This window comes from Leiobunum rupestre, chromosome 4 (assembly GCF_980474605.1).
Source record: "Leiobunum rupestre chromosome 4, qqLeiRupe1.1.hap1, whole genome shotgun sequence".
NCBI lineage: Eukaryota > Metazoa > Arthropoda > Arachnida > Opiliones > Sclerosomatidae > Leiobunum > Leiobunum rupestre.
The window spans coordinates 43,563,360-43,635,448 of NC_143387.1; the positions used below are offsets into that span (position 1 = coordinate 43,563,360).

The 72,089-nt window shown below is 36.3% G+C and overlaps 2 protein-coding genes across 2 annotated transcripts in view; one reads left to right on the forward strand and one right to left on the reverse strand.

Moving 5' to 3' along the window:
• Positions 1-729: 729 nt before the first annotated feature.
• LOC149947912 (inactive dipeptidyl peptidase 10-like) lies at positions 730-45,412 on the reverse strand. The gene is made up of 21 exons (XM_090170988.1): positions 45,304-45,412; positions 27,461-27,727; positions 25,350-25,464; positions 24,423-24,518; positions 24,259-24,353; positions 24,105-24,179; positions 23,995-24,047; positions 23,139-23,217; positions 22,932-23,049; positions 22,467-22,621; positions 21,564-21,658; positions 21,094-21,223; positions 20,313-20,465; positions 16,542-16,621; positions 16,252-16,478; positions 16,084-16,182; positions 15,328-15,403; positions 11,433-11,633; positions 6,544-6,701; positions 6,297-6,434; positions 730-1,786 (listed from the first exon to the last, which is right to left on the reverse strand). The coding sequence occupies exons 2-21, from the start codon at positions 27,551-27,553 to the stop codon at positions 1,557-1,559; spliced, it is 2,466 nt and encodes an 821-aa protein (XP_090027114.1). The 5' UTR covers positions 27,554-27,727; positions 45,304-45,412; the 3' UTR covers positions 730-1,556.
• A 22,939-nt stretch (positions 45,413-68,351) lies between these two features.
• The window catches only part of LOC149947913 (A-type potassium channel modulatory protein DPP6-like), an 8,988-nt gene continuing 5,250 nt past the window's right edge, over positions 68,352-72,089 (forward strand). Inside the window, exons 1-5 of the mRNA XM_090171498.1 lie at positions 68,352-68,492; positions 69,680-69,890; positions 70,828-70,922; positions 70,990-71,064; positions 72,023-72,075. Coding sequence (XP_090027624.1) covers positions 68,352-68,492; positions 69,680-69,890; positions 70,828-70,922; positions 70,990-71,064; positions 72,023-72,075 — 575 coding nt within the window. The remainder of the gene's footprint in view (positions 68,493-69,679; positions 69,891-70,827; positions 70,923-70,989; positions 71,065-72,022; positions 72,076-72,089) is intronic.

Genomic DNA, 72,089 nt, shown 5'->3' on the forward strand with positions numbered 1-72,089 from the left:
TAAAATTTAATTAGTTATTTTCTAAATCACCATCCAGAGGGTCGATTTTATTGGAATTTAGCTAAGGTACCCCGCATGAATAACAAATTGGTTAGATTTCGCAACCATCACTACATATATTCGTACTCAAAATGGCGAAAGCACTCCAACAAAAGCCTGTGGGAACGTGGTAGCTAGGAGCAACAAACACAAGGAGAGCGCAGTTAGCCTTTAAACACGCTAACGAAGGGTTGTGTACGAATTTCATTGGACGAGCGTCACGAGCCTTTACGCTGAACGTTTTACGGGGGGGGGGGGGGAGACAATTTCCGAATTTTTCCCCTTCCGACGGCAGCAGGCGCTAAAGCGTCTAGCCAATGAAAAAAGTACACGAGAAAATCCACGACTTTTGACGGGTTGCGTTCTCCTTTTGTGGGGTGTTGTGTTTGTTGCTCCTAGGTGGTAGCAAGTTTTACAAACCATCATATACAATAGCTGCTAGGTGGTGAAGCGGAAATGACGCCTACGTTTTGACGCGGAACCAAGTTCATAAGTAGGCTCATGCCAACGTTTTACCACTATTAAAGACCTTATTACTAGTGGAAACTAAGAAAATGAGCCCCCTCAAAGTAATCTAATTGATTTTCGGAAGATGAGAAGCAAAATGGTTGCTTTAAGAAAAAGTTAATAACTTGAATTATCCATTTCTCTAAAATGGCAGCCAAATTTCGGTGAAGAACTTTCTGAAGCGTAGCTATTCTTAGAATATAATAGTATTTTGAGTAGAAAACTCTAAAGCCAAGAGTGCCAAGAAGTTTGGCATTCGCGATATAACTGGCCATCGCTAAAAATGTTTGCTAACTAATAAGTTTGAAAAAACTCTCTAACTAATTTTATATTAGTATTCAAATATATATACCGGTCCGTACGAAAATTTCATTTCGGTATCAGCCTATACATAGCACAGCGCTAAAGATAAATATTTATTAACTCTACAAAACTAAAACTATTAGCTCTACAAAACTAAAACTATATATTATATAGAGAAACATCTAAACTAAACAATCCTTTTTCGCCACATTTCCATCTCAAAATAGACAATCAACATTTTCTAAGCACACGCGATTTAACATTTTACAAATGACCATTCCTCGCAAATCTCGCGTGGTTTTTTTTAAACTTTCAAGTACCATGAAAAATATTCAGCATCATAGAAATACTTCTAGCAAATTTATATACCTTGACGATAAACGTTTAAATATTCAGCTCTTTCACGATCTTTAGAAATACGTCAATCGTCAAAACGATTGGCAATCGATATGTTCCCCCAGACCCGAGGAAATGACTAGGCTCTTTACCTAACCTATTCTTTAACGGGGAAAACATTTGGGTCAATCTATTATGGTTAAGCAACTACGAAATAAATTATTCACGTCTACTCTTAACAAGGAGTATCTTGAAACCAATACGAAATTAAATTAAAAAAAACATTGCTTATCGTGGTCCCACAATAATTTAAACGATACAATTCCATTTTGTGACCATATATTGAACTCCTCGTTATGTCCTTTATAAGATTATCCGGATATCAATACTTTGGACTTTTTGAAACCCGGTAAAATATGATTGGTTGGTTCCGTTTCCACTCGGAAGCATTGTTTGAAGAAGGCGTCCAACGTCTTGTAGAAATGTCCGAGAGCGCCTTTCAGGTAGTGGTCTTCGTCCGGATATATTTGACTGCGGTATGTCGCCCCTTCGCTCGCCAGCTGCTTCATCAGTAGCATCGAGTGAAATACCGGTACTTCCTCTGAAAGAGATCAATACAAACAATAGAAATTTGATTTCAGATTGTGGTGGCATTATTAGATATTCTTATACCAAAATCATTTGTTTCATTAGGTTTCCCCTTTCCATAAAAACGTGTTGAGGTTGGCTCGCGTGGCATGAAGGGCTCGCCACCAGGCTCCCCGCCAGCAATAGGCACAAGTAGGCACGTGCCTACTTTGAAAAAGTGTAGGCCTACTTTGGGGGCCTCTAAATTTTTGAAACGGTGCCTATTATAACCCTCAATATTTTTAGTTACTAGTTTGTAAAATAAGATTTGATATTTCCATTTTTAACCTACTGAGAGTAATATAACAGATTGGAAACGAAGAAAATCGAAAGTTAATTTTATCGAAATGTACTATAATTAGAGTACGGTTGGCAACGCTGTCCGTGATTATAGATTTCCCCCTTGAAAAAACTTTTTCTTTTGAATTGACTGATAAGAGATGGTGACGCCGGGAGGGGGAAATACGTCATGCTAGGCCGCAAAGTGCAGGGACACCCGTCTTTTTGCCTCGGTGTCAGCGAGAAGCTACAATACACACAACAAAGACATTTAGTTTCTTGGAATTTGACGACGTCAGTGAAGACTGAAGAGGACCGGAGGGGGGGGGGGGATTGCCAAAACTGGATTTCTCTCTTTCTCGTCCCAGCAGAGGTAAAGCCCAAGCCTATTGCTTTGATAGGAAGGGGTTATTCTTTAAAATATTGAGGAATTTGGGTTTCCCCTTTTTCCCTCTTTTGCGAAGTCACGTGATTTCAGTGACCATCGAACGGGGTCCGTCAGTGATTAGGGCCTCGCGTTTCGTCCATCGTCATTTCGTTTTCGTCTCCTGAGCAAGATAGTTCTCAATTTTGAGTCTCTTTTGGCCAGAATTTAACTAGATTTAATAGTTCAAGGCTAATAAGCTATTGTAGCTTAATTTTCCAAACAGCCTTTTTCAAGGCTAATAAGCTATTTGTAGCTTAATTTTAAAAAACTGCCTTTTTCAAGGCTAATTTGCTATTTATAGCTGATTTTCCCACTGCCTTTTTGAAACCTAATTAGCTATTATATTTACATATACTATAGCTCTGCTTTATCCAAACAGTCTTTTCGAGACTACTAAGCTATTACAAGCTTCGTTTAGAATAGGTTTTAAATTAATTTTTAAAATATGAGCACCCGAAAGTTTTTATCAGGGGCCCAAAAACGCCAGAAGCGCAAGAGATAAAATGGTGTTGTTAGTAGTCAGAAAGGCGCATTGGAACGTTTTTTGAAATCGTCAGGCAAGAGTCATAATGATAGTCCCGGGGAAAGCTTGGGAAATAAAGAGAGTTTAGAATACGAAGGTGGTAATATTTCTGAGGTTCTTCCAAACGTCAGTTCTGCTTTAGACATTGCACTAAGTAATGAAGCCGAAATTATTAGAAACCCTACTATATCTGCCGATGTGCAAGATTTAACTAATTTAACAGAAGTGCGCTTACACGAATTGGATATTACTTTAGATAAAGATTGCCTTCCAGTTCAGCCTAAACTCAATCCTTTTCCTAAAACTTTAATGGGTGGTAAAAATCGTTGTTTCATTTCTTCTTGGTACGACAAATATCGAATGCTTGAGTATTCAGTTGCAAAAAATGCAGTTTACTGCTTTTGTTGCCGTAATTTTCTAGGCAGTAGAAATACTGGATTTGTGAACGGATTTTCGGATTGGAAAAATATGGCGAAAAAATTCGAAGAACATTTCACTTCGAATAAATCTTGCCACCAACTAGCCTATAGAATGTATTTAGACTACACCGAATTAAAATCTCGTGGATCAATAGCGTGTCAGGTTAATGGCCACCATAGACTTGACGTAATTAGAAATAGAGAGGTATTATCTGCACACGTGGAAGTCATAATTTTATGTTCTCAACAAGATTTAGCACTTCAGGGGAATACATCTGCCGATAAAATTGGAAACAGAGGAAATTTTATTGAAATTTTAGAACTTCTGAAAAGAAAATGTCCTGATTTGAAAGCCAAAGTCGAGAGTATGCCCAATAATGCAAAATATATTCACAGCACTGTACAAAATGAAATAATTAACATTTGTGCAAATTTAGTAAGGAAAATGATTGTCGAAGAGGTCATCGAATCCGGTGGGTTTTACTCTGTAATTGCCGATGAAACCCGAGACAATGCAGGGGTGGAGCAGCTAAGCGTTTGTATTCGATATACTAGAATAGAAATAGGTGTCGTAGAAAGATTTCTAGGTTTCACTGATTTACATAAGTTCGATTCTGAGAATATCAGCTTGGCAATTATAAATCTTTTGACAGAGGGTGGTTTAAAACTGGAGAATTGCGTTGGACAGACATATGACGGGGCAAGTGTAATGAGCGGACACGTAAAAGGAGTGAGGGTGAAAGTGGAAGAGGCAGTAGGCGGACATTGTCCGTACGTGCATTGCTACGCGCACCGCTTAAATTTAGTTTTAGTTGACTGTTGCTCCAAAATATTGGCAGTTAGGGAACTACTTGGTTTGGTTCAGGCCATATACAATTTTCAAAGCAATTCGGTTATTAGAAGCGAATATTTTGAAAACTCCCATAAAGATCTGGGCTATGAAATTCTTAAAATGCCACAAAGCTGCGACACTCGGTGGTGGAGTAAAAAAAAAGGTGTTAGTTATTTTAGAAATAGACTCGACTCCGTAGTTTTAACGTCAGAGAGAATCTAATTGAAAACGGAAAACCAGAGGAAGCTGCTGAGTGTCGTGGGTATATATCCCAATTACATAACTTTAACAACTTAATATTAATTGTCGCACTAGACGAAGTATTAAGCGTAACGAATTCCCTGTCGGAATACTTGCAAAGTTCGAAAGTTATTTTAACGGAAGCCGTTGCCATTTGCCAAGCTACCGTTAAGACCTTAGAAGAATGTAGGAACTCGGAACGTTTTGATTTAATTTGGGTAGAAGCTACTAAAATCGCAGAATCTGCTTTTATTGCAATACCTGATCGTAACAGCGAACCGATAGCTTTACGGAAACGTAAAATAATCCCTAACAAGAGATTAAAACATAGTGTGGTAACGAGTACAACGGGTAGCAGGGAAACGGAAGCAAAAACCCTGATTGACCAGTTGAGGTCCACCTATTTCGAATTAGTTGATAAATTTATTTCAGAAATGAAAATTCGACTATTGGAAAACTCTGGCTTATTCAAAGGTATAATGGCGTCTGACCCTAACTCGGAAAACTTTCTTAACGAAAACGATATCGTAACCCATTGTAACACTTATAATCGGTTTCAATTCGACCTGAATTCGTTAAAAAGCCAAATTAAAATAGCCAGAAATTTAACTATCCCCAAGAAATTTACCAGCGTAATCGACTGCTTCCACTATTTAATTAAAATGGCAGATGGGTTCCCCGACCTAGTGAAATACTACAAAATTGTTTCTTGCATTCCTGTGGCAAATACAATCTCAGAAAGAAGTTTCAGTTCACTCAAAAGAATTGAAACACGTCTACGAACAACTATGGGATAATTTAGGCTTTCAAATCTGGCTACACTGTCGATAAATCGTGATTTGTCGAATTGTTTAAAAGAAAATCCAAAGTTAGTAGTCGACGAATTTGAAAAAAAAAACTAATCGAAGAGTGTCATTCCTTGATTAAAATGCCTTTAAAAAATTCAATGGGAAAATAGAAATCATGTCAAAATTTAAAACATTTAAATAACAAAAATCCTTGAAACTCGGTTTTTTTTAAATAAACATGATAGATGGGGCCTCTAATTCAGGCTGGCCCTAATCCCTGGCAGGGCTACTGCTCGCCACCATCCTCCGACACATTGTAACCCGGCCACCTGAATTATTGGCATTAAAAGTCGCTCGATGATTTGGGCCTAAGTTGGTGTGATAGGGTATTATCCTAACTGATTATTATAATTAATATTATTATCCCACAAATGACATCCACACAATGTTTGTATTTCGTTGGTTTTCCATTCCAATAAACACTTGTTGATATTAAATGTAATTGTAAGCGTAGGGAGCTGTTGGCTCGCGTGGCGTGAAGGGATTGCCAACACCCTTCTACGCCTCGTAACCCCTTTCACTAATAATAATAATAATAACCCCGCCACTTGGAATAATTGTTTTAAAAGTCGCTAGCTGAGTGCCTTGGGTATTAGCCTAACTGATTATTATTTAAAACCAATATCTTACATCAAACCTATTCAGTACGTTGTTACCATTAATATATATTAAATTAAAAGGCATTTAAGATAAAGTTCACCCCTAGGCTTATTTTGATGTTTTTGTATTGCTCGAGGATGTTCAAATATTAATTAAAATCGCTAGGCAAGAACGGCCTGGTGAAATAATGGAATTTTAGTTTTTAAACTTTTGTCTCCGCGGGGAATTTCTTCCATTTACGATAAAGCTTCCGAAATTAGTTTTTACATTTTTTTTTAACAATTCAGAGTACTTAAAAAATTGATTAAAAACTTACGATCGGCAGTTCCGTGTACGAGAAGGAAATTTTTATTGGATAATCCATAAACCCCATTGGAGAATTCGACATTTTCGTAACGCTCTTGGCCTTCGGGGGTAGATGGGAATCCCAAATACCTTTCGCTAGTCAGGGCATCTGAGAGGAATATAGAATCGTGAAAAAAAATCGTTTTGAATTATCAGAGGAGAAGAGGGGTGCTGGGTTGTTGGGATTGGGGTTGGGGTCGGGGGAAACGAGTCCCTACCGGCGAATCTCCACGACGTAATTGGGGCGACGGCCACTCCGCAGGAAAACGGGGAATAGAAGTCGTTCAAGACTTTGATGGTCGAAAAGCCCCCGAATCCACGTCCGATTATGCCGACTCTCGATGCGTCGATGAAAGGAAGGGTTTTCAGCAAATACCTTCGTGGGAAATATCAGACTTGTAAAATTACGAGGTCTTTGGTAAAAGGACGTTGGTTTTTGGCAAATGGGGTAATAATTACCCGATCATAAATTATTTAAGAAATCGTAACCAGTGACCTATTTGCCAAGTTCAACAGATAATGTATTCCGGTGGCCTCGTGATTCCCGGAAGGAAAACCACGCCCATTCACTTTCCCCCTCCCCTTTCCTCTTCCGGTAAGGGGGGGGGGGACACTACGATTACATTTATCTCTCTACGTGTAAGTGGATAAGATCTTCCAGGAATACATTCTCGAAATCTCGATTCAATTTATTTATTTTATATATTCAGGCACTGAACAAACAATCGGATATTCCTACGCTTCTGAGATCTACTTCTTTTTATAATCTTTAATTTTAAATAGATTTTAAGTTATAATTATACTATTAAAATAATAAAGATTTTGTGAAAGTTTTGCTTGAAGAGGGACTACGGTCTGAAAGCTCGCCGTGTTTATTTTATTGTAAATAAATTTTAAAACTTTTACTCATGAAGTATCCTGACTCCTTATTATTTTAATAGTATACTTCTGAGTTAAGGGCTTCAAAAGTTGCATGATGACTTAGGCCTAAGGTGGTGCCTTGGGTATTAGCCTAGCTGATTATTATAATTTTACATGCGTAGGCTATTTCTTAAATTATTGTTATTAAAAAAAACACGTCAGCTTTCGAATTAATGGTCTGACAAATAATTAGTGTGTAATTTTGTCGCGTATGCTAAAGACTAACAACCTAATTTGAGGAGTTTTCCATTCCAACCAATCAGACGCGTTTCCTTAAGATTTACACTCATTTCTTCCAATTTTGAAATAGTAACACACCATGCAGCACCAAAAGCCTGAAATGCACCGATTTTTATCAATAGTTTTTGGTGTGTTTAGTCTAAAATTTTGAAATTAGTAGTTTTAAAACACGCGAATTATTTTTAATAGATTGTTTTTTTCGAAGGGCAGATTACTCCGTAACGTGATGTTAAAATTATCAGAACTAAAAATGTCATCATATTTAAATTTATTCCAAATAATCACGGGAGTGATTCTAAAACCAATGAGGATTCAAGTGTACCTGGAGAAGAATTCGGGGCGCCACGGGAGAGACTGCTCAAAGCCTCAAACCCTTGGACATAAAACTACAACGGAGCCATCTAGTGGGGAAAATGTGAACTATGACCACGTGTTTGGTTTAGGAACTGGATAAAAAATTATATTTTTATGGCACCTAGAATCGCTACGACAGCAACAATATTTCCCCATAATTAAATTTAAAACTTAACATTCATTGCAACTTTCTTTGAAATTATATAGTTTTCGGGCAAATTTCTTCGACGTGGCCTGAGCTAAAAACCGTTAAAGTTCGAAATACTGTCTAGCAGACGAATGTTTGGTAACTCCTAGGTGTATTTTTCTCGACGAACCTTGACTCCTAGGTTACTTTGAAGCTTTGTAGGTGGCGCTAAAAACGTTATGTCTAAGTATTTGACACACCAGGCGACAGCTGTAGCCGAGCCGCGAGGCATTGGTCGGGGGAATACAAATTTCTTCTTCAGGTACACTTGAATCCTCCTAGCTAAAACCATGCGTCATCAAGTCTACCGAAATACCAACCTGGTATGCGGGTATACAAATCAGCAATGGAATCATTACGCGCTGTCTGTTTGGAGGACCTCAAACTCTATCACGACACTAGTCGCGAAATTTTCCTCTTAAATCCAAATTTCATGTTAAGTTAGATCGCCAACTCAGCTGTAACAAGCGCAAAAACTGCTCAAGACAGCTAAGATTAGATCCTTCACCGCAACACGCGGGCTTATTTTGAGTTATTGTATTTTCACAAAAATGATAATAAACTGATCCCCAAGGCCAAGCACCACTCGGCTGTAATAATAGCGAGTGTAGGGAGCTGTGGCACGAAGGGCTGACCATCACCCTCCTACGCAATGTAACCCGGCCCGTGTAGCTTCAGATTTTGGACCCGCCAGCAACTAGACTCAATGGTACCTTTTTTTCGAATAAATTGTTTAGATAAAACTATGTAAACGTTAATGAATTTATTTTAAGATAGAGGTACATTAAATTGATTTTCTTCTAGCTTTATTTGAAACAAAGTCGTTTAATGAATTCGATATATTCATATCGGAAGCACTTTCTGCTTCAATACTGACGAAAGCCGCTCTCGAGACATTTAGTTTTGCAGATAATTTTTAAATATCTTTAATTTTTGGAATTAAAAAAATAATAATAATAAATAATCAGCTAGGTTAATACCCAAGGCACCTCCTTAGGCCCAAGTCATCTAGCGAATTTTAATGCCTTTAAACAGGTGGCCGGGTTACAATGCGTAGGAGGGTGGTGGTAAGCCCTTCATGCCACGCGAGCCAACGGCTCCCAACACTTATTATTACCAATAACCTCTCCAAGTTTTTATGCTCTTTCGGCTTAATGCTTTTCTCCTCCATATTTACTGCTAATATATCTTGTCTATCAAATAATAATGACTACCACGCCGAAATTTGAAACTTACTAACGCATAAAAACGCGAAATCATACGATTGGCTTAATAAAATGTTTGAACTTTAGGATAGAAGTAATTACTTTTGGATGTTTTTCAACTAGCAAAATCTACTCACAAGGAGACTACCCGAGGTGGTTATCTCCGATTTGGTTCAAACTCGGGTGGTAAATAGACCTTCATGTAACTTGAAAATCCCTAAAAGGGTGGACAAGAATGGGCTTTCATTTTTCCATGGCAACCAAAAATGTTTTTCACAACTTAAAAAATGACGGCTAAGAGAAATACAAGAAATTTGTATCTTTAAATTTAATAATTAAATTCGTATCAATAAATTAAAATGGCTTGTATTTGTCTTCAAACTCATTTTACTTCTAAAGGACAATAATGAACTTTTGCCACTTGTTATTAAAGTTTCTCGCCTCACGGATAAAAAACAATTGATAGTTTAATGAAAACAATTTGGTTCAAGGAAGAATATTGTTTGCCAGATTTAAGGCTGTGTCCGGTTATTTGAGGTAGTTTTTTGGGAGCCCATATCTCTGAAACGAAGCACTTTAGGACCCATGTTTATTAGACATTGTTTACTCATAAAGACCCATAGAATGCATATAGAAAGTTTCGGTACTCTTACCCGTAACACCCTGTATATATATAATACCTTAATCTGTGGAATATTTATATATAATGTATAAATATTTAGTGGCGAAAATCATTATTATCGTGCTAATTTGAAATTTTCATCATCGAGAAGACTTTTCCCATTAAAGCAAAGTATTTCCGTGTTGTTGTTTATCTCGCGCAAATGGTCTCTTCGACGCTTTGCTTTTAAGATGTCCCATTAAATTCGAATCGTTAAGGTTATTTGAAAAGTAAAACGGCCGAAGAGTTTCGAAAATGACCCGTAAAAGGGGACCCTTCGCTTTAATATTTCACTTTTGGACGTCGAATACGACTGGCCAAGGTAAGGACATTTGCCGCGGAAACGGAGCCGTGCCACGAAACACTATACTACAATGAGTATTTTTTACGATTATTCCCAGTTTTTTGGTTTCATACCGTTTTTCATTTCCTCGGGAAAATACCAGAGAAAGAAATCTCGCAACGATAATAACTCTCCGGTTCATCATTGGAGGATCACCTCGCCCCTGATTTTCAATTTCCCCGTTTCACGACTACAAATCCTTTCCGACTTTTATGGTTTTATTATTCAGAAGTTATCGCGTGTATGTAGCCTTAGCGATCTAGCTCGCGAAGGCTGTTTGACCGTTATGGGGAGATACCATATAATTTTTATCACTTCGTCTGTAGGGGCTAGGATTATTTCTTCGTAGAAGCCGCGCAAATGGACTTTGCGTTGAACGAAAGTAAAACTTTCTCTTATTTTTATAGCTATTACTATTCGCAAAAGTACATTTGAATTCGTCGGTCGAAATACGTCTACCGATGTGGCCGTTGCCAGGGTTATAGGAATTTTAGTGGACTTGATAACTTGGCATCGCTACACGAGCAAAATGTATATTAAAACAATTTTCTGGCTAACCGCTTTGAACGAGTTCGAATTCGGCGAAATATAGCGTTGTAAGTCGGAAAATGACCAAAGCCTTTTTTCCGAAAAATGTTCCGTATTTTTCCGAAAAAATTAAAAATGTTTTCATTCCATGATTAGTCTAATATATTGTTTGCAAATTTAAATAAAGCGGAATTTTCACCTAATATTTTCGTATCTTAAAGTAAAACTTAACCTCTAGACTAGTTTAAACTGATTAACAATATAGCACTATTAATGTTTTGTAGTACGTTTACTGATATTAGACCTTTTATATCGGTAAAAAGTTAAAAACATTAAAAACCTTTAAAAAGTAATTTATGTTTAATTTTTTTTTACCCGATTTGCGGAAAATTTTCTGCATTTTATTTTTCCGGAAAATTAACAACACTAGCGAAATACATTAAAAATGTTGACGTAATGGTCAGCAGCTTTTTCCGATCTCAGTCCATCTACTAGTTTTTTTATTTCATCAATTAAACAGTCGGGAACAATCGCGATCGCCGGGACATTAAACCAGGCGGTATACTTGGCGAGCTACTCTCCGTCCAAGTACCCGTTTCAACAAAGCGCGTGTCAGAAACAGGCCGACGAAGAGCGTCATAATTTAAGGAATGCATCGAGTGACGTACCTGGCGACGGTGATGAAATCGTCGGCCTGCGCCTGCCAGGGTTTCCAGTCGGCGGCGTGCAGCATGCGGTCTCCATGGTAACGGGATCCTCGTCCGTCCATCAAAGCCACCACGTAATGACGCGAGCCGCTGAAGTAGGTGGGCAGCCCGATCTCGAAGCGATCGCTTACTCGAGCTGATCTTCTTCCCAGTCCATCGCCGCTGAACGGAGGATCAAATATTCAAAATACATCAAGCTTTCTGCCTAGAGATCCTTACCTAACCCGTAACCTCGTGCCTTTGAAAGTTTAATAACGCAGTGAATCGAAGTTATCGAAATAACGCTCCGAATCGGAGGGCGTTTTCCTAATGAAAATGGTGAAAAAATCGAGTCTAGAGGTCGGTAACGGTTAATCATTATCCATGTTTAAATGGTTTTTTTTCGGGAAAAAATGTAAGCAAAGAAATTTACCGGTTAATATTTCGGGAAATGATTAAAAAACATGCATTATTCGTAAAATTTGAGGTTTTTATCGGAAAAAAACGACGTTTTTCCGATTAATTTTACAAATTTATCAAAACATTAATCGGATAATACAGAAATGTCAATTTCTTGATCAAAACGTTTTACGAATAATTTTGAGAGCTTTATTTATTGAATAAAAGTTAACCATCCCCGACCTCTAATCGAGTCAAATAAAAGCTAGTATCCATCCCCATCTTTTGACGCGATAAATTGCATTTGGAAATTGTGGGTACAACTATTTCTATGTGTAAAATATGGTTTCATAAAAACAGAAACGTTTCTTTTTCGGCATAGGAACACTCAAAATTTCAAATTCGAGATCAAAATGTAACTTCATAAGGAAAACGCCTCCAACATGGAGAGTATACATAGTTTGCCTGTGGTCTCCATGGAAACCGGGAGGGGGGTCAAAAACTCAAAACATTTCGCCGATAGGTACTAAATAGGTATCCATTTTGTTGGTTATCTCATTGAAGCGACAAAACTGAAGAAAATTAAATTTATATGCTTTAAAGTTTTTAAAATAATATCGTTATGGGCCTTAAGCAAAACCAGATAAGATTTTAAACCCGGGTTATTTAAATAAATAGCAAATGACGACAGGAATATCTATGAAAAGAGGTTGGCAAGGTTTATCAAATTAGGCCTTTGTGGTGATCCCTTGTACAATGACCTTCGGTATCGAATAAAATGACAATATTCGGTCTCTCTTTCTAATTGAACTAATCGAACAATTTTTAACAAAGCAGGTAACCATTTTTAATTTAAAATAGTTAAAATCCGCAAACAGACGATTGAAACTGTTAACCCTCGCATATTAGTAAGAAATCTACACCAGCGAAATGGCGTTATTGTACGGTTCATTCTTGCTCAAATTACAAATATTACATATTTATTCTTGGTGCATATATCTATATTTGGAACTGTGTTATTGATGACGTAGGGATGCAAACTATGTATAGCAGTCTGATAACTTCGGTTCATTTACTTATGGTAGTTATTAGTACTATATACATTTGTAAGAAATCTTCTAATTTCAAATTTAAGTTTCGTTTATGTTAATAATCACGTATGTTACATCTTTGGGGTAGTTTACAAAATTTAACTTTGAAAGCCACCACTTTAAAATAAAGGTGATGATTAAGTTGGATACTCTTTTGCTAAAAAATAAATCGATTTTTATAACAATGCGTAAAGAAGGCGGTTGGAAAAGCCAGCCAGTATATGGAGAAGAAAATCAATATTATTGTTTAGGTACTGGCGGCGAAATAAGCGCTCCATTGGGTCTACTGAAAAGAGGAAAGCGCCGATGTAGTTTCCGTAATTTTTATTCTTTATACGAGTCATTTCACAAATTTATTTAAATCATAAGTAACATACTAAACGTAAGTAAGACTGTTTTGGCTACATTTTTTATTCACAATGACGCCCAAAAATATCGAAATGGCGCCACACGGTAGGAGCTTCTTAAATTTCATTTCCGGTAATATGTTTTGATTTTCTACATCAATCTACATTTTGTTATTAATATCGCATTGAATTAATTTGGTTGACCGAAATGGAAAATCCACTTACGAAAAATGAATGTTTAAAACTTCTTCAAATGTATTATCCTAAATTGAACCCGTCAAATTATGAATTTTATCAAAATTCTATTAATGTATTAATTGAATTTTATTGAATTGATTGGAAGATTTTATAAAACACATTTTTTTAGTTTTTTTAGTACTAGGTTGGACAGTTCACCTTGCTTATATTTAGCAATAAAATTTGAAATACACAAACTACGGTTGCGCTCAATATATTTGGCCAACCAAGTTTTTTTATTTAAAAAGGGTGAAAGTGTAGGTTGGCCTTACTCTACCGTAGAGTAAGGCCAACCTACACTTTCACTCTACGACGAGGGGTCGGACACTTGAACAAATTTTGAAAATATGTCACGAATTTTAATTTTTTAATAAACCCAAATTTAGTAAAAATTTTAACTTTCCATTCTAAATTTTTTAATAATCATAATAATCAGCTAAGCTAATGCCAAAGATTTGTGAAGAAAATTACCGGGTTGAATTACGTAAACTTCTAGGGTGGTGGCCAACCCTTCATGCCACGCTAGCCAACAGCCCCTTACACTTACTATTACCGTTAGCCTCCGCAAGTTTTTATAAAAGGAGAAACCGAAGAGCTCAGGGGAAAACCCCTCTAACCAGCAGGGAGAGAACTAACAAACTCAAATTGTTATAAAAGACAAAATGTTTTGACATAATATTTCTTATTTTATTTTGTTAGATCCGATGTTTTCCCGGTTTTGAGGGTTTATAGGGGTAATGTACGATCGGATTTCAGTAGGCCCGTGGTTGAACTGCATGCAAAGTAGTTTATTTTATTTTATATTAATTAAAATTTAGTTTTATAAAATTGTGATAACGTTTATACTTGATATGTTAACATTTTATAAAATTGTGATAAAATTCAGTTTGATCAACTGCTACTAATTATATTCTGATAAAGTACAATTTGGTCAAATACTACTTATCAAATTCTAATCAAATGTTAGTGGTAAAATATTATTGATATTACTTCCGATCTAATTTCATATTATGATGTAGTATTGATCACTTTCCGATCTAATTTCATATTATGATGTAGTATTGATCACTTTCCGATCTAATTTCATATTATGATGTAGTATTGATCACTTTCCGATCTAATTTCATATTGTGATGTAGTATTGATCACTTTCCGATCTAATTTCATATTATGATGTAGTATTGATCACTTTCCAATCTAATTTCATATTATGATGTAGTATTGATCACTTTCCGATCTAATTTCATATTATGATGTAGTATTGATCACTTTCCGATCTAATTTCATATTATGATGTAGTATTGATCACTTTCCGATCTAATTTCATATTATGATGTAGTATTGATAACTTTCCGATCTAATTTCATATTATGATGTAGTATTGATAACTTTCCGATCTAATTTCATATTATGATGTAGTATTGATCACTTTCCGATCTAATTTCATATTATGATGTAGTACTGATCACTTTCCGATCTAATTTCATATTATGATGTAGTACTGATCACTTTCCGATCTAGTTTCATATTATGATGTGGTATTGATCACTTTCCGATCTAATTTCATATTATGATGTAGTATTTGATGAAATTGTGATCAAATGCGTTGTGGACATCCTTTAACTTATTTGTTCGTGGCACATAAAGACTAATGTCATACTCATGCTTATTATGTTACTGATCATTAAATCTAAAGAGCAATGTGTGATTTGAGCTTCCTTCACTAAGCCAACTTTAGATCTTTCTTACTGATACATTTTCTAAGCCGCGCAGAATTTAAATGCACATTCAAAAAGTACTTACGCAAACAATAGCAGTGGAAATTTGGTTCCTTCTTCTGGGTCCACTTTCGTCGGCATCATCAATTTAATATTGGTTCCTTAAATTTTTTTAATTATTTTAATGATTTCTTTAGCAATAGTAAATTTTTAATCGTGCCCAAAATATGATTTTCGTTAAGAATTATTTTCATAAATAAAGATCTATTTCTTTAGAAACCCGGTAGGAAGTTCATTTTTAATTAAATATTTTCACAATTAATTTTCTAGAATTTTTTTCATTTTTATGCAGGAATGACTTCTAAAGCCCCGTTTTCAATCACGCTTTTGCGTCAAACCAACCGCGAGAAGCTTCTCCATCGGCTTTTTTGTCACGAGAAGCAGAAATCTAAATAGATTTGATATAAGCTTATTTTGAAATAAAAGCGCGTCAAAAAAGCAAAAGCGAAAACCCTGAAAAATATCGTAATTGAAAACGGGGCTTAAGGCACTGCTTGAATTAGATTTTGTTTTGCAATTGAGAGAACAGCACTATTTTCAAGGGCAAAGAAACGTCCAAATAAAAAGTATTTGCTTATTCATTAAAAACCAATTTTTACTAAGCTAAGCTAGTGCTCTGACTAGTATTGGTTTGCTTTGCGTTGAAGACCACTATCTAAGTTTTTAATAAATGTTTATCGCGTTCAAATACAACAAAATTTCATTTTCTCTTTTATCAACTTTTGTTTTAGCTCGTAACTATTAATGATAATAATGATTATAAATAATAAAGGAAACTTACGGTATTGCTCGTGAAGAGGTATCCTAATGTTTTGCACGTATGGTTTTGATTTCCCAGTCAACTCCGTTTCTATATCGTGGTACGAATCTAAAATTAAAACTAAAAGAACAGTCATTAGTGTACGTCCCAAGACGGTCATAGAGAGTTTTGAAAAGGAAAGTAACCTACCTGGTTTATTGTCCTTGACAGACCATACCTCTAATTTTGGCACGTTAGGTCCTAAACAGAGAAGAATATAAAAATGTGCGTTTGGACTGAATATCGCGTCAGAGTATCCGCATTCGTCCTCTAGGCTGCGTGTAAGGCATTTCGGCGCTAATGGGGAGGAGGCTTTCGTATTTATAGAAAAAAGATGTTTTTGATCCGGACGGTCTTCGAGAGTTCTGGTAAAGAACCTTTCAAAGCGGAAAATGGATTCCGTAAACGGATCAGGGATATTTGGAATATCGGAAACTTACAGGTTTCCTTCTACGTCATTCGATAAAATGTCAACTACATCGTACGATCCGTTAGTGACGAAGCGCGGCTTGTCACGAAACTGCGAAAGATAATTTGTAAAGAGAAGATATAAATGATTCGATTTTCCCGAATAAATGTCTGTAGTGAAATGGCGAATTTGATTAGTACCCACCCAAGTTTTCTTTTAAGCGTCATGACCAAGTAGAGATGTGAGCCGGTAAATTTACCTCGGTAAATTTACCGGTAATGGTAAAATTACGGTAAATGGTTTTACCGGTAAATTTACCAATTACTTTAATAAAGCAAAAAACACCCGAAAATATTTTGTTAAACTTCAAATAAAAGAAGAAACAATTATATTTTACATTGGACCAGAAAACCAAATCATTTTCCTGTTAAAGACTCCGAATTCCCGGCACTGTGATTTTACGTTCCATACATTTAAATGTATTTCGAAGGGGTTATCTAGGAGGTTTCTCTAAATTTAATGTAACCTAAGGCTATGGTAAAATTAAAATACTATTTTAATAATTATTGTGACATCAAACCATTATTTTGATTAAATAAAAAAGTTAATGGTAAATTTACCGGTAATTTTACAAGTAATTTTACCGGTATATTTACCGTTTATATTTTTAACGGTAAATTCACATCACTATGACCAAGCCAAATTAAAGAATATTTAAATAAATTTAGAAAAAAATAATTCTAAACCACTTTTGTACAATAAATATTTTTTATTTACATTCGCTACGGCCGTCGTCGTCAGGCGTATATAATCGAGGGGTCGGACACTTGCCAATATTTTGTACGGGATTTCGGGATTTCGTAGATATTTTGGCGTTTTTATCATTACCTTTTAAAGTGATTTTTGGATTTCAATGTTAATTTAATGTTAAAAGATTTTGCGATTTTAGACAAAGTGTACGGGATTTTGGTAAATGCCCGACCCCTCATATATAATATCAACAAATTTAGCCAAATGATATTTCACGACAGAACAAAAAACTGAGGGCACAGAAATAATTAATTAAAACTAACAAAAATCTCAATTAAAAAGGGAAAAATCTCAAAAAAGAACAAAAAGTATATAAATAGGTATAAAAATTGCAATAAAAAGAAAAAAAACACATAAAATCAATAAAAAATAAAAATATAAAAAATAGTATCCCCGTCAATTAGATAACAAAAATGTTTTTAAAAAAATATGTTATCTAATTGACGGGAATACTATTTTTATATTTACTTTTTATTGATTTTGTGTTTTTCTCTTTTTATTCCTATTTTTATACATATTTATATACTTTTTTGTTCATTTTTGATATTTTTCCCTTTTTATTAGTGATTTGTTTTTATTTTAATGAATTATTTCTGTGCCCTCAGTTTTTTGTTCTGTCGTGAAATATCATGTGACTCAATTTGTTCATATTATATACGCCTGACGAAGACGCGTCAAAACGGCCGTAGTGAATGTAAATAAAAAATATTTATTGTAAAAAAGTGGTTTAAAACGATTTCTATCTCGATTTATGTCCTTCATCACTTATAATTAAATTTAATTAAAATTAAATGCAATTTTAAAAAATAGGATATTAACAGAGTAAAAACCCTTTTCACTAACGTTAATCGAACTTCGTGGAAGGATTCTTTGTAGCAAGCCTGGACGCAACTAACCACTAAAAGTCGCGTCATTAACTTTGGTTTCACACTTTAACCTCTTCAAATAAGGGCAGACGCATTAACTTTACACAAGTACATTTAAGCCACTAGTCGTTAATTTGATCAGATACTAACCAAAGCAGCGTACTATTATATACTGATCCATTGCTCTGTCATTGACTTCAAATAACGACTTTTAAACTCTAATATCTTTGGTGTAGAAAGTGTTGAATTGAATGTTTTCTGTGTTTTTCTCTATATCTGCTGCGCGACGAGCAGTAGCGGCGCCAGCAACAGGCCGGGGTAGGCCTGGGACTACTTGAAATTTTGGTAGGGGCCTCCAAAAGTCGTCTTAAGGGGCCTCCAAACTATTTAATATCAGAAAATTCTGTAATTTGTTTGCGAAATCATTTATTTATTAATTAATTTTTCAATATTCAATTCGAGTGATTCGCTTAAAGCCCCTTTTGTTTTTATTCCTTTCAAAGGTACGAGTCACTTTTCTTTGACGGTAGTTTATTTTTTAGTTTTAATTTTCGGTGAGCAATACTATATACAAATTGTATCTTTAATTTTATCTTTACAAATAAACGGTTCTTAAACTTACTTTACTTACAAGGAGACGACCCGAGGTGTAACGCACCGATTTTTTTCAAACTCGGGGGTTTGGTGGACCTTTATGTAACTTGAAAAACACTAAAGGGAATTTATTCAATGGGCAAAAGTTTTGCCATGGCAACCAAAATTGTTTTTGACAACACAAAATGGAAATTTTCCCAATAAATATAACATGGGAATCTGACCAATTTAAAAAAATAAAATTTTTGAAAATGCTTAAAATAGAAAATATTAATAAAAAAATTATGAAAAAGTTTGAAATTAATTAAAATTTTTACAGGCGGTACCCTTAAAATTGGTCAGATTCCCATGTTATATTCATTGGGAAAATTTCCATTTGTGTTGTCAAAAACATTTTTGGTTGCCATGGCAAAACGGTTGCCCATTGAAGAAATTCCCTTTAGCCTTTTTCAAGTTATATGAAGGTCTACCAAACCCCCGAGTTTGAACTAAATCGGTGCGTTACACCTCGGGTCGTCTCCTTGTTAGTGTACCCATGTACATTCATTTTTGTAAAGTTGTAAGTTCTGATTTAAGGGATCTACATGCGAAGTACCGAAGTTCTTCGTTTATGCTTGAATTCAGTCGTAGAAATAAGTACATAACCACTCATTTGTTAAGTGTTATTAGTTCTAATGTTTTCGTCGCGTACTCATTTTACCCAAAAATCGCACCACTTGATAAAAAAAAATTAAATAATCCACGTGCATGGATTTGAAAAAATTGTGGTGAGGAGGCCTCCATAATTTTGGGGGCCCTCCAAATGGTTGGCCTACCTCCCCAAAAATCCTGGCGCCGCTACTGTCGAAGAGAAAGTATTTTGCGCTACGGTTTAATAAGTGACGAAAGAAATCAATTTTTATTATTTCGTTGTTATATGTTTACCGACGAAAGTTTAGTTTAGTCGAACATTCAAGCTATGATTTTACATAAGAGGCTTTTGAGCTAAGTCATTAAAAGCAAAGATAATATAACTACGTACCCTAGATTCGAAATCACGGCGTTTCTCGATAGCGCGTTTTCTCGTGAGGCTTTTACTGAGTTCGCGCTCCATAGCAGGGTGAGAAATAAGGAATTTCAATAGATAACCCAAAATTATATTACTCACCTTTCGTTTTCTTTCGTTTAGAAACCTTTTTAGAGCTACAGGCATGATCCATTATTGTTTTAAAACAATATAACGCAAAAATATCTGGTATCTTGAAAACAGCAAGTCAAAAACCACGGCGCAATTTTCACTAAAACGTTTTTTAACTAGATGTCGGTAGAACTGCCAGATCGATGGAGGCAGTTTTTTCCGACTTCCGCCGGGAACTCAGTAGGAGCCTGCGTTTACGTGCAAGGAGCTTGATTTAGAATCTATAGGTACGTAGTTATATTATCTTTGTTAAAAGTGACTTGAACACTGGGAATGAAGACATTCTGGTTAGATGAATTGTCACTACGCATTTTACAGGCGCGGATTAAATAAACATGAGTCTTAAAATACGTACGTTGAAAGGCACAATGGCAATGTGCCGGAAGCTATCCAGATTGGTAGTTTTCCGTGGTAGAACAACGAAGCACGATTTCCGATCCAGAGAGGGTAATGGCGAACCGAGGAACTCTGTCCACGAGTGTTTCGGTTTAGCTTTTACTTCCAAAATCTGAAAGAACGTAATTGCAATATCTAAAATTAAACAAAAACGTATGATATCATTATGAATATGACATTTTTCATTTGAGCTTTGACGCTCGCGTTATCAAGAAAGATGTTCCTATTTGACATATTGAACTCGTGCAAATTAAAATTAAACGTTTGTACTGAACACGCGTTTCTGATATTAACGTTGGAAAGGTTAAAAAATAATGGTACTCCAAAGCTGCACGTACTGCAAATGGAGTGCAAAATTTAATAATAGGGCATATTACGGACCTATAAGAATAGCGCGTGTTGATGGTAGTGGTGAAAAATCTGTTAAAATTTCCCAACAGGATAAACGACCTCAATGAATAAGTACTACATTAATGAAAATTAACATTTTTGTTATTTGGTTCGTTTTACTTAAACTTTGGTAATTTCAATTTTTTAGTCAACCTGATATTTTCTTCGCCTACTTTGTTTATTAAACAAATTGCTTACGGTGGTCAATTTAATTTTTTGGGACGAAAATTATTAAATCATTGAATAATAATCATTCATTGTAATAGTTTACAATACGTATCGCCGCGCCTAAATTGTAATAATAATACAACTTTAAAAAAATGGGCAGGCCAAAAATGTACTGACCTTACCTTGACGCAGTTCCAAGTATTCTCATCAAATTGGCAAAGGGTAACCCATGACTCTGTTTGGCTTCGTGGTGACCAGTTCACGATAATGCGATTGTCATCAACCCAGGAGATTGCGGTGAGGTACAAAAATCTATAAAGGAAATGGACGATGCGGAATGTAGTAATATTGAATGCTCAAGTTTATTTTACCCAATCCCATCTAAACAACAATAGCGATAAGAACTTTATGAAAATAAATGATGATAATTTTTAAAAGTATCTAGAACAAATAAATGATGATAATTTTTAACCTGCTACTGCGGCGGTGGGTGTGACAAATTTCAGCTAGTCTTCTAAAATATTAAGAAAACGAATGCCAAAAAATAAAGATGCAAAAAAAATCCCAAACTTTAACTTTTCAAATTTATTTTGATTATTACATAAATGGCTATCGCAGTCAGAATTAGGTACAAACTTCACTTTCTTCGTACCTTTCTTCCCTGTGTTCTCTGGGTGCTTTTATTTCGAGAGGTGCATTTCTGAAATCACTAATCCACAGACTTGCGACTGGCAGTGCTCCACCAGGCTTAAAACGAGAAAGAACACTATTTTTGTTTCTCGTTGTAATCTAACGAGCTAAAATACTTTTTCAATTAGGTGCGATAACCAGGTAGTAGCTTTAACAATAGAAATCGTGGCGGAGTCATGGGGCACTGGGGCACTGGTTACAAATTAATAAATACGCAAAGTCAAGTTGCCAAAATTTTTTTTCAACTTAGTTTGTAAACACAGTTTACAATTTTTGTTCGTACGCTATCAAGGACAGCTCCTTAAATTTCCCACGTTAATTCTTACAAAAATAACTCGATAATTACAAACTTTGTTAGATTTTCATTTAAATCGTTGTGCAATATTAATATTTTCATTTCGCTTTTGTTTATAAATTATTGCATTTAAATATTTGGGGTTAAGTGGGTCATAAAAACTCACGTTTTTAGAAATTTGATCTGTAAAAGTTGTATTATAAAACGTGTTAGATTATACATTTATCCAGTACTTAGTTAGGGTGGGCTCTAGATTTGAAAGCAGCAGGGACTTTAAATACTTTGTAAGTTTACTTTTTTTACCTATAACACGAATCCAAACCTTAATGTTCTCATGGTTTTTGCGCTTGTTGCAGCCTACTTCCAGGGGCTAGTAGGCCACACTTTGAAGCTCTCTGGCGCTCTTTTAACGCATCGTAGGAAAATGGGGAAAAAACAGGCATACTTCTCAACTCACCCCCTACAACTCCTTAAAATTTTTGCATAACCTTTTGCAACACCCTGTATGTGTGTTTAGAGACTTGAATTGTAAGCTTTGTTTGAATAACGTACAAAAAGACTTTTACTTACTCTGGGATATTTAATGTGTCGAACTTTAGGATAAACGGATCCACCGTACCAAAGGTAATCTGTGCTATTGACTGAGCTTTCATTTATTAAAATAAAGGCCAACTTCTTTCCGTTTGGGAGCCACCAAAGACCTCTGTCAGTCTCCATTACTTTTTCTAACGGGAACATATTATTCGCTATCAAAATATAAAATATCGCTGCCTTTGTTCCAAAACCAGATATCTCAAGAATGTAAACTTGATTAAAAAATTATTTCAATATTTAATTATAGCGTAACGCGATACTTTTTTTTAATCATGGTAAAAATCGATAACTTCGAAACTACATGGGCGCTATTTTTAATAGTTAAAATGCTCTTTCCCAAAATGCCAAATAAAACCCAAATTCACGTAAATTGAGTTAACTGGTTTTGGAACTAAGCTAGCGATATGAAAAAATATTCACGAGAGTAAAACCTGAACCAACCTCTATAAAACCAGTTTAAGATCCCGATAAAAATAGCTTTGCTTGTAGAAATGGAAATATGGACCACTTTCGCACCGACCGATGGAATATAATATAAACTATTTTCGTATACAAAAACCTGTGAGAAACGAGATAAGTCTTGAACTTTTCACGCTTTTGGATGGGTTATTATTGCGTAACGAGCGAATGCTGTGAAAAACAGTTTACCATTTGGTTTCCAGCTGGACCCCATTCCACCAAGGCAATTTTATTGGCTTGTGTTGAAAATGGAAGAAAACTTGGCGTTCTTTCCAATAAATATAATTTATTTATATAAATTTACCCTAACATTTTTTCAACGTTTTCGTGTTAACGGAAAATACGTGAGCAGTAGACTTTTCGTCTCGTGATCCCCGGAAGATAAACCACGCCCCTACGTGATTCTGCGGGTAATTTTTCCCCATTATCTGGCGGTTCGTTATAGGGTCTTAAAAATATTAATTTCTGGTTCGTTTTTGGGTTTCAAAATACTAATTCGGGTTCGTTTTTGGTTTCAAAATATTAAATCTGGTTCGTTTTTGGGTTTCAAAATACTAATTCGGGTTCGTTTATAGGTTTAAAAATATTAAATCTGGGTTTCAAAATACTATATCTGGTTCGGTTTTGGTTTTCAAAATACTAAATCTGGTTCGTTTTTTAGTATCAATTTTGTTTTCTTAGCCACCGGGCTTAATCTGCTTTGCCCCACAACTTCCCAAACGTTCCTACGCCACTGCCACCTACGAGCAACAAACATAATACAAGGAGAACGCAACCCGTCAGAAGTCGTGGATTTTCTTGTGTACATTTTTCATTGCTTAGACGCTTTAGTGCCTGCTTTTGTCTGAAGTGGAAAATTCGTAAATTGTCTTCCCCCCGCCCGTAAAACGCTCAGCGTAAAGGTTTTCCCATTGAAATTTGCACACAACACTGCGTTAGCGTGTTTAAAGGCTAGCTGCGTTCTCCTTGTGTTTCTCGCTCCTAACTGCCACATACTGTCTGTTAACCCGAATACATTATTGCATCAGTCTATCGTTGAACTTACTGGCTGATTAGATCGTAAATTTTATAATCCGCTTGCCACCTAGTACGCGAGATCTGCGGGAATCTGGGTTAATAACTTGGTCCTAAAACGAAGGTAATTTAAATTATTACCTGAATTAAATTTGACATTAAAAGAAGATATTTTTTGTCAACGGACAAAGTACACTTCTGAACATGATTCTGTCTCTGAATTTGGAATTAATTTATTCAAACCGTCAAAAATTAGTAAAAATAATTATGAAAATTAATATTAATTTTTACTTACGAAAGTTATATTTGATAGTAAAACTGTTTTAGTAAGAGTGTTGGCGTTAAATAAAATGAGGGCTTCTTCGTGATCTTGATAAACTAATTCGTGCCCTGTCAAATGATACAGAGCGCTTACGCTTTTTTTCTTTCATCGGAGCCGTAATATGTTAAATAATTTACCTGTTATCCACGAAGCGTTGTAATCTCTTGGCACGAATTTCGACGATGTAAGGTCGTCTAGTGTGAGGCGCGTGCTTCTATATTGGATACATTGTACTAAAATAAAATAATTTCATATTTAGTTTTAATTATCATACGTGAAACAAAATTACTCATAAGTATGACCATTAGTGTATAGTATTGTTACATAAGTTTGACACTTCCTATTCTTCACATGCAAACGTTTTATTGAGAGCTATTCACAAGACAGACTGCACTACTGGCTTCGTCGCCTCGCTATTGGGAGATTTTCTTCTGGTGATGATGTCACTCTGTTACTAGCTCTCAGTAAAATATTCCCTAAAGTGACAAACTTATGGAACAATATTATAGACTATATAATTGTATGACATAAACATATTTTCTTTAATGAAACCTTGTTCACGAGGTTTCCTTTCCATGGTAACATTTTTAATAGCGCAAGAATTATAAGAATTTTTCATTTACCGTTTTGTATGTGCCGTGTGAAATAAGGTATCGTTGAATTGTTTTCAATGTAAATGTTATACAAAGGCATACTTATGAGTAATTACATAAGTGTATAATACTGTTACATAAGTGTGACACATCGTATTCTTTACACGCAAAAGTTTTACTGAGAGCTATTCACGAGACAGACTGCATTACGGGCTTCGTCACAGTTTTGCGTCCTCTTGCTTTCGCGTCACACGTAGCCTTTGGCAGCGCCTCTCTAGGGGGAGATTTTATTCTTGTGATGACGTCACTTCGTTAATATCTCTCAGTAAAATATTCCCCAAAGTGACAAACTTATGGAATAATATTATAGATTTATGGTAATTATGATATTATTAATGACAAATCTGGGAAGTGATCTTTTGGTTTATGGTAAGGCGATCTAACATATTTATTGAAAGGACGAATCATTACCGGGACTTAGAAATATGATGGCTGTCAAGATGAGCGAACAAACAGCGGCGATGACCAGCAACGATATAAAAATACCCCTCCAATTCCTTCCGTCAGGATCGAAGGTTGACAACTCCTAAATTAAACGCGAAACAAATTGTTTGTACAGATTGCTCTTTATCCGTAACACCTTCGTTCTTTCGCTTAAGGGCTTATTAAGAAAACAAATTCTTATTAAATTGCCTGGCAGTTCTGTCGAAATGTTTATGGAAAATGTTTCGAGCGGGAGCACCCAGGTGGCGTTCGCTCGTGCTCCGTCGCTCGCTCTTCGACAAACGCGATTGACCCGAGCCAGCGCTCGGAACAGCTTGCCTTCATTCCCGAAGTTAAGCCGTTTTGACAATGATTACTGAGAGACTTTTTTGACGGTTCCTTTCGAGGATCATTAATCATTTTTGTTGCTCCTTCGTCTATGTAAATATTAGGCGCCTATAAACCCATCTCGTCGTCAAGGGAGGTACGCCAGCTGCGGAAAATTCGCGCGCTAAATATGACCCTGCTTTAGGAACAAAAGGTATAACGCAAATTGACAAACTGCTCGACGAAAGAAATTTTTATTTTTTGAATTGGGGAATCGAGGCTCTGGAAATGGGCTTGTACTTTCGTACAACGAATGAAATGGATCCACACACACAGAGAGAGATAGAGAGAGAGAGAGAGAGAGAGAGAGAGAGAGAGAGAGAGAGAGAGAGAGAGAGAGAGAGAGAGAGAGAGAGAGAGAGAGAGAGAGAGAGAGAGAGAGAAGAAAAACCTAATTTTGAAGAAAGCCCTTAAGAGCCTTTAAACCTTCAATGACTTTAAAAGCCTCGTTTAAGCGCGCTTCAGACTCGAAGAATGTGCTCGGTTCTAGCGACGATAATCCCGTTATTCTCAATTTTAAATATTTATGGACAAGTGACCGAGTAAAATGTAACGGTAAAAAAGTTACAAATTTCATTTTGGAATTCGCGTAAGAGTCGAATCTTATTTTGTCTGATCCGTGTCTAAGGGCCCCTACAGAATTTCGAGAATAATAATTAATTTTCGTTCTTTGTTCGAGTGACGGAACAAAGACTTTGCGGGGAGTCATTTATTTTGGGGAAATGCGCTTGACATGGCGCCCGCTAAAGAACCTTTTTGTTTGTCTTTCTGTTTTATTCTCTTTTAGATATAGCTAAGCTAATGAATAATAATTTGACATAGAGTTCCGTTTATCAAATGAAGATTACTATTTCAGATTGTCTTATTAAAGCAATTGTTTACATTTGTTGTAATTTAAATCATCACGCTTGAAGGTGATATCTTTTGTTTGCCCGAAGTGGTACTAGGCTGGCCATGTATTTAGCGGATGACAATAAATAAAACGGTTGCTCATTTTAGCACAGGAATATTTAGCCATCAAATTTGACGTAACCCTGACCGTATTCAAATTAAGGTTTACAATGTAAAACTGGGTAAAGCATTATCTATGGTACTTTATCGTAAAAATAAATTTCCGGAAAATGATAATCAGGCCCGGAAATTCGGAGTTATGTACACAAATTTTTATTTCTTATGTATACGCTATGAAACATTATGAAGTGCAGTAAATCCAAAAGACATGGCTTCTGGCTTTGTATAAAAACCTGGGAAGCACTTTTTCTTCGTTGAGTCTGTTAAAGGGGTTTTCCCATTTGGATAAATAAACTTGGAGAAGTGTTATAGTAAAAGTGCAGTGTGGAAACTATAGGGATGCATCGATATATCGGCCTATTTTTGTCTAATATCGGTATCGGCCAATATCGGCTTAGACGAAGCCGATATTGGCCGATACCGGTATTAGAAAATATTTTCAGAAACAAAATTTAAAATTAAGAAAATTCTCGATTAACTAACTAATGATAATATTTTATTTGATTGGCTAATTAGTTCAGGTTCAACCCCAATTTTTTCCGTACTCTGTCAGTAGTTGCTTCTTTATTAAGGTAACAGTTTCTTTTATCTCTTTAAGAAGGTATATTTTAAATTGGCACGGTTCCGGTACGTCGTACGGATAAGAGGAAATGTAAATTGACTTAAGGGCGACGATAGCGAGCTAAAGATGTGATTTTTACCTTGGTTCTTCCCAACAGCAAGGCGTCCATCTCGCCCTGCGGGGCTGCTTGTACTGGGTCCGTGTCTCGGCGTTGTGATCGCTCTGTGCCCATTTGTTCATTCGGATCACGTGATGATTTGAGTGGGCGCTTATTCGCTCACCCTTGGAGAACGAACGCGATCCCAATTCCAGATGAAAGAAATGTTTCGTTTGCCAAAGTAGGAAGAGCGGAAATTGAGAATCTGCCGCCGGCGGAGAAGGCCGAAAGATGATCGGGGAGATGGACCTGAAAATGTGACAAACGAATGAAGACGTCAGCGAGATTCGTTTCGAAGATATCAAAAGAATAAAGAATGAAAAACCAATGAAAGGGCGAAAATGTAAACACAGAAAAGATTCTTTTTCGTATTATCGACATATCAGCGTGAAAAAAAAACGGAATAAATGGGAGCAAATGAAAAGTATCGAGTTGGCGGAAATTTATCCAAAGCCTGTAAAGATAATGCCGCTTTGGAAAATAATATTTTAGAAGACACCTCGCAGCGCGTTCGATAAGCTTTAAGAAAATCGATATTTTTAACATTAATTAATGTTTTCTTGTCAAATCTAGGACACCGCTATTTTACACAAAACACGACTAGCGACACAGTATCATGGTAGTTTGTTAGTAGTCACATAAGTAACATAATAACAATAAGTACGGTTTTAATGCCAATTTTCTTACCGAACCTTTTTTCAACACTGATACTCTCGCCTAGGTTCGTCTTGAATTTGCAACGGAACTGGGTAGTATATTACCCTCTTTGGTAGTAGTGTATTTAACTTTGGATATATTTGGACACTAGGGGGCTCTGTGCCGAGCAATAAAAACTTATTGGGGTTAACGTTAATAGTTAGTGTAGGGAGCTGTTGGCTCGCGTGGCATGCAGGGCTTGCCACCACCCTCCTACGCATTGTTACCCGGCCACCTGAATTAATGGCTTTAAAAGACGCTTGATGACTTAGGCCTAAGGTGGTTCCTTGGGTCTTAGCCTAGCTGATTATTATTATTATGATTAAATAACTCTGAAAATCAGTTCGGGGATAATTTTTCTAATTAACTATTTTATATTTAATTTGTTTAAATAGTTTCCAATATTTAAATCACAGCCTTCAAGCACTTTTACAAACAATTTCTACTCTCACAATTCTAAGCAGTAATGTCGGCGTCGGTAGTGACCATGTTTGTAATAATTTGAAATGTTCGAAATGAACTTTCCTAACTTGTTGACACTTTTTTCTCTTAATACTATATGCTTGCAGAAAAAATGAGTGGAGTTAATACAATGCTTCTGAAAAAAATTGAGACAATCTTTTCCAAAATTCTTAATCGAAATTTTTTCCAGTAGAAAGGATTTTCAATACTTGAAATCGTTTTTTATTTGGATTTTCGATACTTTTTTCATTTCCTTTCTTTTGGGACTGGTTTGCCATTTATTTCAAACGTGTCACTTGCTTTTTTATTTTTAAAGGATGTGCCAAACACAATTTAAACCAGATGGCGCAGGTCTTAATAGTATTCACGTCACGGACCCTCTCCCCTTGGCTTGCCCAACCTGACGCCCACTCGAACACTAAGCTCGATAAGCCAAGGTTGCACTGCCATTTGTCACATAGTACTTCAGAAACATGTTATTTAACTACTATTGTTGTTATGGTTCCAATGTTATATCCCAAAGTGGCTGAGTGAGCACCATCTCAAAGGGAAATATTTTCTATCATTTACCTCCATTTCGATCTATTGATGTATCATTATAGAGTCTATTTGACATAATATCAAAAATTCAAAATAAAATTATTAAAACCTGCTTAGGACGTCAATACCGACATCCAACTATATTAGCGTATAATGAAATCCATGTTTTACCCCTTAGATAATTATTTTTGTATAATATAATTTTGGAATTCCGTAAGATGGTGCTGATGCGGAAGACTTTACAGATTACCACCTTTAAGACTACTAGGGCTATTATGAGACATGATCTAACAATTCCCCGAATATATAAATCTGTTTGTAAAATATGTATTGGCTATATAGGCCCGAAGATTTTCAATTACCTGAAACTACAATCTATAGTCATAACTCTTCTCTAACTGTATTTAAGAAACTTATAAAAAAAGGAGGTGTTGATGTTATTTACTTAAATTTACATACGTGATATTTTTATATATTTCTGTGTTGATTTTGCATTTGTTTATTTTCGGTTTGTTTATTTTCTTTTGGTGTTAATTTAAAATTCATAATCTCATATTAACTGTATATATTGCCCACCCAATACAAGCTATGCTTAATGGGTGGGTTGGACAACAATGTACATTAATGATTAAATTCAAATTCAATTTAATTCAATTCATTGAAATTTCGTGCCTATTTTTATGGGTACACACATTTAATAGATTGATATAGCGATCGCGAAGGATCGATACTTTCTATCCATTGATGTACCTGTTTCATAAACCTTTATTGCTTTATCGGTTTTAAAGAAATCAAATGCCCATTTCTTTAGGCCCCGATTGCCCAAATTGATATAGCGACCTCGAAGGATCGATATTTACTATCGATTGATGCATTTTAATCATTTATTGCCCAAATGGTTTCAGCCCTATAGATCCATTGTCTTAAAGGGGAACGGTCAAGCTTTAACCAGTTAGATAGCCCTATAGCCCATTAAAAACTAAAATTTATGGCGAAAACCGCTTTAAAAAATATTGAGTGGTTAATTTTTAATAATATAAAGAAATTTCGGGAAATCGAAAAGCGCGCGTCCGCTGCGACACCTGGTGAGAAATCGGTGAGACAGAAAAACAACGTAAAAGCGCGCGCTGCTGAAGACGCAAAAAATTTGTTGTGCACTCGCGGCGTGTTCCAGTTATACGAGACCTAAGCCTAAATTGCGCGATTTTAAAAGTTAGGATAGTTCGCAAATCGCTCATACGGGGTTAGGGGCGCTGGCGGCAGCACCTAAGATGGCGACGAAAATTCAAACCCAAACACCTGGCGTTATTTTTCGTTTCAGCTTTTTGGGCCAAAAGCTACTTTTCAAGACAAAAAAAGGTACGTGTTAGTATATTGAACGTCTTGTTAATCTTTTGATACGGAAATAAGGCCATATTTAGAAAAGCTTGGCCGTTCCCCTTTAATTTATTTTATGGACCCACGATTGGCAAATTGTTTTTGCTAACCAACTAAGGCGAAGATTAGGAAAGATAGAGGAAACTAAAAAAATATCAATTAAATTCCTATCAAGTGCCAATGACGATAAATCTACGTTTCGCGGGAACCAAAACTTTGCATTTTCATTTGGAGGACGATAAACCGCCATTTGATTAAAAACGACGTCGCGCCACTGGCATGCTTAGTTAGAGGGAACAAAGTCCGATCGAATGACGACTCAATTAAATGTTTATCAAGTGCCATTGAGGAGAGCTCGCCTTTTTTGTCCTCTACATATAAAGAGGTTGAGGATAAAAAGGAACGGCCATCTATATTTAATAGCTAGAGTTTCCGGCTTGAATACTTAACAAGTTGGATATCGTCCGACTTCTTGATGAACGCGAAATTTAAAGTAAGACGTGTGATCCAGCGCTTTCGGAGATTTGAGATAACATACGCCTAGAGCACGCTCGAGCTTCATTTTGCGAAACACACGATTCTTTAAGTGTTTAAAGGGGAACGATCAAGCTTTAACCAGTTAGATAGCCATATAGCCCGTTAAAAACTAAAATTTATGACGAAAACCGCATCAAAAAAATATTAAGTGGTTAATTTTTAATAAAATAAACAAATTTCGGGAAATTAAAAAGCGCGCGTCCGCTGCGACACCTGGTGAGAAATTGGTGAGACAGAATAACAATATAAAAGCGCGCTCTGCTGAAGACGCGAAAGATTTGTTTTGCACGCGCGGCGCGTTCAAGTTATACGAGACCTAAGCCTAAATTGCGCGATTTTAAAAGTTAGGATAGTTCGCAAATCGCTCACCAAGGAGGATAGGAAGGGAGGCGAAGTAGGAGGGATGAACGCGCCAGCATCCTTGTAAGAAGCTTAGCGCGCGCTCGGCGGGAAAATTTCGGAAAAATGGCGGAAACACGTTGCGTAGCGGCCGCAATCTGGCCGCCATTTTTCCGAAATTTTCCCGCCGAGCGCGCGCTAAGCTTCTTACAAGGATGCTGGCGCGTTCATCCCTCCTACTTCGCCTCCCTTCCTATCCTCCTTGCGCTCACTAAGGTTTTTGGCGTTATTTTGCGTTTCAACTTTTTAGGCCAAAAACTATTTTTTCAAGACCAAATACGGTACGTGTAAGCATATTGAACGTCTTGTTGATCTTTTGATATGCAAATAAGGCGATATTTGGAAAAGCTTGGCCGTTCCCCTTTAAGTCTGTCTTTAAATCAAACAATACAAATAATAAAAAACTTGATATGAAAGTTATTTTAGACTCTCCGTTAAAACTTTAGTTTTCGTAAAAATGGAATTGTAATTAAAAATTATTACAATCTTACAATAAAAAAACGTTTATAACTGCTTAAAACTGTTTAAAATGTCTTAAACCATTTGGTGGGTTTAATGGTCGTTTACATCCTGCTTTAAGTGTTTATTGGAAACATTTGGTATAAAATTTGGTAAAGTGGAAATTCTGGTCAACCGTGTTTAAGCGGTTTCGCCTCGAGCTCTTCGGTTTCCCCTTCCATAAAAACATACTTGGTGAACGTTAATAGTTAGTGCAGGGAGCTGTTGGCTCACGTGGCATGAAGGGCTTGCCACCACCCTCCTACGCATTGTAACCCCGCCACCTGAATTAATGGCTTTAAAAGTCACTTGATGACTTAGGTCTAAGGTGGTGCCTCGGGTATTGAGCCTAGCTGATTATTATATCCAGTCAATATGATTGAACAGCCTGAATTTTAAAACTCAGTCTCAGTCAAATTTAATCATTTTAAGTCTTGATTAAAACTATCCATATCGTTCCGTAGCTCGCTTCGCTTCAGTGGCGGACCTCCAGAGACCATGGCCTTTGGTTTGAAAGAACGAACTCTAAAACGAATAATGTTGCGACGTCAAAACTGATTTCTGCCGCGATCGATAGGAGGCAAGAGAACGATTTATAAAACCGTTCTCTCCACTTTAAGATTAACGATTGACGTAAAGATGTACCGCAACAATCTCCAAACCCGATCGCTCTTCCAACCGTTCCCTCTTTTAAAGTAAATGAAGTTTGAATATAACTTTTGATTTCCTAGCTAATAATCCGAAAATTCCCGTATGATTTTAATATTGTTCGAGGAAGATTGAATCGAGAACGGAACGACTGAGCTCCGCCGTTTTATTTTATTTATTAATTTATATCGCGGAAACTTTGGCGAAGATTTCGGAGAAGCCTTGTTCCCGGAAGATTCGTTAATTGTACGGCTAAGGTTAGAATTCATTACTTAACGAGACGCCGTTGCGAATTCGTTATATTCAAAAGCGGCTCTTTTGGAACGGCGAATCAGTCGCTTTTCATTCTTAATTATAGCACTCGGGCGCGTATATCGCGTCAGGCGCGCGTGTTCCGATGCGAAGTAGATTTCATTAGCGAACCAAATTGGAAGAAATATAAATTGTATCGTCTCGTGAAGGGCTCGCGAAGGAGAATATACCCGAGGCCGTTTCGCTTCCTTCCGCGACGGAGCGCGAAGATGTGTTCCAGAATTGGGGCCTTTCAACTAAATTGAACGATTGTAGATTTTATAGATCCAACCGGGATTGTTCCCTCGAAAGACGGGCGCGCTGAACAAGACGGCCCGAGACCCTGAAAAGAGCGCATCCGGCGCGTGGGAAAATAAAGGACTTCCTGAAACACGATAAAATCTCCTTTCATTATTGCGAGCCCGAGTTTCTTGTCTCTTCACGATGGCCTCTCCAAGTTTCGATCCTTTTTTTCCTCCTAAAAGGATTTTTCTATCGCCACCAGGCTTCCAACTATTTTGTAGAACTTTTACGGAGAAGTTCGACGTCTTCCCTTTAGGTTGTATCGCCAGGCTCAACTTTTTTCCATTCAGTTTGTTGTAGTCTGTTTCTATAGAGAAATCTCTCTTAAAAGTTCTTTGTTATTTATTCTGACTCGTTACTATCGCTTAAAATGGCACGAGAAATGTTTCGAACGCGTTTAGAAGTATCCGTTAGTACCAGTCCTTCAACTAATTGGATATTTTAACGCGCATTTATATATTTTTGCATCCCGTACGTCCAACCGTTAAGCGCGTGTTTATCTGAAAAGTTTTAGACCCTAAGTATGTTAGTTATTACGCTAGCTTTGAATCTTCAATTCTTGTCCAACCCTATAAGAATTTGAAGCTCCAAGAATATATAAGGGAGAATAGGCGGGTAGCACCCTGTTGGCCTGGTGATTCCCGGGGGGGAAACCACGCCCCTCCGCCTTTAAGCGCGTTATCTTTCCCCCTTTCCTGTCGGTTAGGGGGGGGGGGTCGAGAAATTCCGGTAAGATCGCGATATCTCTGGCCGTGTAGGCGGGGAATGTCTTCCGGGAATCACGAGCGCAAAGGTCACGCATTCTACGTTGACCCGAATACATTCCAGTGGAACGCTCATTCCAGCTCTTTTAACCGCGAATTGTCGAGGCCAAGCTGTTAATTCATTCATTTTACTGGTACTCTCGCGAAATTTGCAGACTCGAGAACATAATTCGTAATTTCAGAAGGCAAGATTTGGTACGCGTACTCGGTGTATCTAGATTCATTAGCATGAAAATGCGCGCGGGGTACGCCGGGTAATATCGCGCTGGCTGAGAACGCCATAGTTTCGTCATTATAATTGGCTTAGTCTTCATTATCAGCCTCGCGTAAAATTCGGAACCTGGTGTACCCACCGAGATAAGGATTTACAAAAATAATAAAGCCACGCGAATCTATCAAGCGGAAAAAACTGGCGTATACGTACGCTCGGTCCGAGACCGCATTTATATTAAAATTTTTAGGACTCTTTGCGTACGTATTTCAAATGTTCATATACAGGGTGTTCACTAAAAAACGAAGAATGATAAATAACTGAAAAACGTTCTTTTTGAAAAATTTCAAATTTCTATGGAACATTCCTCGTGCAGGGTAACATTTACTAGTGTAAAATAGAATGACCTTGAACCATGTCTTCAAGGTTATTCAAAAACTATCTTGACAACCGTTGGATTTACGGATTTGGTTGTTGCTCACCATATTAGTAGTTCAAATAACTTTGATTGGACCAAATTTGACCAAACAGAAGCCGATAAATTGAAGGTTAATGAATTCAGTGTTTGATAATATACTAATCTGATTAGTTTTAATGTGACTAAATCAAATATATACTGAATTGTTTACAATGGTTCAATTATACCACCTCGTTTAACGACGGAGTTCATAGTGTTGTTCAACATTTCAATTGAAATGTCACGGAAGGCATATCAACATGGTTCAAGTTCATTCAATTTTACACTAGCAAATGTCCCCCTGCACGAGGAATGTTCCATAAAAATTTTACATAAAAAAAAACGTTTTTCAGTTATTTACTATTTTTCGATTTTTAGTGGACACCCTGTATATTTGCGGCAGTTTTTGAAAAGTTTAGAGTCCGACTGTTATTTGGCGCGAAACATACGCTTGGTCGAATCACTCTTAACAGCTTTAATTGAATAATGGTAAAGCGCTACTCTCGTGTCAATTTCGAATACGCAATTAACGATTTCTATTTCGTGGCTTTGTTGGTTTTAAAACGAATTTATCTCTCGCTTTATACGGGCATCCGGTTTTACAAACGCTCCTAACTGATAAGGCTCAGATTTATTGCCATTGCTGGTACGATTTTGGGACTCAAAATTCTAATAGATTATATTACAATTGGTCCTTAATGGAAAATATTCATTAGATCGACTTTTACCGGAATATTTCGTTGTAATAGCATTTTAACTAGTTTTACCGTACTGCGCGTATAATTCCGCTTATAAAGCGAACTGCGGTATTTAAAATATGGTAACCTCATTTTCGTAATTCAAAAGAAAATAGTATTGGATGCGATAGACGAATATTGAAAGGATTTGGGTACATTTGTTCGAATTTCATTCGTCCGAACGGTGGTACAAATGTCCGAATGATCATTTGTCCGAATGCCGGAAAACAGGATCGTATGTCCGAAAACGTATTTCATTTGCCCGAAAAATTTATCACATCTTTTGTTAGTGATTTAGTCGTCCAATTTATGTTAACTTTACTGGCGAATTTCATTTGTTCGAATAATCGTTTGTCCGTTTTTTCGAACATTAGGAATTGGTTGTTTTTTTTTTAAATATTGTTAATATAAGAAAATAGTAACATTGACGTGAACATCACCTAACCTAACCTAACCTAACCTAACCAAATATACAATATATAGATATAGCAGCAATTAAGAAAAAACAACTTGAACAAACAACGATATTTACAATGTAGTTTTTTATTTTTTATTCTTGCACTAAAAAAAATCCGGACTAAAAAAACAGCAATAAGAAATACTAATTTAGCGACAGAATTCGGACAAGTGATGCTACCGATTCGGACGAATAAAACAAACAAGTTGTCCAATTCGAACTATTGAAACATTTGTTATTTCGGCGGTTCGGACGAATGAAATTCGAACATTTGTTCCACCGTTCGGACGATTGAAATTCGAACAAATGTACCTACCCCATTGAAAGTAGCTTATATTCCGTAGTCGTTTTCAAAAATATGAGATTCCTATAGCTGGGTGGGAAAACGAAAGTTGGCCATTATCGGTGTTTTCTATTAAACCAACTAATCTTAATCTAACTCTTTCTTCGTTGAGTCTGTTAAAGGGGTTTTCCTCAGAGCACCCAAGTTTCCCTTTTGGATAAATAAATTTGGAGAGGTGTTATATTAAAAGTGCAATGTGGAATCTAGGGATGCACCGATATATCGGCCTATTTTTGGCTAATATCGATATCAGCCAATATCGGCTTAAACGAAGCTGATATTGACCGATACCGGTATTACAAAATATTTTCAGAAATAATATTTAAAAATAAGAAAATTCTCGATTAACTAACTAATGATAATATTTTATTTGATTGGCCGCGCCACGGGTCCACGTACGCCAGATTTCTGAAGCTAAATCATACCTTTTTTAGACACGGGGTTACGAGTGTAAACAAATCAAAAACAACGATATTTGATTTGTGATAGAAAATATGTATCAAGTAAAATTATGGATAGTAGATTTTAGAGGATCGGTAAAAAGCCTGGTTTTTAGCCCCCGCAAACCAATCGCACTAAGGGAGTCGGCCAAGATTATTTGAAAAAAACAAGTATCGCTAAGAGTGGATGATACAGTTGGAAAAAAGAAAAAAGATAAACACGAAGTACATTTTTACGTCAATAGGTATTTTTTCACGTTTTTATAGATTAAATATGATATACTAAATATCAGTTGATAGTTTTTATTGAATTAAAAAACCAAAATTACGTAACAATATCAACCGCATTAGATTGCCATTTTGAAATTTTAAGATCACGGGGTTCAAACGACCTTGCAAAACTCCCTCGGAGTCTCTCGAGCTGATTGATACGCGGGGAGAAATAAAATGCACTGTGGAAGGGTATCGAAAACCTGTCCTCTTAATTTACTGTCCATGGTAAAATCAAGCAATCTTCCTTGTCCGGCTGAGAAATATTTCACCTGGCAGCGCTGTTTCTCAACACCGAAAATGGTGGACGAAATATTGTTCTAGCCTGATGGATGGCTTTATCGACCGTTATTTTGAATTATCGCTAAAACTATTGTAATTTTATGTAGATTGGTTTGTTAATAAGTAATATAATAGCCATAAGTATGATACTGTAAACACTGCGATAAATACGAGCTAAAAGGTGTTTAGTTCTAAAATTCGATAACAACTAACTTCAGAAACTAAAAATAAAAAAATAATCAAATAGGCTATTACCCAAGGCACCACCTTAAGCATAAGTAATCCAGTGACTTTTAAAGCCATTAATTCAGGTGGTCGGGTTACAATGCGTAGGAGGGTGGTGGCAAGCCCTTCTTATTCAGTGATTTTGCGTGAATTAAGGAGTTATTTTTTGTGTATTTAACGGTTAGTTTCCGTGAATTCGGGTATTATTTCGCGTACATTAATTTTTTTGTGTGTGTGTCAATCGGTTATTTTTCGTTGATCAATCAGTTATTTTTCGTGCATTAATTAGTTATTTTGGGTGCATTAATTGGTTATTTTTTGTGCGTTCATTGGTTATTTTGTGTGCAATAATAAGTTAGATTCTGTGCATTAGTTGCCTATTTTTGTGCATTAATTGGTTATTTTGCGTGCAGTCATTGTTTATTTTGCATGCATTAATTACTTAGTTTTTGTGCATTAGTTGGCTATTTTGGGTGCAATAATTGGCTATTTTGAGTGCATTAATTGTTTATTTTTTTTTATTTATGTGATGAAAAGGTACACATTACACGGTGAGTTTTCGTCTAATACCAGATAGAATAGAGTTTTTGGGATACAATACATTTATTGGTTGTGTTTTATATTGATAAATAATTTGTTCAATAGTGCATGCCTTAATTTTCATTCTCTTTAGGACTAGAATGCATAAGACGTAATTAAAATATAGTTTAATACATATCATAAACATATGACTAAGAAACACCTTCTACCTCTTCAAAGCAGTATTTCTTAAAAAGATCTCCAATCTCTATAATTCTGCCCAATTATCTTACAAAATGTATGTGAAGGACGTACGCCACGATATTGTATATTAAAATTAAAGATATACTTATAATTAATTAAATTAATGAATAGACCTCAGAAAAGAGGTTTTTCAAAATATATTTATAAATTGCTTTTGAAATCTTGAAATGGAGACCTTTTTAGCGTTTGAAAGTCAAACAAACTTTCGGAAAACAGTACGCCATAAATAAAAAACCGCTTTATACATGAAAAAGAAGCTTAATACATGCAAAACAATAGTTTAATGTATACGAAATCTTCTCATCGTACACTCAAAATACGTTTTTATTACTCGAAAAATAACCTGTTATTGTATGCCAAATATCTGCTTAATACACGAAAACTAACTGCATAATTTACGCCAAATAACCTATTAATACACGGAAAATATCACTTAATGCACGGAAAATAACCAATTAGTTCATGCAAAATAACGAATTAATGCACGACAGTAACTTCTTAATGCACGAAAAATATCCCTAACTACATGAAAAATAACCAATTAATGCGCACAAAATAACCAATTATTGCACGAAAAAGAAGAGTTTGACACACGAAAAATAACAAATTTATGTACTCGAAATAATCTCTTAATGCATGAAATTTAACCGCTAAATGCATGAAAAATAACTCCTTACTACACGCCCAATAGCAGCTTAATACCGTATGATTTAATGTAATTTAAACTTAATAAGCGCATTGTATAATCGGTAAGTATGCATAAATTAACGCTTAAAAATACCTGGTGAAACACGTGCTAACTAGGGTTTACCAAACGTGTTTTTGCACGTTTTAGAAACACGTAATAGGTACGTGTTGTTAGTACCTGGAAAAGGCCGAAACCTACTAACGAATATGCGAAATATTTTCTTTAAAAGGTAAAAACTTTATCTTTAAATTTCGTTTTAAATGATATTTGCAGTGACATAGCCAGAAACGCGTCCAAGGTCTTGTCAGACTATGTAAAAGCTAAGAGGGGGTAAGGAAGGGGATACAAATTTTGCATAGTCAAAGACACGCCGAAGGGAGCTTTTTTAAAAGGAACCATTCACTTGTCTACGCCACTAGTTATTTGTCCACTTTTTGAAACCTCAATTACCAATCTACTGATATATTTTGCAAATATATCCGGTATAGCAAGAGCACGTGTAAATTAGGGATATATCTACGTGAGTATAACGTAAAGCTTAACACTTTTCCAACATAGTTATTTATCTACTATCTATATACGAAAAAACCACCTGTCTGCCAATTTAGTGATATATATACTATATCGTATACGTAGAAAACACGTGCAGTGAAACACATGACTGAATAAGTGTCTTATATAGTAACTTAACACGTTGAAACGACGTATACATATTACCAAAAGTAGAATAAGACCTAAAAGTGTGTCAGCTGTACCTTCGCGTATAGTAACTTAACACGTTGAAACGACGTATACATATTACCAAAAGTAGCATAAGACCTAAAAGTGTGTCAGCTGTACCTTCGCGTATAGTAACTTAACACGTTGAAACGACGTATACATATTACCAAAAGTAGCATAAGACCTAAAAGTGTGTCAGCTGTACCTTCGCGTATAGTAACTTAACACGTTGAAACGACGTATACATATTACCAAAAGTAGCATAAGACCTAAAAGTGTGTCAGCTGTACCTTCGCGTATAGTAACTTAACACGTTGAAACGACGTATACATATTACCAAAAGTAGCATAAGACCTAAAAGTGTGTCAGCTGTACCTTCGCGCCTATTAAAATTTCTAGTGAGATCTAGTCAAACTATAGACTACATAACCTACTAGTTGGAATAGTACTAGCAACATTATATTTAGTCTATAGTCTGGCGCGATTATCTCTCTTCGATTTACCCGCCCGTAAACATACGTTCTAAAACGCCTCACTCGGCGGCGCTGGAGTACCTCGATTTTGATGACGCATTTTTCGACCCCCAGCTTCGTTTCCCTTTTTTACTTTGCGACAAACTCTCTCTGACACACTTTTGGGTCTTATGTTACTTTTGATATTACTCAACATGGAATATGAACGATGAATACTAAATATCAACCTAATATACACGTGCTAGTGCTATCTGGGAAGTGTCATACTATTATATTACTTATGGACATGGTTATTTTAAAATATGGGTTAACCCAACCAATGCATATCATGTAGACATTAATTTTTACATTCGATTAATTGACGAGATTTTTCGTCAGAAATAATTTATTTAATTGGCTAATACGAGATTATTAAAATATATTTTCCGTTGAAAAATATCCGAGCGTATCTCGTATTCCGCGCCAAACCTCGCGACGATATTTTCTCGGTTTTCTATCTCTAGGATTTTCAGGGAACGGAAATCCTATTGATTTATTTCCTTGAAAAGGCTTTGAATGGGCTAACCTTCTTCCGCTTCAGCGAGAAACCGCGTTGGTAAATATATTGGCAATTCCCCCGGATGATTCAAAACAAGCTTTAACATTTCAGGTCAATATAAGGTCTTCACTGTCCTAAAATGCGAGAGCTTTTTTCAAAAACACTTCAGTTTCGAACGCGTTTCTCTTTCCGAGAAACTGATATTCCGGCGAGACTCGCCTTTTGGGGATTGCGGGAAATGCAAATTGATTGGAAAACATCGACAGCTGAAATGTGACAGCTATAGTGACTTTTTAAAACAAATAAGGTTCACTGAATCCCCAATTTAGTGAATTTGAAATGTTTGCATTATGTATATTTCGATAATTATTTTATTTGTTAAGAGGGGAAGAATACAGTAAAAGCCTCTTTTTCGTTCAAGCTGAACGTTTCTGTTTTAACAATTACATAATTTAATTATATTTTCCTATTAGGCTGAACCTTCCTCTAGCGCTTAAAATAATTTTGATAATTCTAATATTAATAGTTAACGAGATATAAGGTCCTAACTAAAGGATAGTTTGGGCCCTTGCCCAACTTGTTTAGCTCCGGGGGTCCGAATTAAAACGTAATAACTTAATTACTTTAAAATTTAAAATTGTCAAAATTATTTTAGTCACTTAAAAAGAGGCTGTTTTACTCTTAAATATTAATTTTATAATTTAAAATACAAAAGTAAAAGAGTTCAGCTTGAAATAATGGCCACTGTAGTCTTCCCCCTTAAGAAGTTTAAAAACCACAGTATTAATTTTTCCAATGTTTAAAATAATTAATATAGCCAGAATATACCAGAACTATAGTCGGTTTTTTAAATATGTTTAATTTACAATAATTGAGATAAAGCTTTGTTATGTTTGAATATATAATTAAAATTAAATGATATTTACTATGGTGATCTGAGAGGTTTCGAAAGGTTAATTTTAATTAATCAGAGCACTGAACGTATTTAAAATAAACATTAATATGTGGATAGCACTTTCGCCTCGCAGCAAGAGGAGACGGGTTCGATCCCAGCTAGTGGCACTGGGTGAAAACTCGGTTTTCTCTTTCCATAAAGGTTAACGGTAATAGTAAGTGTAGGGAGCTGTTGGCTCGCGTGGCATGATGGGCTTCCCACCACCCGCCTACGCATTGTAAACCAGCCACCTGAATTAAAGGCAATAAAAGTCGCTAGATGACTTGGGCCTAGGGTGGTGACTTGGGTATTAGCCTAGCTAATTATTATTATTATAATTAAAAAAAATAAAAAAATGCAGTTGTTTTTATACTTATTAAATTAGTTCTTTCTCAGTTAGGTTATCATTAACATTTGTCTTAACTTAGATTTCTAGTGCGCTCAAGAAACCGTTCACACTCCAGGGGAGGAAATGTAGAGTGGTCTGGGATTTTTCCAGTTATTGAAAGAGAAATTTTTTATCCCTTTATTCCCCAATCCGCATACTGATCCTGTTTGCGATGGAAATTTATTCATGAGTAATGCTAGGCTCTTTAATGCTGGTAGTCTCGTTAAGACTCTTTCGAGTTTTCCGATAAAATAAATATACCCTATTTTTACGCGTACCAGGTTTTTTTCTCTTGGTTCATCATCCACACCACAATTTTTTTTCTATACTCAATAATATTACAAATTCTAATATTTTCCATACATAATGGATAGATATCCAAAACAAACTAAGAAATGAATACACGATACCGGTATGAAAAGGAAACCGAGCGTATTTTCTACTGCCCCTTATAGCAGCCCTTGCTTCCACGTAAAACGTGGGTGTATTGTAGGTTTTAAGGTAATACAAAACTTACAATACACCCGCGTAGTGGTGGAAAGCACCAACTGCTCAAAGGGGCACTGCATTTTCATCTCTATTTATGAGATTTTCAAGTAAGACTAAATAATTGTAAAACTACCGTTTATCGGAGCTTCGACCTCTGCTACAGATTTTATCATTGATATTAAGATTTTATTTTTATTTTTTATTTTATTTTTGAAAATAAATATCTCTAGCTAATATGATGGAATAATTAATATTCAGCTAGGCTAATACCCAGGGCACCACCTTAGGCCCAAGTCATCTAGCGACTTTTAATGCCAATAATTCAGGTGGCCGGGTTACAATGCGTAGGAGGGTGGTGGCAAGCCCTTCATGCCACGCGAGCTAACAGCTCCCTACACATACTAATAATAATCAGCTAGGCTATTACCCAAGGCACCACCTTAGACCTAAGTCATCAAGTGACTTTTAAAGCCATTAATTCAGGTGGCGGGGTTACAATGCGTAGGAGGGTGGTGGCAAGCCCTTCATGCCACGCGAGCTAACAGCTCCCTACACATACTAATAATAATCAGCTAGGCTAATACCCTAAATGTTAATCTGCTTAATACCCAGTATATTTCCTTTTTAAATTTGTTTAAATATCAATATTCAAAATTAATTAAAATTTCAACAGAAAAGAGAAAAGGTTCTCAAAGGGTGTGTAAGAAAAAACTTTCGTCACTTGTGGCGTGACCGAGCTAAAGGGTCTCTAAGCAGACTCCACCTTTTTGTTTCATTAGTAGCTTTGGCAACGTACATTTATTCCATTAGTAGTCTTGACGACGTGTTTTAAATAATAAAGAACGCACTTCGTCTACAAAAGGACCTTTAGCTCAGTCACGGCGACTGTTTCTTCTTGTATTCCCATTCTTATTGAACTGAAAAACGGTATGGAATGACAAAAGCGGTATTTTAAGATATTCTTATTTTTCGTTTTTCTTTTAGTTTAGTTAAATCCGAAACTTCCGTAAAAGACATTTGTAATACGGTACTTAGTATAGTTAGAAACCCATTACGATCATTTGAATAACAGGCAGTGGTTTTGGAAATGCTGGAAAATTAGGTTTTGTTCTAACGAATTGTCTGCCTCCCGAATAAAAAGTTGCTTTTTATTTAAAAATAACCGGAAAATATATAGTTTTTTTTCTTCAAAAAAATTTATTATATATTTTTGCGCGTGCAAGCTGCAACAAATCTAAAGTAGAAAGGTTCTCTCGGCTGATAAATCATTATAAAGGCGCTGAAGTATAAAACTTTCCAAACTGAAAGAGAGGGAGATCTTTACGTTGTTTCGCTCTTTGCTAAGGTTCGCTTTTCTTATCTATCGATTTTTACTTTCTTCGTGGAGCGCTGCAGTTTTTGATCTTGAAAAGCAATCTGAACCCGGCAGAAATCTCTGGTGGGAGAGACACGGATAGATTCGGAACAAATGATCACCCACTCGCACGCCACTTTATACACCAGCCCTGGTACATATAGAATCTTTTCAAAAGTGGGCCCTCCTTCTGTGACCGCTGCAAACGATCGAAAAAAATTGGCAGAAATGACGCTTGTGTTTACTCGCTCCGCTATATTTTGAAAACTTGTTAAGGAATCGAAATATTTGGATGATCAGAGTGCTCTAATATCAAATTTCTTAAAAAAAATCCCAGTAGCGTACCCAAGTGTTTAAATGGGATGGGATTGTAATTATCATTTGCAGTACTGGGTAAAAAATCTTAATAATAACTCTTCCAAATGGTGCTAGACATTTTAAACCATTTGAGAGTGTAACTAAATAAAACCAATATTTTAAAGAAATAGAATTAACTTTCCTTAAATATTTTTTGACATTATTTTCAAGAAACAGAATTAACTTTCCTTAAACATTGTTTGACATTATTTTCAAGAAACCGAATTAACTTTCCTTAAATATTGTTTGAAATTATTTTCAAGAAACCGAATTAACTTTCCTTAAATATTGTTTGAAATTATTTTCAAGAAACAGAATTAACTTTCCTTAAACATTGTTTGACAATATTTAATTTATCAGTCACACTTCCAAAATTTTGTATAAAATATTTGAATGATAAGTAATTATAATCTTAGACGTGTTAAACAAACAGGGGCGTATCTAGGTGCCTCTTATTAGTGGGTGGGGGCGAAATAATCTATTTGCCAACTCGATGCAAGGGTTGAGAGTGCTGACAGGAACCTTTCGGAGTTCAAAGACCAAGGGGGTTGAGGGGGGAGAAAGGATGTTAGCGAGACGTTTTGCAAAATAGAGAGAGGTCGTTGACATTTCTATTTCGCCAATTCGACTAAAATTTGTCAACTTTGGAAAACGTTGGTAGTTATGGTTCCTCCTACTGGTAGCTGGTAGTAAGAGAGTGGCACATCGCTACAATTTCTGGAAAACAGCAGACGACCTGCACAGTGGCGTAACCAACTGTTTCATTTGATAGGGGTAGTAATTTTAATTTTTGATATTGTAAAAAATAAAATTAATAATATTTCCTCCAATTGCTCAATACGTGTAATAGAGATTGTCAATTATTTGGTTTTAGACTCTGATAAAAAAATATATATATTTTAATTTGTATTTGGATCTTCCCTCAATAATTTACCGTAAATTTGGCATTCGTCGTATATCTTCTAATGCTAAGAATCCATTAAACGATATTATAATCATCATCGAATTCGCAAGTTCCATTCCATGTAAACAAAAATAAATATTCCCACTTTTTTAATTTTATTTTCTTCTAACTTTCGACCACTTTTCAAAAACTCTTAACTCTCCAAAATTTTAAAAGTAAGAAAAGTACTCTTTCCCTATAAATCGCCGTTGAGGACTTACCTCAGTATCCTGATAAGCGGGAACTGGTCATGGAAGAGACTACATTAACGATAGTGGAAAAAAAAACATCGATGACATCTTTAGAGACGGCCGAAAAATTGCGGATTCTGGGAGACTCAGTCGCGGTTCTCGCTTCCAGGAGGATCCTGCGGAGACGCGGCTATTTCGGGGCCGCGGTCATTCGCGACGTCCCGTGGCAAATAGGTTTCGCCAGCTAGACTCGAATGAGCTTACGCCGTATAGTTTGGCTGGCGGGATGGTAACTATGGAGACCACCTGTTGCTAGGAGATGCGCCCTTAGAAGAGGCCGAGAGGACACTTTCCTTCGCGGTCCGCAATTCGACTGACAGCGGAGGGATTTTCCGCCGATGCTTTTCAAAGGAGCACCGAGAGAACGGGGCGACCCTCGCGGAGATCTTTTCAAACGAGCATCCACGCTGGCGACGCCTTCGCGATAGACCGAGCTCGCCTTTACAAGCCTCATTACGAGATGGCCTTTCGCTTATAATGAACTGGGGAATATCATAAACACGACGCGGTGTAAAACAAAAACCGCGAGGCGGACAGCCAAATATGCCCACGAAGATAGTTGGACGGAATTCCAATATAATTCGCAAAAAAATAACTGTCATAATCACATTTACTTTTCCATTATGTAAAATGAAATATTGTATTTACTTTCCAACTTTAATCCGGCCTAATGGTTATGCTAGGAGTAACAAACACAAGGAGAACGCGGCTATAGCCTTTAAACACGCTAAAGCAGTGTTGCTTAACGTTTTATGCCCGGGGGGGGAGACAATTTTCGAATTTTCCCCTTCCGACGGCAGCAGACGCTGAAGCGTTTATACAATGAAAATTGTACGCGAGAAAATCCACGACTTTTGACGGGTTGCGTTCTCCTTGTGTGGGGTGCTATGTTTGTTGCTCCTGGGCCTAGGTTTTCTTCTGCCTGTCCCCCTTTAAATTAGGCCAACATGTTCAGCGGTTGGCCTACCACCAGGGTATTTGTGCTCCACTAACGAGGAGACGACTCGAGGTGGTTCTCACCGATTTGGTTTAAAGTTGGGTGATTGTTAGACCTAGATGTAACATGAAACCCGTTAAAGGGAAAAAGTTACGCTGGGCTTCCAAATATGTTTTTGACAACATAAATATAACTTATGATGCGATAACTGCCGAAATTATTTGTCGATTTACGTGAAATTTTCTACATAACATTATCTGATCGAATAAATAAGCCCCTTACACTGTGATAGAAATATGACGCCATTTTACAAAATGGCAGATATCAATATCTCATAATGCGATAACTGCCGAAATTATTTGTACATTAATTTGAAATCTGCCGTATGCAAAATTGCGCATAACAATATATCTCTTGATTGTTTTTAGAAAAATTATCGATTATCAATAATTTCCAGAGTCATCAATAATTTCCCGAGTCATCAATAATTTTCCGAGTCATCAAATAATTTTCCGAGTTATCAAATAATTTCCCGAGTTATCAAATAATTTCCCGAGTTATCAAATAATTTCCCGAGTTATCAAATAATTTCCCGAGTTATCAAATAATTTCCCGAGTTATCAATAATTTTCCGAGTCATCAATAATTTCCCGAGTCATCAATAATTTCCCGAGTCATCAATAATTTCCCGAGTCATCAATAATTTCCCGAGTCATCAATAATTTCCCGAGTCAACAATAATTTCCCGAGTCATCAATAATTTCCCGAGTCATCAATAATTTCCCGAGTTATCAATAATTTCCCGAGTTATCAATAATTTCCCGAGTTATCAATAATTTCCCGAGTTATCAATAATTTCCCGAGTTATCAATAATTTCCCGAGTTATCAATAATTTCCCGAGTCATCAATAATTTCCCGAGTCATCAATAATTTCCCGAGTCATCAATAATTTCCCGAGTTATCAATAATTTCCCGAGTTATCAATAATTTCCCGAGTTTTCAATAATTTCCCGAGTTACAAATAATTTCCCGAGTTACCAATAATTTTCCGAGTTACCAATAATTTCCCGAGTTACCAATAATTTCCCGAGTTACCAATAACTTCCCGAGTTACCATTATTTTCCCGAGCTACCAATAATTTCAAGAATTACCAATAGTTTCCAGAATTACCATTAGTTTCAAGAATTACCATTAATTTCCAGAATAACAAATTATTTCCCAAATTACCAATTATTTACCAAATTACCAATAATTTTCCAAATTATCCAAAATTTCCTGAATTACAACCATTTTCTGAATTAACAATAATTTCCCGAATTACCAATAATTCTACAATGCCAATTGAACTAATTTAATATTATTTCAATTTACCCAAATTATGCCTAAATGATAAATTTAACCATAATTATTTTCTATTAATCCAATGATATAAGAACTTACCCTATATTATTGGATTTTGCCGAAATGTATTAAAATTTACCCATTTTATATGAAGTTTCCTATAATTGTTTTTAACAATAACAATATAGAATTTATCGCACCAAGGGATAAATTGATGTGCGTTATTTTGAAAAACGGAGTATTTCTCTCTAAAGAAATAGGACTAATTTATTTGGCCAGAAATAGAAAATTTCAGAATAGTTGACGAATAATTACGGAACTTCTCAGACATGCGCCATTTTGCAAAATGGCTTTGGAATTCTTTCAAAATAGAAAGGACTTATTTATTCGATCATTTAATGAAACAGAAAAATTCAGATTTATCGTGGAATAATTACGGATCCGCCATTTTCCAAAATGGCCTCGAATTTTATTAAAATTAATAGGATTTATTATCTTTAATAGGTAATGTAAAGTAGAAAATTTCAAGAAATTGGACAAATAATTTCGGCAGTTATCGCATCATAAGTTATATTTATATCCACCATTTTTCAAAATGGCGTCGGATTATTATTGGAAAACCCATAGGTCTAATAGATAATGAAACGTAGATAATTTCTGATTAATCGACGAATATTTACGGAACTTATCGCACGATGAGTTTTATTGATATCCGCCATTTTCCAAAATGGTGTCTGATTTCTATAAAAATCTATAGTACGAATTCATTCGGGCAGATAATGTAACGTAGAAAATCTTAGGTTAATCGGATTCAAATTACCTAACTTATTGCACCATGATTTATATTTGTATCCGCCATTTTATAAAATGTCGTCGTTTTTCTATCGAAATCTAAAACTCTATTTACATCGTTCAGATAATGTAATGTAGAAATTTTAAGATTTATCGGCGAAAATATATGGCAGTTATCACGGCATAAGTTTTACAAATATTTTGTATTATACCTAAAATTTCGACGTATTTATTCAAATTCGCTCGAGTTCACCCAAAATGGTTTTTATTCCCCCCTATTTGTCCAAAGTAATCCAAAATTGTAAAATTTAATATATTTTGTTTATTTTTTTTGTAATTATTTTTTTTGATTTATTGAAGTTTTGCACAAGGGGGACCCTTAGAATTTGTCATTTTCGCATGTTATTTTACATAGACTTTTTCTTATTTTATGTTGTCAAAAACATTTTTGGTTGCCATGGCAAAACGGAAGCCCAGCGTAACTTTTCCCTTTAACGGGTTTCATGTTACATCTAGGTCTAACAATCACCCAACTTTGAACCAAATCGGTGAGAACCACCTCGGGTCGTCTCCTCGTAAGTTAATTTAAAGGGGGACAGACAGAAAAAGCCTCGGCCTTTAAGCGATTAAACCGTAAAAGGTAATTGGAATTATGTCGTCAAAAGGTTACGATGGCGACAAAATACATTAATTTAATAAATAAAGGGTATTATAATGTCAACTAGTAAAATGATAATTTCGAAATGGTTCCGCTTCTTGGATGCGGCTCGAACAACGTCTTGATTTTCACAAGCGCATCCATCGTTTATATCCTAAAACGTATTCCATCCATCCATATTTCCGCAAGTCTCAAGTGGCTCTAAAATTTTTTAAACTAATTTAACGACGTAATTCCCAAATACGTCGCCTTTTGGCCCCGCGGAAACGGTCTATATTTGCGGCGTTTGTTGGTTCGATCCCAACCGTTAACGTATATTACGTCATTACTGTTAATCCTATGTACTTTGTAAGATGTTCCCGTAGAGAGCGTATAAGCTCTACGCAAAATAAGCGGATTAAAGAACCTTTCACGTTGCTTCTACGGCCAATTGAAGCCAGAAAAGTTGAGTTCCACCGTCGGTGTGAAAGTCTTAAGTCGCTCAACCAAAAAAAAAGGTGCTCTTAATGGTTCTTTTTACTTATAAAGATAATTATACGCTTGTAGGGGTACGATAAATCCGCTATACGAAATTTAATCAAAAATATAAATGAAATGTCCGCTCCTTAGAAATTCTCAGCGGCCCACTTCTTCTGGGCCCGCGAAGGACCTTCCTTAGCGTCCCTTTTCTCCGGAAGGGGCGCTAGTCGCGAATTAGCCCCGGGCTTCTTAATCTAAGTTGCTAAAGCTAACAAATGTTGTAAATAAAACAAAGGCTCGTCTAAGGCGCTTCGTAGCGCGTCTAACTAATAAATAGTCTCGAGGTAGCTTCCAGCGCCCCGAAGAAAAGACAAACGACTGTTAATATTGGCGCTAAGAAAGAGGGTCGGACCTCGGACGATCAATGAAAAGTAAGGGTTGAATGTTCGCTTCAATTTCCTGATGGGCCGTCGGTAGGAAAGGTCGCCCATAAACAACCAGGCGTGTAAGCCTTCCCCGCTGTAATTCTATAGTATTAACACCCCAGTCACGCGCTCTCCCCGAACGCTCTCCGGCCCGAACTCGTTGCCCCGAAAGCTTCAAAATTGAGAATTAATCTTATCCGAACAAAGTTATAACTTTGGAAGACGACGCTAAAACGGAAAAACACGCCGTAACTCAGAAAAGCGTTTCAATTTTGAAGCTCGCGTTAAGTGACGATATTTAAGATATATTTCGTTTTGTAAAATATCGTTACAGTCCGTCAAGTTTTAGAATATAGTTGGCTCAACAAAGAAGATAAAGCCAAAACTATAGCCTCTGTTTTCACAATTTCTCAGCCTACTCTGAGATAGATAAATTTATATTCCCCAGCGTGTTGTAGCAAAGATAATATAAACCTAGTACCCTAGATTCGAAACAACTGCCTCGCGCTTGGTCAATAGCGTTTACCCACTTCATGGAAAAACCATTAACTCCATAGTTAATCAACAGCGCGTCATCAAAGTTGGCCGTGACAAGATGGAGGTTGATTTTTCGGAGGTCACGTGTTGGGAAAATGGTAAACCCTTCTTTACAAAACCGTCAATCAGAAAGCTCTCACAGTTCGAGTCTATGGTACGGAGTTCTATATTATCTTTGGTCAATAATCAGCTAGGCTAATACCCAAGGCACCACCTTAGGCCCAAGTCATCTAGCGAACTTATAATGCCTTAAACAGGTGGCCAGGTTACAATGCGTAAGAGGGTGGTGGTAAGCCCTTCACGCCACGCGAGCCAACGTTTTAAGGTACGTTAGCAATTTAATACTTGTTTATCTCATGATTAGTTTTCATGATTAGTTTTTTGTCCAGTTTACCCCTATTAAACAGTGACAAACTTAATAGTGACTGCGTTCAGTAACCCTCAACAGTTACGTAGAATTTTGGTGAACTCTTTTTTCACCATTGCCCAATATTGCGAAATGGCGTCTACTATGGGGCGCTAAACCGGAAAAAACTAAACAAGATAGTTCTAGATATATTTCAGTTTTCTAGGAATATTTCAAGCGTTCTAGACACATTTCAGTTTTCTAGACACATTTCAGTTTTCTAGACCCATTTCAGTTTTCTAGACACATTTTACGAAGCTCTCTCTGGGTATTTTACGCGACATTCTCTCTGGATATTTTACGAAGCTTTCTTGGTATTTTACGCGACGTTTTCTATGTATTTTAGGGTTAGGGACTTTTTTCAAAGGGTGGATTTTAAAAATCATCAAATCGTTTAGAATGATTTTGAGATTTTGACGTTGATTTCCAGATTTCTAAAATCAACTTTTTGCGATGTGTACGGGATTTTGGCAAATGTCGGAGCCCTCGGACTAAATAATGATATGGACTACAAGACTAGTACAAGTGCGTATCAAAGCGGCCAGCGCGATAATCTATAACATTTAAATTCACGTAAGGATTGCTATTGGCTACAATAGTATCACGTGACCCATTTGTTTGGTATTCCGACCGCCTAGGGATGGCCGATTTGGATTATTCTGACGTCAGAGCGTCGTCTGCTTACCGACAAGCTATCATTAAAGCAAATCGCGGTTTGGTTTGAAATCTAAGCAATCACTGCCCTAATCTACAGCTATTGGTTCAAATTAGGACACGTGTACCAACAATTTGTTACAATTTCTTAGAAAGTAGAAATTGGTAAAATGGGTATATGCCGAGCAAGAAAATAGATAATTTTAAGTTTAAACAACACTAAAAACCAACATTCTTTATTCGATATTAAAGTACCCTTAATCAAGCCGCGGGTTGCTTCAAAGATTTCAGCTAATGCGCAGACTTATCTATGAACTTATGGATTACGTCACAACGGTACAAGTACCATTCGATCCTCCAAAATCTAAGCCCGTGTCTGCCATCTATGGTCTTTATCTGAGATGAATTTATCAGTCACCGCGACGACGCGTTCTTTTGGTAAGCGCGATCGTTTAGTTGAATACGCGGTTGAAATCGTTGAATGCAGTTTTCCCTCTCTCACTGGTAAAGGCGAAAGATTTCCAAGTCCCTAACCCTAAAATACATAGAAAACGTCGCGTAAAATACCCAGAGAGAGCTTCGTAAAATGTGTCTAGAAAACTGAAATGTGTCTAGAAAACTGAAATGTGTCTAGAAAACTGAAATGTGTCTAGAAAACTGAAATGTGTCTAGAAAACTGAAGTGTCTAGAAAACTGAAATGTGTCTAGAAAACTGAAATGTGTCTAGAAAACTGAAATGTGTCTAGAAAACTGAAATGTGTCTAGAAAACTGAAATGTGTCTAGAAAACTGAAATGTGTCTAGAAAACTGAAATGTGTCTAGAAAACTGAAATGTGTCTAGAAAACTGAAATGTGTCTAGAAAACTGAAATGTGTCTAGAAAACTGAAATGTGTCTAGAAAACTGAAATGTGTCTAGAAAACTGAAATGTGTCTAGAAAACTGAAATGTGTCTAGAAAACTGAAATGTGTCTAGAAAACTGAAATGTGTCTAGAACGCTTGAAATATTCCTAGAAAACTGAAATATATCTAGAACTATCTTGTTTAGTTTTTTCCGGTTTGGCGCCCCATAGTCTACTGCTTTGTAGCGAATAAAATATTCCATAAGCTTCTTAGCTACAATTGACTATAATGCCCAGGTACTCGCTTAACGTTTGTGATGGGGTTAGCGAGGGTCGTAAAATTTAACATTAACTTGATGTCTAAAATTTTGTTTAGGTGAAATTAAAACTAAATTTGTCTAGGGGTTTATTTAAATTAATATTTACGAATTAACTACAACGAACTAGAGATTACCAAATAAACTAAATTATTTTATTTAAAGTTTTAAACCAGTTAATCCTAACCAACATTACAAATCTAACTTAAAAACTAAAATCATAGATTATTGCAACATGGCCAGTGCACGCGACAGTTATTGCGCAATTTATTAATGGTTAAAAAAGAAAAACAATTAGCCAGAAGGGCTGATTTTAAATTTAGCACCAAGGAGTGCTTTTACGGATGCCGTTTTGGCAAAAGAGTTCAGAACAATACTTATTGTTTCGATGGGTCCATTAAACGTCTTGATGGGTTCATTAGACGTCTCGATGGGTCCATTATACGTTGGGATGGGTCCATTAGACCTCTCGATGGGTCCATTAGACGTCGGGATGGGCTCATTAGACGTCTCGATGGGACCATTAGACGTCGGGATGGGTCCATTAGACGTCTCGATGGGTCCATTAGACGTCGGGATGGGCTCATTAGACGTCTCGATGGGACCATTAGACGTCGGGATGGGCTCATTAGACGTCTCGATGGGTTCATTAGACGTCAGGATACGTTAGTCTATTGAAGTCCCAAACGTAGTTGCGTCAAGAAGACAATGGTAGCTGGCGACGAACCGGAACCGCAGCGTAAGCAGCCGATGACCATAAAAGCGACTTCGGTGGACAATACTGGTACACCAAAGATATAGAGACCGTGTTCACTCGGAGACTCGTGGCTGACATTATTTTCTTTTTAGCCCCGCGGACACGACTTTTAGCCGCGGTAAATATCGGGTTAGGAGCCCAGAAAATATTACCTTGCTGGACCTTTTGTTTCTCCAAGAGACCCGAGGTCACGAACTTTTGCAATCTAGGGAGGTGCCGGCGTGGTTAGCACTTTCGGCTCGCAGCAAGAGAAGCCGGGTTCGATCCCAGATTGTGGCACTAGGTGAAAGCTCTGAACCACTCCTTCTCCCCACTGTTTAAAAGAGTTTCCCCCCGTGTTCTTCAGTTTCCCCTTTCCATAAAAACTTGTTGAGGTTAACGGTAATAGTAAGTATAGGGAGCTGTTGGCTCGCGTGGCCTGAAGGGCTTGCCACCACCCTCCTACGCATTGTAACCCGGCCACCTGTTTAAAGTCGCTCGATGACTTGGGCCTAAGTTGGTGCCAAGGGTATTAGCCTAGCTGATTATTATTATTACTCCTCTCCTTTCTTGGCGGGAATCAGGTCTTCTAAATACCTTCCCTCGGAAGCCATCACGTCCTTCGCACACAAGGGGGTTTTAGCCCAAGCTTTCCACAAAATAAGTACTTCACGCGTTTCTCAACTTAAAGTAGAACATTCTAGTGTTTGCATTAAAAATAAAACCGGGGGGGGTCCTTATTTACAAAGAAAGGGGACAATTACTTTCTGGGATTACACTCTCCGGACAGTAAAAACATTTATTTTTCCTTGGCACTCTCTTTTCTGGTTGGAAACTTCGAATCATTCATTGAAAGACTTTTGTAATTAATTCAGATGTTGAAGAATTTAAATTGACACTATAACGGAACGATATAGGATTTGGCTGATGAAGGACCACGGCCCGACAGCTCCCACAACTTATTAGAAAATAATAAAATAATCCATGAGGTAGCGGTCTTTTTTCATTCATATTTTAATTTGTTCACCATGAAACGGAATTTTAACATTTATAATAACGGTTGAAGTTTTTGAAGAAGCAGATGAGAGAATAACCAGTGGGTGGCGCCAGGAGGTAGGCAAACAAGTCATAGGCCCCTATTTACAAGACGTCGAAATCTGTACAGTATTTTGTCTGTGCTAAAGTATTAGAGCTAGACTAATACGAGTCTAGCTGTATTTTAGTCCAAGCCGCTTATCGCGCCATCGTGTACTCTGCTTCACTAAAAAATGAAATATGCCAACTAAAGTCCCGCGGAGAGCTCTGCTATAAGCAGACTACAGAAAAAATTTAAAAGAATTTCCTTTAATCTCAACAACGTGTTCAAAAACTAATATTTTCGTAATTGATTTGGCTTTATTTCAAATTTGAAAATTCTCTATAAGAACTTTTGGGGGCCTCTCTCTTACTTTAAATTTTGTAGGTTCCTTCTGTAACTCAAGTGCGCAGCAGCCTAGCCCGGTCTATAGACAGTAAAAAAAAATAAACAAGCTCGCCAGTCCTCTTCCCAAAGGAAGTTTTTGTTGGAAAATGGGGGGGGGGGGGAATGTGACGTCGATCCGACGCTAATGCCACTTATGGCCAAAACAATATTTATTTACAAGGTTTTTTCCGTTAAAATTCGATTTTTGAAAGTTCGTCAGCGCAGCGTCTGCTATAACAAATCCAAATGCTTAGAGCTCTTTTACACAGTAATTTTGGCTTAGTTTCAAATTAGTCCTTCAACGTTAACCAGAATAAAGCAATTATTACCTTTTAACTGATTTATTTTGATACATGATGGTTTTCTGTCTATTTCAGTTTATTGAAAATACTTATCCATAATCCATTGAGGTCTACAAACAAATATAAGAGATCAATGACTAAGGTCCTTTTGTGAATATGTTTTGAAGGGCAGCCATGTTTAATAAAATAAAAACCTAAAAATCATAAATGCGCATGCGTGTACTACTTACTATCCAAAGCGAACCAATGTTACAAATCACGGGGTCCCTTCCCTCTAAGATTTCCTCTAGACCCAGTTTTCGACGGTTGAAATATTTATTCGTCTATTGCTAGCACTGCTGTTGAGAATAACAAGACGCTAAGAATATACGTGATAATATTGCACAGAGATTAAAGATTATGTAATAAAACAGTTATTTTACGCTCAAGTTAGTTAAGACTTAATACACATAGTGATATATGATTTCATATATTTAGATCTCGCATATGGAATAAATATAATAATAATTGGGAAATATCTTTGAAACGAATTAAAAGGGTAACAACATATTTAATATAGGAATGTGAAAAAGTTATTTATGAAATATTTATTAAATAAGGAATCATTTTGCAAAATGAAGAATATTTTTCAGTTTTTAGAAATGCATCAAGATAATTTCAGTGGAATTTTGGTATCTAGCCTCTTCAATATTTCTTCTTGAAATTGTTTCGTTTGCTTCTGGGAATTTTCAATATTTTTGTTCTGCTCATTGCTGAAATAAATATATAATATTCCAGTTTATCAAAATACTAAGAACTTTTTTGCTTTCCTCTTCTTGTTTTGCTCGATTTCCTGGAACTTTTATAAGGACCTCGTAGAAAACTGTTACTTATTTTATAATTCAAAAATTGCTTTTAAATTAAGCTACTTTGGGTCACAATTTTTTACAATAACTGGATATTCCTTTTCCTTTGAGTCAAGACTAACGTTTTTCCACGCGTCCTTTTTCTGTTTGATGTTTCTAGCTCTTCTTTGTGAATCTGAAAAATATTTATTAACATCAATATGCTACTTTTTGTTCATTTTATCTTAAATATATAAGACTCTTCCAGAACTCCTAAATTAAATTGTGTGTAAATCTTCTCTAATATTAATAATAATGTTATAATAATAATAACCGTTTGATAACACCAATCTCTATAGCTTTTTCAAGACAAGAAGGGTCAAATGCAGGATTTGATTAATTTCTATATGTTAATTTAATGTATTAGGCTATGTTAAATAGTTTCCCCAAAAAAATTGATTATGTTTTGAAAATGTTATGATAATGCTAAGGCACAACACAAATGATTTAGGTTAAAGTACACTGTACCTGTAATTATTTTGTCGTTATCCTCTTATGTGACAGCGATATTATATTAATTGCCATCTCTGTCCGTTAATGCAATATTTTTACATCTCAGAAAATCAGCCATTTTAAAACTGTGTTGATAGAGTTGAACATCAAAGAAACCTGATCTTACCCCTACCGCCATCCATTGATTAATTGCATGCTAAAGTGGTCGTGCTAAGTTCGATTTTTGTTCCAAATAAAGAATTAGCAAAAAAGGAAATGTAAAGCTTTTAGACGTGAACCTTTCTTTTTGTTTCTCGATTCCGGAGTGTTTAAGTAACAAGAGATATATTAATGAACATGTTTTTCTCAGAATTGACAGGTAATTGTTAAAAGGGAACGGCGAAGCTTTTCCAAATATGGCCTTATTTCCGTATCAAAAGATTAACAAGACGTTCAATATACTCACACGTACCTTTTTTGGTCTTGAAAAAATAGCTTTTGGCCCAAAAAGTTGAAACGAAAAATAACTCCAGGTGTTTGGGTTTGAATTTTCGCCGCCATCTTAGGGGCTGCCGCCAGCGCCCCTAACCCCGTATGAGCGATTTGCGAACTATCCTAACTTATAAAATTGCGCAATTTAGGCTTAGGTCTCTTATAACTAAAACGCACCGCGCGTGCAAAACAAATTTTTTGCGTCTTCAGCAGCGCGCGCTTTTACGTTGTTTTTCTGTCTCACCGACTTCTTTATTTTATTAAAAATTAACCACTCATTATTTTTCGATGCGGTTTTCGCCACAAATTTTAGTTTTTAACGGGCTATAGGGCTATCTAACTGGTTAAAGCTTGACCGTTCCCTTTTAAGACTTTAACCACTAACACAGGGGTGCTCAAGTTTTCAATTCTAAATAAAGGTCGATATTACCATTCTCAAGATTGAGTTCGCGATGTTTATAAGAGTTATTCTTGATTTAGAAGTCCACCATTTTTGAAGGTTGAGATCGTCATTTACTAAAGATCGCCCATTTGAGCACCCATATACTAACACAATGCAATATGTAAAACGTTTAAAGGGGAATTGTCACCACCCTAAAATTGGTTTAAAACCATTTAAATGGATAGAGGACGTCCGAAAATGGTTATACAAAAATTTCATGTTTTTTTTTTTCAGTATTTGATTTATTATTAGCAAACAAATTTAGTGTTTTACCCCCCCCCCCCTCGAGAATTTCAAACCGCTTGGTTGAACCTCCGTGCAGCGCCATCTTGTGAACGAAATGTTATTTTCCCCGGTTTTATCGTTTTTCAGTCGGAACTGTCGTATGCTACGACCTTCTCCTTGGCTTTTTAACCGAGTTATATTCGTATATTGTAGTTTATCGTGTTTTTAAAATGCCTTACACGCCGCCCTTTCTAAAATTTTTGCCGCTTCATTCTTTTGGCGCTGCACGTAGGTTCAACCGCGATTTCTGAAATTTTTGGAGCCGTTTGATGTAGGTTGCGGAAAAAGTAGCGTAACTTTTTAAATACCGTTCCAATAACTATAACATTTCAGGGACATAATCATTAATATTTTTTCTATCATTCTGTACAAAAAACTTCGTAAATTTTGGTTTTGGTGACAATTCCCCTTTAAGCAATGATAATGTCTCATTCTTTTGCTATTATCCTTAAAGTAGGGTTTGTGGGGAAAATTTCACTGGAGGCAAAAATGTTTGGCACTTTTATTACTGATTCTGGAGTTGTTGTGAATTTTTCAGATGAACGAACATACCATTATGTGACCTATGAAATATAATCTTCAATACGTGACTGGACCTCCCTCCCGGACTTTCTAAAGTCACTGCCGAACCCCAAACAGTTCCGCAAGGAACTTACTGTGTTCCTAGGACTCTATAATTAATTAATGTGTATTGCCTTTACCCTCCGTGGTATAAAGTTCCTCTACTCCTGTAATTTTTTTTCCAATGTATATATTTTTCTCCGCTGTCTTAACGTGATGGGTCTTCGACCTTTTGTTTTGCAATAAACGAACTTAAGAACTTAAGAATAATTGACTCGTCTATTGGATGGCTTGATTTACACAAAGCCCATATTATTTCCAGTCTCACAAAAGCCGTGGTGTAATAACATATTTACTTTTAACGAGGGGTTTAATTTTAAATACCATTTAGGAATATAAGAAAGCATTTGTCCATGTAGTTCTCGTTGATACTACGACGCAAAATATAAATTTTCTTCCTTCTTGTTTTAGTGGGAAAACGAAAGTTGGCCATTTTCGGTGTATTTCTAAGAAAATAATCTAAATCTGACAACACTGCTATATTTTTTGGCCGACTAGGTATTTTGTTTGCCGGGCAGCGAGGTTTAAGACTCTTCAAAATGAAATAAATAGCAAGACAGAAGTCAATTTGCGGATTCGTGTAGAGAGACAATGATAATTATTTGAGGTATAATAAAATCTTTAAAAATATTTTCGGCAGACTTTAAAAATAAAAAAACGGGTAGGAAAACCACTAATCCAAGTGACTATCTCTAATCAAAAATAAAATTGCATTGTTATATTCTTACTTGCCTAAGTGGTAAAGTAATAAATATTGTGTTACCTAAATTATGTCTGGATGTCACAAATTACTTTTTTTTAACCCCACGAATGGTTATTACTAATAAACAAATTTATATATGAATACATAAAATGTTAAATATTTTGCCAAAAATCTTTGGATAAATTGGGTGAACAAAATATTTCTTATTGCCGTGTAGAAATTCCCTTTGCTCTCGATTCAATGAGATGTTAATTCAACTAAAACTAATATTAAAATATATAAATATATCACTGTTGTGACTAAACAAAAACGCATTTGTACTTGAGATTTGTACAAGATGTATATACTTTTTTAACGTGTTTAAATCCTTGAGGCAGTTAAGTCAATTTCTTTATACAGGGTGTTAACTAAAAAATGGACCAGGGCGAAAATCTCAAAATGTGTTTTAGCTACGATTTTGAAATTTTAGGTTGTTATAGAGCGCTCAGGGGGTCAACCAAATATGAAATTTTCAATGGTCATTCGAAAATTAACTTGAGAACCGTAAGAGCTACGAAGTTGGTTCCAATTAGAAAGTTGTTCCCCGTCACATTTTATGGTTAACTAGCTCGAGAAATGTTAGGCCAAAAACAAGACGGTCGTTAAGTTGATAACGTGTAGAAGACTAGTTTTGAGAGCTGAAATTTCAAACTAAAGACCCTCAACCACGATGAGGTTGTCTAACAAATTTCAGTACTCTAACAAGAGTACTTTTAAAGTTATCAGTTGAACATCGTTTTTAACACTTTATCAACTTAACGGCCTTCTTAACGGTGGGTGGTTAGCCTAGCCTAGTCTAGCTTTTTCTGAAATTTCTTTAAATTAAAAGAAGCTAAAAAAAGGTAATTACATCCTAAATTTTTTTATAATGCAACAGTTTGCACTTTGCCTCTAGAAAGTTGATATTTTGGCTGTTGCCTAAGCAACGGAGTCAAGCTACGAAATAACCTAACGGCCAGAATTATCGAACTAAAATGCCAGAAATGAATTGAAGAAATGTCCCGTGCACGGGACTTCGTAATGACGTAGGCAATGAGCTGAAAGAGAGAGAGAACCTGCGAGTACGAGCCGAGCGGTGTGTCTTTCCCATGAGCTGTCTTCCCCTCTAGTTGGAAATAGATAAGAGGCGTGGTTTTTCTTCCTTAAATGTCGAGGTGAACATTCAGTATTCTCAGTGAAAGTAAATTGATTCTTGATATCGGTAGAAGACTGTGAGGCCTAACTGTAAGCTGCAAGGTTTCCTAAGATAAAAATATGCGTAAATAAACTTATCTACAATATATTTGAGGTAATACTACTTTTTAACTTACTTTGCTTCAACTTTTATATTAAAATTTAGTAAGATCATTGATACATAGCTTTAAAGTTACCGCCCACGTTTTGAAATTTAGTTTTGCCTTTCAACAACGAATCTAGGGATGGAGCTTTGACAGGGTGGGATCGAAATATCAACTCGGGAGTCAGCAGTTATTTAGTAGCCACTGCGCCTCTACTCGGCTGATTTTTAAACATTCTTTACCTTGGACCAACAAATTGGGGACGGCACACTCGATGTTAACTGGCGTTTTCAAATAACAACCTGGCCACAGTTAACATCCTCGAAGTTAAATTCTAAATCAATATTTTTAGTTTTATAAGAGAAACCAGAGATACATTTAAATATTTTGCAATTTAATTTCAACTATTCACGAGATTTAAGAAACTATTTCACGTTTTAAGTTTTTAGAGATCAACTTGTGGGACGAAACAGACTATTGTCTGATAATTTGCTTAAGATATTTTTACTAAACTACACACTTTGTTACCTGTTGTGTTTGTGAGGAAAGTAAGAGTGATACAGTGATTGAACAATAACATTACTTTAGGAGAACTCCTAATTCATTTATCATAAGTGGGGTGGTGCAGGAGTGGTTAGAACTCTCGCCTCGCAGCAGAGGAATCGGTTAAATTCCAACTTGTGACACTGGGTGAAAACTCGCAACCTTTGGCGTGGAGTTCATAAGTTCTCCTCCTGCTGCTAGCAACTTGGTTTCCCTTTTCCCTAAAACCTGCTGAGGGCGTTGTTGGCTCGTGTGGCATGATGGGCTCACCACCACCCGTCTACGTAATTTAACCCGGCCACCGGTAATTGCTTCACAAGTCACTAGTTGACTTAAGCCTGTTTAGTTCCTTGGGTATTAGCTTAGCCGATTATTATTATTACTGAAAGTCAAATTTGGGAAAACCAATTTGAAATCATTTAATTTTATACCTCACTGTGGAAAACCTTTTTTTAAGAACAAGATCAAAATAACTTTAACTAAGTTTAACCTAATAATTTCAGTTTCATTCTGAAATTCGATGTATTAATCTATCCAGAGCTCTTGTAGATTTAGGTATATATATATATATATATATATATATATATATATATATACGAAAATTTGAGATCCTCGGGTCCCTATGGGTTTCATGTTATTCGTGAATTGATAATATAAAATAAATTAAACACATAAAATAGGTAACCATAATGATCTATGTTGATAGTCGACAAAAGCTTACGTACGTGCCATTGTATAAGAGAGGTTTAGCAGGAAGCTCTAGAAGTTTGAACGACAACGTCGCGAGTATCTAGACGTTTGTGAAACAGTGGCGAAGCGAGGGGGGGCGGAAGGGTGGACCGCCCCGGGCGCCACCATTAGGAGGGCGGCAAAATTGCCCCTTTTTACAAGGATGATTTTGGCGCGTTCATCCCTTCTGCTTCACCTCTCTTCCTATCCTCCTTGGAATTATGATTCCGCCCCGGGCGACAATGGCCCACGCTACGCCACTGTTACAATAGAAATTTCACACATTTGAAAAATATTTGCTAAACCTGGGTACTTAACGAAAATAAAATATTGTTTAAGCCATACTGGAACGCGCCTTTTGTATGGCTGTGAGCATTGTCTGAATACTAACATTAATTTTCGTGTACTCTGCTTTACTTTAAATGTGTCTTCGTAGTTCAATTTCGCCTATAATATACGAGGCTTAGGAACATTTCAATTTAAACCAGTATTTAAGATTGCTAAAACCAGGGTTGGCATAGAACCAGCCATACCGGTTATAGCCACCTGGTTAAAACAGGTTATAGCCACTTGAAAAAATCCAGATTTTTGTGGCTTTTTTAAAAAAAATTACAATATGATTATTTTAGTAAATTAATAGTTTTTATTTAGAAATTTAGTTTATTTTTTGTTTCATATTTTGAAACCTGTTTACTTTAACAGTTTTTCGGTAGGTTTAAAGGTCCAAAGTCCGCTGCCTCGCTTCTGTCGGTGCGTCATACACAAAAACTAGGCGGAATTTCCCGAGGAAATCAAAAGAATTCAGTTATTTTATATAGTTATTTCGCTTTATTTGTTTAGTTTCTTATTTACGACAATAACTGCAGACAATTTATACTCACACACTGTTTATATTTTAGCCAGTTATAACCGAAACAAACCGGTTATAGCCAATTAAAACCACTGGTCTGGATTTTTTCCAAAAAAGCCGGCTTTTTTCCAACCCTGGCTAAAACGCACTTTGCTAGAGAAGAAACAACCGGCCATAAATATATCTCAATTTGATGAGTAGTAAAGATGTAATTTTCAGTATTTTTATTTAAACATTATAGATTAGCTCGACGGAAATATGGGTTGTATACTATTGGACAGAATCCCGTTTGACCGAATCCCATTGAACCGAAAAGTATTTTCATGGCGGGATTCAGTTGAATGGGAAATTTAAATCTGGTTCGTTTTCACTTCGGGTAGGTTAGGTCAGGTTTGGTTAGGTTAGGTTAGGTTAGTTCAAGTTGGGTTAGGTTAGGTTAGGTTAGGTTGGGTTGGGTTAGGTTAGGTTGGGTTAGTTCAGGTTGGGTTAGGTTAGGTTAGGTTAGGTTGGGTTGGGTTAGGTTAGGTTGGGTTAGTTCAAGTTGGGTTAGGTTAGGTTAGGTTAGGTTGGGTTGGGTTAGGTTAGGTTAGGTTAGTTCAAGTTGGGTTAGGTTAGGTTAGGTTAGGTTGGGTTAGGTTAGGTTAGGTTAGGTTGGGTTGGGTTAGGTTAGGTTAGGTTAGTTCAGGTTGGGTTAGGTTAGGTTAGGTTAGGTTGGGTTGGGTTAGGTTAGGTTGGGTTAGTTCAAGTTGGGTTAGGTTAGGTTAGGTTAGGTTGGGTTGGGTTAGGTTAGGTTGGGTTAGTTCAGGTTGGGTTAGGTTAGGTTAGGTTAGGTTGGGTTGGGTTAGGTTAGGTTGGGTTAGTTCAAGTTGGGTTAGGTTAGGTTAGTTCAGGTTGGGTTAGGTTAGGTTAGGTTAGGTTGGGTTGGGTTAGGTTAGGTTGGGTTAGTTCAGGTTGGGTTAGGTTAGGTTAGGTTAGGTTGGGTTGGGTTAGGTTAGGTTGGGTTAGTTCAAGTTGGGTTAGGTTAGGTTAGGTTAGGTTGGGTTGGGTTAGGTTAGGTTGGGTTAGTTCAGGTTGGGTTAGGTTAGGTTAGGTTAGGTTGGGTTGGGTTAGGTTAGGTTGGGTTAGTTCAAGTTGGGTTAGGTTAGGTTAGGTTAGGTTGGGTTGGGTTAGGTTAGGTTAGGTTAGTTCAAGTTGGGTTAGGTTAGGTTAGGTTAGGTTGGGTTAGGTTAGGTTAGGTTAGGTTGGGTTGGGTTAGGTTAGGTTGGGTTAGTTCAGGTTGGGTTAGGTTAGGTTAGGTTAGGTTGGGTTGGGTTAGGTTAGGTTGGGTTAGTTCAAGTTGGGTTAGGTTAGGTTAGGTTAGGTTGGGTTGGGTTAGGTTAGGTTAGGTTAGTTCAAGTTGGGTTAGGTTAGGTTAGGTTAGGTTGGGTTAGGTTAGGTTAGGTTGGGTTAGTTCAGGTTGGGTTAGGTAAGGTTAGGTTAGGTTAGATATGGTAGGCAACTATTTCACGTCGGGTCTTATCAATGTTATTTTCCAAAATTAAACCCGGAAAATATCAAATTTCAAGGGAAAAAGGTCTAAAAATACACGTCGGTACGAAATAATAAATATTTAAGACATAGTTTAGTCCAAATTATATATACTATCGTCACGTAACCTACGATATATAAATATGTATCACTAACGGTATATTGAATGAAAACCGCGCAAAACGCCGTTTTCGGTCGATTGGAATTCGGTTGAATGGTACATTCAGACGAATGGGATTTCGGTCCAATGGTCTACAATTGAAATATGGCGTCGTCTTCAATTTATAAAAGGTTCCAACTCCGAAGTATAAATGCGAAAAGAAAACCGTGGAGAATGATCACGTGATTCTCGACGTTATCCATCAAAGTAGTGATGTCAAGTCGCCAAATTGAAATTTCCCTCACAGGGACTTAAAATTCCCCTTTTTGACCAAAATTTTCCCTAGTTTCTTTATTAGCCTTCAGAAAGTGATATTTAATACATAGCGCCTTCTAGGTAACCAATATTAAACTATACGCCCCAAATTTATCTTAATACATTTCTTTGCTTTATATGTAATAGAATAATTAGCTGAAAAACAGTACGTTATTACACAAAATAACGATTTTTTTTTACTTTTCCCCATTAGTCTGATCAACAGAGTTAGATGACTAGAAACTAGAAATTATTAGATTTATTATAATTGGTTATATAATTTCTCACACTGCACGCGACCACAGTCACCATTCCGAGGAGCAGACGAGTCCTCGATAATAAAACGAAAAAGTGGAAAGCAAAATTGCAGGGGTGCCAGGTTAATAGAAAACATTAAGCTTTCTTGCTAAAATTACTCTCTTTTAATATTTTCATAAAATTAAATAAATTATTTTAAATATTGTGATTATTTAGATTAGTAGTTTCACTTAAAATCACCCTACGTCGAATTTCCCTAGATTTCGCAAATTTTTAGTCTGATTTCCCTTTTCCCTTTTTGGATTTTTAGGGGTAAAAACTTCCCTAGATCTGGGAAATTTCCCTCGACTTACCATCACTGCATCAAACTTTGAGAGTGCTCTGCTTACCCTCTTTATTATCTTGAAGCTTTACTTCTAATTGAGTTTTGTTCTTTATTGTCTTAAACTTGCAGATTACGTCTTTCATTGACTTACGAATTTAAATTGTTTGAATTAAGGCTCATTCACACTATCCAACTTTAGTTAGCTGACAAGCTGCCCGATTTCTGTCCGATAATGTGAATGCTTCACCTGATAAGATTTTTGTCGGGGAAGCTTCCGACTTTGAATCGGGAAGAGAGGCGATTAAAATCAGGCAGACTAGGGAGTCAGGTGGCAGCAGCCAATAGAAACAGAGAAAAAGTGACTTCAATGCGATCACGTGTGAAATCGCAGTGAGCGGACGACGTTAAATTTAGGTTTTTTAAATAAACTTTTCGACGTATTGATCCTTTTGTGGAGAAAGTTTGATAGTAAAAGAAACCGTAAGTTTTATAACTATTTATTTCCCTTTTTAATTATAACAGAATTAATCTAATTGTTCGTTCTTTTTCCACCCCTTGTTTATTTATGATCAAAACAATACCTAATAAAGCAATTTTCTTTTTTTCATCAGACTCCATATTTCCTCTCACTCAAAACAATAAATTTAACCAGCCACAATATTGAGCCAAAGCCAACCTAAATTTCCTTTATCTGATTGGTTAATGATATATAAACGACTTCACGCGTCTAACGTTCGAACTTAACTACCCGACAAAACGCATCCAACACCAAGCTGACGAGTTGGATAGTATGAACGCGAAAGCTGATCTGACTAGTCGGGCTGACTAGTCAGACAGACATAGTCAGGTGACTAAAGTTGGATAGTGTGAATGCGGTTTAATACTATCGACTCAACTAGCTGGGGTTCGTCCTTCGCACGTGCCAATTTTTAACCACTGGGTCCTTAGTTCGATAAATTTTAAGTTTATTGCGCTTTTCACTCAATGTCCTCCATCCGAAATACCATTATGAGCTTGTTTGGGACACAGTTGATAAAGGCCATAAGTAACAGTATAGCTTAAGTATGACTCGCCATATTATCATAACAGCATTATTTTTGTAATAGTCCACACTCTTAGAAACATTTATTCAAAATTGGACGGAAAATAATCCAAAATGCTGTCACTGAAAAAGCACAAGTTTGGCCACTAGAAAATTATGTGCAACATTGGATCCTCTTCTAATAAATAATTGCACGATTTATTGTGTTAAAATGGACATAAAAGCGTAAGGTGATGTACGAACTGCAAACCGTTAAAATGACTTTTTGTGAGACAATATTCAAACATATATATCTGTCTGTATCACAGGGTGCACAATTCCCTCCCCCTGAAATGTGTGGTCGTACGTACAAATATATATTTTTGTCAATGGTGTCCCCCCCCCCTCCCCCCAAACAAAATCCTGCATTCAATGACAAAAAGAGGGCAGTTTTGGAACAAGCTCTTCCCTAATTCCAAGAAACTGCGAACGCAGTGAATACACTTACAGTTAGTCACCTCGGAGAGGTAAAAACAATAATTTTCATGTCATAAATTGGGGAAACATCTCTGTACTAGTCAAGAGAGCGATTACTACAGACGAAAGTTTTTATATTAAAACAATTCGACAGAATGTTTACCCAAAACAAGTTTTTTTTAATTTTCAATTTAAATAAACTTGTATATCAGTAAAAAGGTTTTTGCAATGTAGAAAAAATTACCCAATCTTTCAAGGAAATAAATGATAATCGTAGAATTTGTCATAGATCTAGAGTGAAATTGCCTTCAAAAAGTATCAAAAGAAAAATTGAATTCCCTGAAGTTTCACAAATTCCCTGACCATTCCTTGACTTTTTAGGCCCATTTTAAAATTCCCTGTCATTTCCCTGATTTCCCAGTTTTCCCTGACGTGTGGCAACCCTGTTAAAAGTGAGTGGGAACAACAGAATCTTAACTACAACACTTCTTCGGAAAACAATTGCAGAAAAAACCATAGGAGAGACTAAGACTATAGGGGAAACGTTTTTGATTCAAAATTAAACGCTATATGCTGTTGAGATTTGAAAATAAAAACAACCAGAGAGTAAAAGATGGATTTTAAGTACCGTTATTCGTCAAGTTTTATTTGAGGGATATGTTCAATTTTCGACATTGTTTGCGCAAAATTTCTAAGAATGTATTTAACCAATAACTAAATAAATCATAAAGTGGCTAATTATGCGCGAGTAAGTATACTAGTCTTTGGGACTGACAGATAACAATGCACGAGAGATTTCTGTAGTCAGCCAACTGCCTTTCTACGAAGCAGCCCAGGTGGTTGGAAAGTTGAAACCCTTTCAAAAATAAAAATAACGCCGATATATATATTTAACTCTTCAATATTTACACGTTCATAAAATCACCTACATCACTATCGGGAAAAAGAGGCTCCATATGGCTTCGTCATTTGCAGAACCATAAAATAGCATATTTTATTATTTAATGGAATGGTAATTTATTAATCAATAGGGGGACGTGATCTCGAGATTGAGGTCCCCTTTCCGAATCTTCCAATTCGGGTAAAACGGCGCTACCCGCCCAGAAATCCGATATATCGCGTACAAATGAGTAGAATCGTATCTTCCTAGCTGACTTGATCTATTTTATATTTCAAAAATTCTGATCGATTTTGATCAATATTGTTCCTTTTATAATGGCATGGAAAAAGAAAAATGGCTCCGATCGATTTGTCGATGTCTAACGCGTATTTTCTTTATAAATTGTCGAATGCCATCTTCGAAGTTGAAAGGAGAGTTTGAATATTAAATGAGACGGTATCTTCCGAGCCTTAACAGGCGCTTTCGAGTCCGCGAAGGTTTGTTTCAATTATAAGCGCGAGAACAAATCTATCGAAGACGAACGCTTATTGTAGGGGGGCGGAAGGAGGGGAAGAAGGTTGAATAAACTTCTTCTAAATGGTACACGTCTCATTCTATTTACTTTGGCTGACTAGCGTGGAAAAGGAATACGGAAAGACACACACACGTGGAGCGAGCCTACTTTGGCAATTTCGCGTAACGTCGTTCGAAAACGAACAACGCCGTTCTTTGGATTTGTTTGAAGATATCACCATGACAACGCGCGAGGTACTGACGACTATTAATTGAGCGAGTGGAATAAAGTATAGCCCGGACTGATTCCAGTTTTGGCACTAGGCCATGTAGGTAGGGTAGAATCCGATTTTCGAAAGTACATAAAAAAGCGATTTCTCCGTTTTCGCCGTGTAGCGCCCGGGTTCTTTATTCCACTTTCAACATTTCGATCCCCATGACATGCGTCGGTCACTCTTTTACCGTAGGCGAAAAAGACGCGGAGGGGTCCAGAGGTTACCGGCGCTCCGCGAATGTTTCTCTCAAGAAAACGGCGAGCCAGTCAACCCCCGAACTACTCAAGCAAGCCTCGGTAAAGGTACGTACCGCTTACCGTATTCCAGGCAATGCCGTATCACGCGGAGACTTGTTGCTGAAAGCCGCGAATGTCGAAGGCGGCCTTTAAACCATTCTACTTAATTAGTTGGACGTTGTTCAAATTAGAATGAATAAATTAACATTCGAAAAGTTACGCCACTTTCTTCTTTACAGTAATGTACTTCGTTAGCTTCCTAGCGAACTACCTTCGTTCGTTGTGATAACGTATGATACGCGACGAAAACTGTTCTTGAAAATATTTTGCAAAAGCAATGGTCCTATAGTTCTTCGGTAATAATAGTTGGATTAAACCACTTGTAGATTTATTTTGAACAATTTACACGTTCCACTTCGAGTTTCAAGGGGTATTTAACCTGTTATTTTGGGAAATCCGTGATGGTAATTTCTTTAAACACACACACGATTGTTGTTCATCAACGCTTTTAAAAACGTTTCAACCGGTGTAAATTGAAAAGTCAGCCGACTTTTATCGGTCGAAAGAGCAATTTAAAAAAAAATCCTAGCCTCCAAATAGCCAAAATGAAAGCAATTTTACTGGCTAACTTATTGGCGGAAAAAAGGATAACTGACTTTTCAATTGATGATTTGGTTGACAAAACTCGCTTACAAGGGCAGTACCCGAGGTGTTTATTGCCGATTTTGTTCAAAACTGGGCGTAATGAGATATGAAATTTCCCAAAAGGAGACGTTGCACTACCCATTCGAATTTCCATGGCAACCGAAAATGTTTTTGACCACTTAAAACAAAAAATTTCCTTATTTTACCCAAAAATTGTTACAATTTTACCCCGAAAATGTTTCAAAGTTGATGAAATTTACCTAAATGTGGTTCAAATTACCCATTTCGTGATTTAAATAAAAAATTAAATTTTGTAGTACCCTGTGAAACCGAGAAAATCCCATGCTTTTTTAAATGAAGATTTTTTGTTTTAAGTGGTCAAAAACATTTTTCGTTGTCATGGCAAATCGAATGGGTAGTGCAAAGTCTCCTTTTGGGAAAATACATTACGCCCAACTTTGAAACCCCTCGGGTACTCCCCTTCGTTAGAGTGAAGGCACCTTTAGTCGAAACTAAATTTTATAAATTGGGCGAATTAAAATAATAAATAATAAGTTCATAAACGAGTTTCATTGAATGCGAGGAACTGCGGTGCTTTGCGTCCGTAGGAATTAGTGACGAATCCGCAAGAAGAACGAAACTGGATGGGAATAGGAATTGCTGTTTTGGTCATCTTTATTATCTGCGCACTCATCGTTACTTCCGTATTCATTCTCTCTCCCGGAGCTTCAGCCGGACGACTAGGAAACCGGCTGACCCTGGATGACCTCACTTCGGGCAGACTCTACGTTCGACACTTTAACGGATCATGGATATCTTGTAAGCTATTTCTATTTGAAATGGTTCCCAGAGAGTTAAACAATCTATTGATATTATATCCAGTTTTTAACGCGTTAGTTAGCTTAGAGTAAATTTCGAGGTACACTTTAGCAGAAACTGAGTGGAATGGCTTAGCTCTTACTTTTATAATCCTTGTTTTCGAAAGAATCCGTAACACAAATTAAATTCAATTATGTTTGATTTATTTGATGAATTACGGGAAGTTGTCAGTAAGAACAATAAAAATATTTTTTTTTAATTATATACAGGGTATTTCAAAAGGTTATGCAAGCATTTTAAGGAGTTGTAAGGGGTGAGTTGAGAAGTATGCCTGTTTTTTTCCCATTTTCCTACGATGAATTAACAGAAGGCCAGAGAGCTTCAAAGTGTGGCCAACTAGCCCCTGGAAGTAGGCTGCAACAAGCACAATACCAAGCAGTAGGGACTTTAAATACTGTTTAAGATTCCCTTTTTACGCTGGTTACCTCGATTCGTTTACAAAGTTCTTTTTTACCTATCACACGAACCAAAAACCTTAATGTTCGCGTTTCTCTGCTGCTTGGTTTTGCGCTTGTTGTAGCCTATTTCCAGGGGCTAGTAGGCCACACTTTGAAGCTCTCTGGCGCTCTTTTGACTCATCATAGGAAAATGGGGGGAAAACAGGCATACTTCTCAACTCACCCCCTACAACTAAATAAAGTTTGTGTATAACCTTTTGAAACACCCTATATATAAATATAAAGACTTCAAGGCAGGTTTTATATTAAATATAAAGTTGTGCTTCAGACTTAAGCCGAATAGTTTACAGCACGCGTCATTTCGTCATAATATCAGGGAAACCAACCTCGAAATATATCATTAAGAAACCGGTTAATTATTGACTGGCCGAGCGAATCCAACTAAAACGGAGCGATTGATTAGATCGACTTTTTTTCAGCAACCGAATTAACTTACACGGATTCCACGGATAACGTGGTAATATTTAACGTCATAACTGGAAACAAAACTGTTTTAATTACTAATATAATTTATGTAAGTTACGCTCTTTCTGTGAGCAATAAAATAAAAATATTAATGTTGTACCTTATAAAACGTATAGCACGCTAATAGTGTTCAAGAATATTGGCTATCCGCCGATAGGAGATACGTTCTACTTCGATGTCACACTACAAAAGTAAGGAATACTTTCGTTGAAATGTTTCCAACTTCGAACGATAACACGAAACTTAAGAAACATTTGATTTTAATATTTGGGTAATTTCACGACAGATTGTCCACCCAACACCCCTAGATTATGCCAAAAAAATTGTTACTTTGTTTCAGTGGCGTAGCCAGGGGGGGGGGGACAGGGGACACATGCCCCCCCGAAACGTATGGCCGTACGCACAAATATTTTTATTTTTTTACTTTTTTTCAATGGCGTGCCCCCCCCCCCGAAACAAAATCCTGGCTACGCCACTGCTTTGTTTAATTTAACCATTATAAATGAATTACAAAATTACAGGTAGCCATTTTTGAAATATAGTACGCCTGAATTTCGCTGACTCCTATTTTGACCTCCAGAAAATATTGCCCACGATATAGATTTTATAGATAAGGAGGATTTTTTCGAATAATTTTCAATCATATTGAGAGGTTTTGATCTTTCATACATCGAAAGAAACATACTTTTTTTAAATCAAAAACTCTACTAAATCTCGATTATTATTAATTGATTTTGCCCCATTCCAAATAAAATACGATTCAATTATTTTTTAATTAAATTTGAGTCGAATTACCCATTTATAGTGCTCCGAATTGTTTATTCATTATCCACAAATTTTAAAAATTTATTTAAAAAACGTTGGTAAAAAGAATATCATTTTAACTTATTTAATTATGTTTTTTACGCTACCAGGCATTTATTTAAATAATTGTTTGTTTTATTTAAATAATTGGCTTATTCACTTTCGATTATTTAAACATTTTACAATTTTTATTCAACTATTGGTTATTTAAATAAATATTATTTAGATATCGCCGAGATTATTTTATTCGTGGATAAAAATAATCGAAATCCGAGCACTACCCATTTATGAACAACTTCTTGAATTTTATCATTTAGATCGCACTAATATATATTTTTATAATAGGACCCGATATTCGGGAAAATGGCAACTTATAAAATTATGGATATTCGATCACAGTAAGATTTTTTTG

Bases quoted from the DNA above. Each gene is read 5' to 3' on its own strand.
- LOC149947912 (XM_090170988.1), bottom strand. From the start codon at position 27,553: ATGGGCACAGAGCGATCACAACGCCGAGACACGGACCCAGTACAAGCA. The intron at 25,465-27,460 runs GTAAAAATCACA...CGTTTAATTTAG, and splicing joins TGCTGTTGGGAAGAACCAAG to GAGTTGTCAACCTTCGATCC. The intron at 6,702-11,432 runs GTACGTCACTCG...TTTCCCACGAAG, and splicing joins GATTTCATCACCGTCGCCAG to GTATTTGCTGAAAACCCTTC.